This window comes from Triticum urartu, chromosome 3A (genome assembly GCF_056163025.1).
Source record: "Triticum urartu cultivar PI428250 chromosome 3A, HENAU_Tu73, whole genome shotgun sequence".
In the NCBI taxonomy this organism is placed as follows: Eukaryota; Viridiplantae; Streptophyta; class Magnoliopsida; order Poales; family Poaceae; genus Triticum; species Triticum urartu.
The window spans coordinates 454,730,876-454,802,964 of record NC_141875.1 but is presented as its reverse complement, the minus strand read 5'-3'; the positions used below and the strand labels follow the sequence as shown (position 1 = coordinate 454,802,964).

The 72,089-nt window shown below is 48.3% G+C and overlaps 1 pseudogene; it reads left to right on the top strand.

Annotated features, from left to right (window-relative positions):
* Positions 1-24,140: 24,140 nt before the first annotated feature.
* On the top strand, positions 24,141-28,656 carry LOC147980050 (uncharacterized; annotated as a pseudogene).
* Positions 28,657-72,089: the final 43,433 nt, after the last annotated feature.

The following is a 72,089-nucleotide window of genomic DNA, read 5'->3' as shown; positions in this document are numbered from 1 at the left end:
TGAGCGAAATAGAGAATGGAAACTTGAATCTTTTGAGACATCTTCAGCACTCCGGAACAAAAGAATAGCGAGAGGTGAATGATTAAGAGGTGCACCGGCATGGAAAAGGCATTTGAAACGAGGAAAAGGATACGATCAACCCTGAAAGGCTTGAGTTGGAACCACCGGAGAAGGAAAAGAACGAATAATGATGAACTTGAGGCTCCGTTAGAGTCTTCATGAGAAACACCGGATAAGAACATTGATTGAAACAAAAGAAGAGACTTCATAACCATAAGATAGATACTTGATAAAGAAATCTTAGTCCTTGAAGAAAAAGGGGTGGGTGGGTGGGAAAAACAAAGGCAACTTGGAGACGGATGAAACAAACACCGTTGAGAAGAACTGATAATTGATCTTGCGAATGTTGACAAGATTGGATCCATTTGAAGAGGAGCACACCGGTTGAAAAGGATTGAGATGACAATCTCGATTATCATGATGGATTAGTAATCACATAGAGATGTGAGAACACCGCTTAGAAAAAAGGTATGGAATCAACATTTGACTACGAAGCAACTCGAATATCACAACTGAAAACAAAACAAATTATTGACTTGCAGAATAAGCCGGAACAAACATATGATACAAATTTCGTTTGAAGTTTTCGTGGTGGGTCCTACACGGGCTCGATCGTACAGCACCATCATGTACAAGGCAGTGCACATGACATACGAAGCGTCCCCGAGTCGGCATAGCCAAGGACTCTTTAAGACACAACGAGACCACTGTAAAACCAACCGTGGATAGGCGGACCACTAGACGTCGAACCCCAATTTCATATCATACATCTGTCGGAAGGATATCCTAAGAGCTACTTGAATTCCCACTTATAAACTCCTGAAATTTTCCGGCTATGCAATCAGGTGCTGGGGATACAGGGGAAGCATAATATCTCGGAGTGGCAAAATGCGGCCTCTAGGCCGACTCGGCAAGCACCTGCGTGGTGGCATGCGGATCTTCATGAAGATTCAGTCACCGCACCAACCCAGCAGCCAGCCAACGTGGCACTACATGCCTCGTCAGTTCGGACGTGCGTCAAAGCCAGGCAAGGCGGCGACAGCTGGGACGAGCTTCCTTGCCGTCCCCGATAAAGCAAGAAGGGCACGTCGGCAACACATTAAATGTGTTTGTCCTACGGTGTTGTCGGTGTTCTAGGAACAGGGGTCCCCAGACTTGCCTGCCTGCGGCCCACGGCGTGGCTTTGCTGGCAGGCCTGTACGACCCATCTTCATCAACAAGGAATCAAGACCCTCGCGAGGGGCCAGGCTCCGCGAGGCGGACGACACAAGACCTCCTCAGGAGTGGCCTCACCAGGCTGGCTCGTGAGGGGCGGAGAGTTCATGGCCAGGCAAACCTCGCGAGGTTCGCGTGACATAAGCCATGACAATCGAGACTAGGCAGGCGCCAGCGCGCGCAGCGTCCTTGTTTCCTCTTTGGTGCTAAGGGGACAATGATACGTCTCCAATGTATCTATAATTTTTTTATTGCTCCATGCCATATTATCTACTGTTTTGGACATTATTGGGCTTTATTATCCACTTTTATATTATTTTTGGGACTAACCTATTAACCGGAGGCCCAGCCCAGAATTGCTGTTTTTTTTCCTGTTTTAGGGTTTCAAAGAAAAGAAATATGAAACGGAGTCCAAACGGAATGAAACCTGCGGGAACGTGATTTTTTCAACGAACAAGACCCAGGAGACTTGGACCCTACGTCAAGACACAAAAGAGGACGCCACGAGGTAGGGGGCGCGCCTACCCCCCCCCCCCCCAGGTGCGCCCTCCACCCTCGTGGGCCCCCTGTTCCTCCACCGACATACTCCTTCCTCCTATATATACCTACGTACCCCCAAACGATCACATACGGAGCCAAAACCCTAATTCCACCGCCGCAACTTTCTGTATCCACGAGATCCCATCTTGGGGCCTGTTCCGGAGCTCCGCCGGAGGGGGCATCGATCACGGAGGGCTTCTACATCAACACCATAGCCCCTCCGATGAAGTGTGAGTAGTTCACCTCAGACCTACGGGTCCATAGTTATTAGCTAGATGGCTTCTTCTCTCCTTTTGGATCTCAATACAATGTTCTCCCCCTCTCTTGTGGAGAACTATTCGATGCAATCTTCTTTTTGCGGTGTGTTTGTTGAGATCGATGAATTGTGGGTTTATGATCAAGTCTATCTATGAACCATATTTGAATCTCCTCTGAATTCTTTTATGTATGATTGGTTATCTTTGCAAGTCTCTTCGAATTATTAGTTTGGTTTGGCCTACTAGATTGATCTTTCTTGCAATGGGAGAAGTGCTTAGCTTTGGGTTCAATCTTGTGGTGTCCTTTCCCAGTGACAGTAGGGGCAGCAAGGCATGTATTGTACTGTTGCCATCGAGGATAACAAGATGGGGTTTTCATCATATTGCATGAGTTTATCCCTCTACATCATGTCATCTTGCTTAAGGCGTTACTCTGTTTTCGTTAAGTTAATACTCTAGATGCATGCTGGATAGCGATCGATGAGTGGAGTAATAGTAGTAGATGCAGGCAGGAGTCGGTCTACTTGTCTCGGACGTGATGCCTATATACATCATCATGCCTAGATATTCTCATAACTATGCTCAATTCTGTCAATTGCTCAATAGTAATTTGTTCACCCACCGTAGAATACTTATGCTCTCGAGAGAAGCCACTAGTGAAACATATGGCCCCCGGGTCTATCTTCATCATATTAATCTCCTACTACATAGTTATTTCCTTTGCTTTTTTACTTTGCTTTTACTTTACTTTGCATCTTTATCACAAAAATACCAAAAATATTATCTTATCATATCTATTAGATCTCACTCTCATAAGTGGATGTGTAGGGATTGACAACCCCTTATCGCGTTGATTGAGAGGATTTATTTGTTTTGTGCAGGTGCGAGGGACTCACGCGTAGCCTCCTACTGGATTGATACCTTGGTTCTCAAAAACTAAGGGAAATACTTACGCTACTTTGGGGAAAACCAACGCAGTACTCAAGAGGTAGCAAGAAGGATTTCTGGCGCCGTTGCCAGGGAGGTCCACACAAAAGTCAATATACCAAGTACCCATCACATACCCTTATCTCCCGCATTACATTATTTGCCATTTGCCTCTCATTTTCTCTCCCCCACTTCACCCTTGCTGTTTGATTCGCCCTCTCTCTCTATCCTCCCACTCTTTCTCTATTTTCCTCTTTTTGCCCGCTTGCTTTTTGTTTGCTTGTGTGTTAGTTTGCTTGTTTGTCACGATGGCTCAACATAACACTAAATTGTGTGACTTCACCAATACCAACAACAATGCTTTTATTAGCACTCCGATTGCTCCTCTTACCGATGCTGAATCTTGTGAAATTAATACTACTTTGCTGAATCTTGTCATGAAAGATCTGTTTTCCGGCCTTCCTAGTGAAGATGCCGCTACCCATCTAAATAGCTTCATTGATTTGTGTGATATGCAAAAGAAGAAAGATGTGGATAATGATATTGTTAAATTGAAGCTATTTCCTTTTTCTCTTAGAGATCGTGCTAAAGCTTGGTTTTTGTCTTTGCCTAAAAATAGTATTGATTCATGGAACAAGTGCAAAGATAGTTTTATCTCTAAGTATTTTCCTCCCGCTAAGATCATCTCTCTTAGAAACGATATTATGAATTTTAAGCAACTTGATCATGAACATGTTGCACAAGCTTGGGAGAGAATGAAACTAATGATACATAATTGCCCTACTAATGGTTTAAATTTGTGGATGATTACACAAAAAAATTATGCCGGATTGAATTTTGCTTCTAGAAATCTTATAGATTCGGCCACGGGAGGCACTTTTATGGAAATCACTTTAGGAGAAGCTACTAAGCTCCTAGATAATATTATGGTTAATTATTCTCAATGGCATATTGAAAGATCTACTAATAAAAAGGTGCATGCGATAGAAGAAATTAATGTTTTGAGTGGAAAGATGGATGAACTTATGAAATTATTTTCTAGTAAGAGTGTTTCTTCTGATCCTAATGATATGCCCTTGTCTACTTTGATTGAGAATAATAATGAATCTATGGATGTGAATTTTGTTGGTAGGAACAATTTTGATAACAACGCATATAGAGGAAATTTCAATCCTAGGCCTTATCCTAGTAATCCCTCTAATAATTATGGTAATTCCTACAACAATTCTTATGGAAATTATAATAAGATGCCCTCTGATTTTGAATCTAGTATTAAAGAATTTATTACTTTGTAAAAGAATTTTAATGCTTTGATTGAAGGAAAATTTCTTAAGATTGATGAGTTGGCTAGGAACGTTGATAGAATTTCTCTTGATGTTGATTCTTTGAAACTTAGATCTATTCCACCTAAGCATGATATCAATGAGTCTCTCAAAGCCATGACAATTTCCATTGATGAGTGCAAATAAAGAACCGCTAAGATGCATGCTAAGAAAGATGCCTTTATGAGAGGGCGTTCTTCTAGTCCCTATGAAAATAAAGATGAAGATCTGAAAGTGCTAGTGATCGACTAGAGGGGGGGGGGTTGAATAGGCGATTTTTAGAAAGTCTTCAAAACATGGGAGTTTTGAAGAGAAACGATAGAAATAAACCTATTACCATGCAGCGGAAGGTAGACTACACTAAGAAAACCATAGTCAAGTATTCAATGAAGTGAAAGCACAACAACTAATGGCAGCTAGGCAGTATGGATCAGGTAGGAATATAGTATGAAGCCAATCAGAACAAGTAGTCACTCAGTGAAGACAAAAGATAATGCAAACTAACAATGACTTCACAAGGACCAACTGTAAATAAAGAGATGGGAAGGATAGAACCAGTGACTCGTTGAAGACAATGATTTGTTGGACCAGTTCCAGTTGTTGTGACAACTGTATGTCTGGTTAGGGAGGCTGAGATTCAACTCAAAAGACCGTGTCTTCACCTTATTCCCCTTGACCTAAGGACACTCAGTCCTCGCCCAATCACTCTGGTAAGTCTTTGAAGCAGACTTCCAAACCTTCACAAACTTCGTCCATCGGCGATCCACAATGACTCTTGGATGCTCAGAACGCGACGCCTAACCTGCTGGAGGATTCACAGTCCTCAAGTGTAATAAGTCTTCAGATCACATAGACAGGAAGACTTAAGTGATGCCTAACACTCTTTGGCTCTGGGTGTTTAGGGCTTTATCCTCGCAAGGAATTTTCTCTCAAAGGCTTCGAGGTGGGTTTCTCTCAAACGACAAAAGCCGCACACTAACTCTGAGCAGCCAACCTTTTATGGTTGTAGGGGGTGGGCTATTTATAGCCACTAGGCAACCCGACCTGATTTGTTCGAAATGACCCTAGGTCACTAAGGAACTGACACGTGTTCCAATAGTCAGATTTCTAACACACACGACAACTTTACTTGGGCTACAAGCAAAGCTGACTTATCTAGCTCTGGATAAGATTTGCTCTCATTGTCTTCGCTCAAAGACATAGGATTTTGGTTAATCATCACTTCAGTCATTCTGACTGGTTCAGTTGGACCCCACTTAACAGTACGGTGGTTCCTATGACTCAACAAAGAAGAAAAAGAACAACGAAACAACTAAGTCTTCGCGCTCCATAGTCTTCATGTAATTTTCTCTCTTGTCATAGTCTTCAATGTGAATGTCTTCACATACCACCTTTGACTTCAATGTCTTCATACATTTTTAGGGGTCATCTCTGGTAGGAAAACCGAACCAATGAGGGACTTCTACCTGTGTTATCCTGCAATTCTCACACACATTAGTGCCTCAACCAGGTTTGTCGTCAATACTCCAAAACCAACTAGGGGTGGCACTAGATGCACTTACAATCTCCCCCTTTTTGGTGATTGATGACAAACTAGTTGAAGTTTTCAACGGGGAATAAAATATGTGAAATTGTAAAGGATAGGGTATTGTCTTCATAAGTTGCAAAGGCTCCCCCTGAAGATGTGCATATAAGTACTTTGCTCTTGGAATGCAAATGCACATGGCAGGTTGTACTTGTGGAGATCCTCTTCAACCTATGATGACAATTCATCATGCATGATATGATGTAACGAAGATAATGACATGCATAATGAAAAATGGACGTTTGAAAAATGACCTAAGTGCGGAATTTATCATCGCACATGCGAAATTTATCATCGCATCACAGAATAGCAAATAAGTAGCAGACGACCATCGAGTTTAAGTGTTACAACTCAAAGAACCAAATGTATCGAAAAGCAAGAGTTGTAAGCACTTGGAAAAAGTAGCAAAAGGTGAAGCAACCACCCATATGGACCCGCTTGAAGACTATCAACTCATATGCTTCTCCCCCTTTTGTCAGTAAGGACCAAAAAGGTTTGAAGACATAGAGCGCCTACTCGTTCCCATGAGGTGCAGGCGAGGCAGCAGGGTCGTCGTTGAGGTCCGGTGGTGCAGAAGAACTTGGTGCAGTGTCGAAATGCGCTGAACTTAGAGGAGGTGAAGTTGCATCATCTTGGTCATCAATGACTCTGGCATTCACTGTCGCAGCTGAGGATGAATAGTCAGAGTCTTCAAGTGAGGGAGTCCGAAGCAAGTGAGCATTCCTGGGAGGAGTTGAGTCAAATTTGAATCGTTCGGTGAAGCCATCGTCTTGCAGATCAGCTTCAACACTAAGCAATGTCAAACTCTTCCACGACCTTCGACAGGTTTCATGAGTGACAAAGGCATTATTGGTGGCAAGATTGCGAATGCGGTTGACATCCACCAAGAGGCTTTGCATCTGACGCTTAAGCCAGTCGTGATGTTTGTCCTATTTCTGGTGTAGCGCGACGAGAAGCTCTTGGTCATTGAGAAAACGAGCATGCCTTCGAGGCCTTTGCGCAATGGTGCTACCAGTGGCGTCAGTTTGAGCGCGAGGGGCACGTGTGTTGCCAGCAAGGGGATAAACGCGCGAGACCGCTTGAACTCCTTCAATAGGCTGGGTGAAGCTTTGGTGATCAACATTGTGAAGATAAATGGGATCCTTAGCAGACTCTGGGTAAATGGCTTCAACAGACAGATCAACCTCTGGCAAGAAGACAAGATGATTGTGCGCAGACGGCTGATAGTTGATTGCAGGGTGAAGCTTGATAAGACGCATTACCCATGGAGCATAAAACTTCAGACCAAAAATGTCAGAGCCAGATGCAGCCAACTGTCCGATGAAGAAGTCTTGAGCATTGAAGTTGATGCCATTGAAGATATAGAAAACCAAAGTCTTCATTGCTCCTTCAAGCTTTGCTGTAGATGAATGTCCTTTGACAGGCCATAGAGTCTTTCTGATGATATGGTAAATGGTGCGAGGCAGATACTCTAGGTCTTCAACAAAGAATTCAGACGGGTATTCAGCGTCATGAGGCAAAGGCTTCATCATGCTCAGCATTTGACTCATGTTGGGTTCTGGCTTCTGAAAAATGCTTTCCAAGGCATTCTGGTGTTGTTGACAACCTGGTTCATAGTATTCACCAGGAGTGGGCAGGCCTGTGAGCTCAATGATATCAAGAGCTTTGGCTTCATGATGGATATTGCCTGTCATCCACTCAAGGACCCAAGTCTTTGGATCCCTGTTGTAGCCTCGAATGTGAAGAGTTGCATAGAACTGTAGTAGAAGCTCTTCATTCCAGTGTTCCTTATCTGTGACAAACTGCAGCAGTCCAGCATCTCTGAAGCAATCCAATGCTTCTTCTAGGCAGGGCAGGCCAGCTATAGGTTCAGTGTCGAGGCGCATATGTGGAAATTTGCGCCTTTGATTGTATAAGACGCAGGAATAGTAGTTGCGCTGCTGATAGCTCCAGAACCGATCTGATGAAATGCGAGGTTTGGTATAAGGGTTCTTGGCGCTGTTGAAGAAGGTGTTATGTGCCACGAAGCCATTCACATTGAAGACCCCAGGAGAAGTTGCATTGCCTAGGAATCGTGGAAGTCTTGGCTTGGGCTTCTGGACAAAAGGTCTGTGCTGGACATGATAGTCAAATTGGGGACCCGCAGCAGGTGGAGGAACTAGAATGGGCCATCGAACCATAACAGGCTGACCACGATCAAATGCCAGCTCAATGGTGTGAGGTCTTGGAGGTTGAACAGGAGCATTGGCATTGTCGTTGACATGGGCTTCAGGGGCCACATTGGCTTCAGGTGCTTCAGCAGTTGCTTCAGGCGCTTGTACTTCTGGCACCGCAGTAGCTTCAGGCGCCACATTAGCTTCAGCCACGACAACGTCATTGGCTTCAGTGGTGATGTTGGTGGCCACCTCAGGATTGTTAACCTCCACTTCAGAAGCTGGAGGGTCGGACACGTTCTCCTCGAGAACAACATCTTGGTGGGACGAGGGTGTAGCAACTCTTTCTGCTTCAACTCTTGGTTCTTCTTCTTCATCGGCTGATGCAGTCGGAATATCTTCAGCCATTTTGGCTTCAGACTCAAACACGTGCATAGTGGGAGTGACTTGGGGCCTTGGTCCTTTGCGAAGCCTGCGTAATGCTGGCGACGCTTGTGGAGATGGAGTGTGCTGAGTCTCAAAGTCATCATCATCTTGCACTGGTGAGGTGGCTTGTGGTTGGGGAGAAATTGGGGTGTCTTGTCGTTGTGGGTGATCATCCCACGATGCATCCTGAGCAGTTGGCGTCAGAGGACGACCAACGCTGATGAGTTCGCTATGCGTGAGCACAGGCGATGATACCAATTGGTGCTCGATCTGAGGAAGGACTTCATCATCTTCAACATTGTCGTGAGGACCAATGTCTTCAGCTGCGATGGGGTCAAGAGCTGGATTGTCTTCAGCTTCAGGAGCCTCTGGGGAAGCAGGCTCATGAACTATTACTTGGCGGTCTTGATTTTCAGACGCAGGACGAGCCACTGAGATTGGCTCGACCTCAAGGGGCTCTTGGGAGCAGCCCGGTCTCTCTTCTTGGTTTTGCGTTTCTTAGTTGGAGGAGCATCATCAGTGTTGGCCTTGGTTTTGCGCTTTCTGGCTTCAGCTTCAGCTGCCCTTGTTTTCTTCAGTTCTGAAGCCACTGTGGGGACCTTAGGCTTCGAGCCTGTCATACTAGCTGGGAAGACAAGTGGATGTACTTCCTGCCTTGGTGCTTCGGGTTCTGCCACAGCTGGCTTCTTCTTCTTCTTGGCCGCCATTCTGGGGTCGATGTCTGGTCGCCCCAAGGCTTTGCGCTTTTCAGCTTCATTGTATCCCTGAACACATTTAGCAGCAAGATCCTTCATGCGCTCACGAGAACCTTTGGCTTCTTCGCGTTTGGTTGGTAATGCTTCCTTAAGCTCATGCATCATGGTCTGGAAGTTCTGAATGTCTTCAACATTGAGATTGGCCATATGCTTCTTGAACTGAGCCTTCTCATAATCTATCTTATGCTTCAGCTCAACAATCTTCTGAGCTAGAGCCAGCTCAGCAGCAATGGCTCCGTGGAAGGCGACGCTGAGGCCAATGGGAAGCTGAAGATCATCAAAGCTAACATCTGGGCTGTCAAACCACTCATCAATGAATATGTTGATGATTTCAACATCAAAGAGAGGAAGGTCATTGAAGATTTCTGCCTCTTGCTTTCTCTTGATCAACTGCTCAAGAGTGTCATCACCAAGATCGTCGTCGCTGGATAGATCAATGGCATCATTGTCATTTCGCAGAACAGCAGCAGGGGTCAGTGCTTGGCTGGTGGGTTGCATGGGCATCTTCACTTTAGAGGGCTTGGAGATGCGTGACAGATCTTCAGACTACACACTGTGTTCAGGAGGTGCAGTGGCCAGAGGCTTCACCCGTGAAACCTTGGGTGCAGGGGCAGGCTTCAAAGCTTTAGGCTTCTTCAGCTTCTCTGGCTTCGGTGGTGCAGGCGCTTCATCAAATTCAGCGTCGTCTGTAGGTTGATCCAAGACTGCCCCTTGAACCATAATATGAGTGATGAGACCTTCCAGGTTGTAGAAGGGCCCAACAAGATTGGGTTCAGCTTCGCATGAGCCATCGGCACGAGGAGCAGAGGGAGCTGGATTGAAGTCTAATCCCCGCGACTTCTTATTTTCTTTGGCCGAGTTCCTGGCAAACTGAAGGTTGTGCTTGAACAGATTGTCGTCACGACACCATAGCAATGACGATGGTTTTGCATCTGCAGGCTGTGGTCCACGGACCATGCAGGGATAGAAGCCTTGTTCAATGGCTTCAGCTCTGGACCTGGATTGAAGATTTTTGTATATGATGTCTCCCCACGGTCGCTTGATGGCATTCTTCTCAGCATACTCATGGGTCACGAACCTGTACTTGAACCATTGTTCTGCCCAATATCTTCGAATCCATTGGATTCGAGTTTTCCGCTGATTGTAGTCCTCCTCTGGATCTGTCTTGTACAGCTCATAGAGGTCAGGAGGCAGACCTCTTCAGGTGTTACCACGACGCTGTCCGCCATTCTTCCTTGCAGATTTTTCTGGTGCCATGAAGTTTAGACTGAAAGGCTTCAAAACTGTCAAAGTCTTCTATCTACTGGTCAGACAAGAACTGGCTTCAGGAGAATTTATATGATGCTGTAAGAATTCTGCAAATGAATGGAGACTATGAGAACCAAGGGATTCTCCCACGGACATGTACCTGTGACAGCATTAAGGTGCGAGGGAAGGGGAAGAGGTCATATGCATTCTCAGAAGATTTTGAAGATAAATCAGTTTAGAAGACATTGACCTCATAGTGCGAAGACATTCACTCATAGATAGAGAGTTGGTTCCAGATTTGTACGAATCCACGAATAAGTACAAGTGAGGAATATAACTACTTTGTGAAGCATAAGTGAACATACTAGGCATATTATGAGATGCAGTATGAAATAGATCTAACTTGTGTGAACAGAAACTGCTTGTGGTAGAAAAGGATGAATCTATCGGATCAAAGAGACTATAAAAAGGAGGTTTTATTTACCACACGAGGAACTGCTAGACGGAGTGGGAGAGGAGGCCGAGCAGTTTGATCTTCCGTGCCCTAACTTGGCGACGGAGGACACCTATGGCGACGGCGGAGAAGACGATGTCCGCGGTCGGCGTGAGGACGGCGTCGGTGAGGTCGCGGCAGCTAAGCGCTTCGTCACCGGCGTCGTCGAGGGCTAGCGGTGGTGCTAGGTTTTGTGCGAGAGTGGAATAAAGGATAATGACTGGGTGAGGCGTGTATTTATAGGGACATGGACGACACATCGTTACACAGGTGCCCCTGGTGGTTCACATCTGAAGGACACGTGGCTATCATGCAACACATCGGAGGTTGTTCCATGTTCCCACGCATGCCTGGATTGTCGGGTGGTCGTTCCCACTGCTCTGGGTTTCAGGTGGAAGGATTTTGCATTGAAAATGGATTAATGTTTGTCTCTGTTCTTCTGCTGACAAGGATGCAGATAAGACATTTTGACAGTGTTAATAGAATGCATATGATTTGGATAGACAGACTTAGGAAAGAAACATAGAGGGGTTAGGGTCCGATCACATTCACTTAGTTCAAAAGATTCAGCAAGAAGCCATAGCTATAAGTGAATGCTGTAGAGGACAGAAACCAAATCAGTACGTTGAAGATAAACATGAGGTCATGTTAACATTGAAGACAAACAGAAAGCAAAGAAACTGCAAATGTAACGCCATGCGAGAAACACTTCTTAGGGAAGAATTTGGCGGTGGCGTTACCCACCGTATAGGAAGTATTAGACCCAGACACGATGCACAACTATCGTGGCGCTCCGAAGTCAAATTCCATGTTAATGTATTCACACTCAGAATGCAAGTCTTCATTGGTTGAAGACATACGTTACTTTGTGTGTTGCACATCTAAGTCATCAACATGCACAAGTGTTAGGAAGTGTGCCTGATCACAGGACATTTGAGGATTCCAAGATATTTAGCTCACACCGTAACTTGCAAAACCTCTTCTCATCCAAGGGCTTTGTGAAGATATCTGCCAATTGCTCTTCAGTGTTGACGTGTATGATATCAATATCTTCCTTCATAACATGATCTCTAAGAAAGTGATGACGAATTTCAATGTGCTTTGTCTTCGAGTGCTGAACTGGGTTGTTAGCAATCTTGATGGCGCTCTCGTTGTCGCAGTAGAGTGGCACTTGCTTCAGATGAACACCATAGTCTTTGAGTGTTTGCTTCATCCATAGAAGCTGAGCACAGCAAGATCTAGCAGCAATGTATTCAGATTCAGCAGTGGAGAGAGATACACAGTTCTGCTTCTTTGAAGACCAACATACAAGTGATCGTCCCAGAAAATGACATGTGCCTGATGTAGACTTGCAATCCACCTTGTCACCAGCATAATCAGCATCCGAGAATCCAACTAGATCAAACTCTGACCCCTTTGGATACCATAATACTAGTGTTGGGGTGTGAGCCAAATATCTAAGAATTCGCTTCACAGCTAAGTGATGCGATTCCTTTGGTGCCGCTTGGAACAGGGCACACATGCAAACACTAAGCATGATATCTGGCCTAGATGCACATAAATAAAGCAAAGAACCAATCATGGAGCGGTATACCTTTTGATCAAACTCTTTACCATTGTCGTTGGGACCCAGATGGTGTTTAGCTGGCATTGGCATCGTGTAGCCTTTGCAGTATTGCATTCCAAACTTCTTCAGGCAATCTTTGAGTTATTTCTCTTGAGATATGAAGATGTCGTTGCGTTGCTGTCGTATTTGAAGACCAAGGAAGACCTTCAGCTCACCCATCATGGACATCTGATATTGCTCTTGCATCATATCCAAACTCTTCACTATATTTCTGGTTAGTGCAGCCGAAGATAATGTCATCCACATATATTTGGCACACAAATAGTTCACCATCATATGTCTTCATGAAGAGAGTGGGATCCAGGGAACCAGGTTTGAAGCCTTTGCTCTTCAGGAAGTCTTTGAGCGTGTCATACCAAGCTCGAGGGGCTTGTTTAAGGCCATACAGTTCCTTGTTGAGCTTGTAAACCATGTCAGGATGTTTTGGATCTTCAAAGCCAAGCGGTTGTGCAACATACACTTCTTCTTCAATCTTGCCATTGAGAAAGGCGCTCTTCACATACATTTGATACAGAAGAATGTTATGATGATTTGCATAAGCCAGCAGTGTGCGTATAGCTTCAAGCCTAGCCACAGGAGCAAATGTTTCATCGAAGTCAATTCCTTCAACTTGAGTGTATCCTTGAGCAACGAGACGAGCTTTGTTTCTGACAACTTGACCATGCTCATTTTGTTTGTTGCGATATATCCATTTAGTGCCTATGATATTGTGCTTACGAGGATCAGGACGCTTGAACAGTTCCCATACATTATTCAACTCAAACTGTTGAAGCTCTTCTTGCATAGCTTGAATACATTCAGGTTCCATGAAGGCTTCGTCAACTTTCTTGGGTTCAGATATTGAGACAAATGCAAAGTGCCCACAGAAATTTGCTAGTTGTCTTTCCCTTGAATGAGTGAGTGGACCTGGTGCATTGATGCTATCAATTATTCTCTCAATCTGTACTTCATTTGCAACACAAGGATGAACAGGATGAAGATTTTTCTCTTGCTGATCGTTGTCATCGTTAGAAGGATTGTCGTCAGGCTAAGCATTGTCTTCAGGTTGATCCGGTGCAGAGATGATGAGTTTCTCTTCAGGCTGAGCTTCAGACAGTATGATTTCTCCAGTTCCCATGAGTTTGATGGTTTCACTGGATGGAACTTCATCTAGCACATTTGGCAGGTGCTCTCTTTGCGAGCCGTTAGTCTCATCGAACCGCACATCCACAGTTTCAACCACTTTATAGGGAAAGAGGTTCAAGACTCTGTAGGAGTGCTTGAATTCAGTGCCATTGTCACTTTTGATGTGCTTGATCTTGATGCCATAGTTGTTCATGGCTCGATTGGCGAAGCGTCTGAAGACATCCCGCACTTCAGTCTTGTAGAGGATTATATGCACCCAAGTATATCTTGAATAATCATCAACAACGACAAAGCCATAGAGACAAGCAGTAGTAGTAAGATTTGAGTAGTGAGTGGGACCGAAGAGGTCCATGTGGAGCAGTTCGAAGGGTTGAGTCGTTGTCATGATTGTCTTCGAGGGATGCTTGGCCCTCATCATCTTTCCTACTTCACAGGCACCGCATAAGTGATCCTTCTTGAACTTGACGCCCTCGATGCCTATGACATGCTTCTTCTTTGCAAGAGTGTGCAAGTTCCTTATGCCAGCATGCCCTAGCCTCCGATGCCAGAGCCAGCATTCCGAAGCTTTTGCTAGAAGACATACGGCAAGTTGTGGTCCTGCTAAGAAATCTACCATGTACAAATCATCTTTCCGATACCCTTCAAAGACTAGAGAATTGTCAGATTCCATTAGAACAAGGCAACAATATTTTCCAAATATCGCAATCATGTTTAAATCGCAAAGCATTGAGACAAACATTAAGTTGAAACCAAGGGATTCAACAAGCATTCTTTATCCATGTGTTGATCCCTCGAGATTGCAACTCTACCTAGACCCAATACCTTGCTTTTACCAATATCATCAAATGTGATGTGACTCTTGTCAGATGGATGTAAAGTTGAGTCCATCAGAAGACTTCGCTTGCCAGTCATGTGATTAGTACACCCACTATCAACAATCCATTCTGAAGCAGCTGGTGTCATACCCTTGGCACCACGTGCCATGAAGCAGTAGGTGGGAGCAGAGTAGTCCTTGTCATTTGCATCGGCGTCGGTGATGAAGCCATTGTCTTCAGTGTTGAAGATGGACTTGTCAACGTATGCTGTAGCCAGACTTGCAACGCCAGAATCAGACTCCTCCTCAGACTCCACCTCCGCCTCCTCAGAAGCGGACTCCTCCTTTGAATCCATTTCCTTGCCAACGAACGCACGAGCCATGCCAGATGAGCTCTTCTTGTGTGATGAAGACTTTGAGGAAGACTTGGAAGAAGACTTTGAGTATTTCTTGTTCTTCTTGTCGTTAGAATCATACTCCTTGCTCTTCTTCTTCTTGTTGTTCTCATTGTCCCACTGTGGACACTCAGATATGTAGTGGCCAGGTTTCTTGCACTTGTGGCATGTTCTCTTCTTATAGTCATGAGCAGAAGCTTCATCATTCCTTGAGCTTGATCGTGAAGACTTTATGAAGCCTTCCTTCTTGGTGAATTTTTGGAACTTCTTCACAAGCATAGCAAGCTCCTATCCGATGTCTTCAGGATCATCAGAACTGCTGTCAGATTCTTCTCAGATGAGGAGACAGCTTTTGCCTTCAGGGCACGAGTTCGCCCATAGTTGGGACCGTAGATGTCTCTTTTCTCAGAAAGCTGAAACTCATGTGTGTTGAGCCTTTCAAGTATGTCAGACGGATTGAGTGTCTTGAAGTCAGGACGTTCTTGAATCATCGGGGCTAGGGTGTCAAACGAGCTATGAAGTGATCTCAGGAGTGTCTTGCCGACTTCATGCTTGGTGATCTCAGTAGCGCCAAGGGCTTGAAGTTCATTTGTGATGTCAGTGAGTCGATCAAACATGAGCTGAACATTCTCATTGTCGTTTCTCTTGAAGCGGTTGAAGAGGTTGCGAAGGACACTGATTCTTTGATCTCTCTGGGTTGAGACGCCTTCGTTGACCTTGGAGAGCCAGTCCCAGACTAGCTTAGATGTTTCCAAAGCACTCACACGGCCATATTGTCCTTTGGTCAGATGACCACAGATGATGTTCTTGGCAGTGGAGTCCAGTTGAACGAAGTTCTTGACATCAGTAGCGGTGACACCTTCACCGGCCTTGGGAACGCCATTCTTGACGACATACCATAGGTCGACATCAATGGCTTCAAGATGCATGTGCATCTTATTCTTCTAGTAGGGATATTCAGTTCAATCGAAGACTGGGCACGCAGCGGAGACTTTGATTATCCCTGCAGTCGACATAGCTAAAACTCCAGGTGGTTAAACCGAATCACACACAACAAGGGAGTACCTTGCTCTGATACCAATTGAAAGTGCTAGTGATCGACTAGAAGGGGGGTGAATAGGCAATTTTTAGAAAGTCTTCAAAACATGGGAGTTTCAAAGACAAACGATATAAATAAACCTATTACCATGCAGCGGAAGGTAGACTACACTAAGCAAACCATAGTCAAGTATTCAATGAAGTGAAAGCACAACAACTAATGGCAGCTAGGCAGTATGGATCAGGTAGGAAGATAGTATGAAGCCAATCAGAACAAGTAGTCACTCAGTGAAGACAAAAGATAATGCAAACAAACAATGACTTCACAAGGACCAACTGTAAATAAAGAGATGGGATGGATAGAACCAGTGACTCGTTGAAGACAATGATTTGTTGGACCAGTTCCAGTTGCTGTGACAACTGTACGTCTGGTTAGGGAGGCTGAGATTCAACTCAGAAGACCGTGTCTTCACCTTATTCCCCTTGAGCTAAGGACACCCAGTCCTCGCCCAATCACTCTGGTAAGTCTTCAAGGCAGACTTCCAAACCTTCACAGACTTTGTTCACCGGCGATCCACAATGACTCTTGGATGCTCAGAACGCAATGCCTAACCGGCTGGAGGATTCACAGTCCTCAAGTGTAATAAGTCTTTAGATCACACAGACAGGAAGACATAAGTGATGCCTAACACTCTTTGGCTCTGGGTGTTTAGGGCTTTATCCTCGCAAGGAATTTTCTCTCAAAGGCTTCGACGTGGGTTGCTCTCAAACGACAAAAGCCGTACACTAACTCTGAGCAGCCAACCTTTTATGGTTGTAGGGGGTGGGCTATTTATAGCCACTAGGCAACCCGACCTGATTTGTCCAAAATGACCCTGGGTCACTAAGGAACTGACACGTGTTCCAACGGTCAGATTTCAAACACACACGGCAACTTTAATTGGGCAACAAGTAAAGCTGACTTATCCAGCTCTGGATAAGATTTGCTCTATTGTCTTCGCTCGAAGACATAGGATTTTGGTTAAGCATCACTTCAGTCATTCTGACTGGTTCACTTGGACCCCACTTAACAGTACGGTGGTTCCTATGACTCAACAAAGAAGAAAAAGAATGATGAAACAACTAAGTCTTCGCACTCCATAGTCTTCACGCAATGTCTTCTCTTGCCATAGTCTTCAATGTGAATGTCTTCACATACCACATTTGACTTCAATGTCTTCATACATTTTTAGGGGTCATCTCTGGTAGGAAAACTGAATCAATGAGGGACTTCTACCTGTGTTATCCCGCAATTCTCACAAACACATTAGTCCCTCAACCAGGTTTGTCGTCAATACTCCAAAACCAACTAGGGGTGGCACTAGATGCACTTAGAAGATCTAAAAGTTATTGATGTGTCCCCTATTAAATCTTTGTTTTGCAATATGAATCTTGATAATGATGGGTCTGAATATGATCCACCTTTACCTAGAAGACGTTCCAAGAATTCAGAATTTTTTGATCTTGATGCTAAAATTGATAAAAGTGGGGTTGAAGAAATTAAAACCCTAGATGTTGCTAAACCCACTATTATGGATTTCAAGGAATTTAACTATGAAAATTTCTCTTTGATTGATTGTATTTCCTTGTTGCAATCAGTGCTAAATTCTCCTCACGCTTATAGTCAAAATAAAGCGTTTCCTAAACATATCGTTGATGCCTTGATGCGATCTTATGAAGAAAAACTTGGATTGGAAGTTTCTATCCCTAGAAAACTCTATGATGAGTGGGAACCAACTATTAAAATTAAAATTAAAGATCATGAATGCTATGCTTTATGTGATTTGGGTGCTAGTGTTTCCACGATTCCAAAGACTTTGTGTGATTTGTTAAGTTTCTGTGATTTTGATGATTGCTCTCTAAACTTGCACCTTGCGGATTCCACTATTAAGAAACCTATGGGAAGAATTAATGATGTTCTTATTGTTGCAAATAGGAATTATGTGCCTGTAGATTTTATTTTTCTTGACATAGATTGCAATCCTTCATGTCCTATTATTCTTGGCAGACCTTTCCTTAGAACGATTGGTGCAATTATTGATATGAAGGAAGGAAATATTAGATTCCAATTTCCATTAAGGAAAGGCATGGAACACTTTCCTAGAAAGAAAATTAAATTACCTTATGAATCTATTATGAGAGCCACTTATGGATTGCCTACCAAAGATGGCAATACCTAGATCTATCCTTGCTTGTTATGCCTAGCTAGGGGCGTTAAACGATAGCGCTTGTTGGGAGGCAACCCAATTTTATTTTTATTCCTTGCTTTTTTGCTCCTGTTTAGTAATAAATAAATTATCTAGCCTATGTTTTGGTTGTGTTTTTTGTGTTTAATTAGTGTTTATTCCAAGTACAACCGTTGGGAAGACTTGGGGAAAGTCTTGTTACACTTGCTGTAAAAAAACAGAAACTTTAGCGCTCACGAGAAGTGCTGCCATTTTTATTTGGAAAGTGCTATTTAGTTAATTCTTTTTTCATATGATTAATAGATAAATTACTCAGTCCAGAAATTTATTTTAGAATCTTTGGGGTTCCAGATCTTGCGCTATATACAGATTACTACAGACTGTTCTGTTTTTGACAGATTGTGTTTTTCATGTGTTGTTTGCTTATTTTGATGAATCTATGGCTAGTAAAATAGTTTATAAACCATAGAGAAGTTGGAATACAGTAGGTTTAACACCAATATAAATAAAGAATGAGTTCATACACTACCTTGAAGTGGTCTTTTGTTTTCTTTCGCTAACGGAGCTCACGAGATTTTCTACTTTGAGTTTTGTGTTGTGAAGTTTCCAAGTTTTGGGTAAAGATTTGATGGATTATGGAACAAGGAGTGACAAGAGCCTAAGCTTGGGGATGCCCATGGCACCCCCAAGATAATCTAAGTACACCTAAAAGCCAAAGCTTGGGGATGCCCCGGAAGGCATCCCCTCTTTCGTCTACTTCTATCGGTAACTTTACTTGGAGCTATATTTTTATTCGCCACATGATACATGTTTTGCTTGGAGCGTCTTGTATGATTTGAGTCTTTACTTTTTAGTTTACCACAATCATCCTTGCTGTACACAACTTTTGAGAGAGCCATACATGATTTGGAATTTGCTAGAATACTCTATGTGCTTCGCTTATATCTTTTGAGTTATAAAGTTTTGCTCTAGTACTTCACTTATATCTTTTAGAGCACGGTGGTGGATTTGTTTTATAGAAACTATTGATCTCTCTTGATTCACTTAGATTATTTTGAGAGTCTTAAATAGCATGGTACTTTGCTTAAAATCCTAATATGCTAGGTATTCAAGATTAGTAAAATTTTCTTATGAGTGTTTTGAATGCTAAGAGAATTTGATGCTTGATGATTGTTTTGAGATATGGAGGTAATAATATCAAAGTCGTGCTAGTTGAGTAGTTGTGAAATTGAGAAATTCTTGTGTTGAAGTTTGCAAGTCCCGTAGCATGCACGTATGATAAACGTTATGTAACAAATTTGAAACATGAGGTGTTATTTGATTGTCCTCCTTTTGAGTGGCGGTCGGGGACGAGCGATGGTCTTTTCCTACCAATCTATCCCCCTAGGAGCATGCGCGTAGTGCCGGGGTTTTTGATGACTTCTAGATTTTTGCAATAAGTATGTGAGTTCTTTATGACTAATGTTGAGTCCATGGATTATACGCACTCTCACCCTTCCATCCTTGCTAGCCTCTTCGGTATCGTGCATTGCCCTTTCTCACATTGAGAGTTGGCGCAAACTTCGCTGGTGCATCCAAACCCCGTGATATGATACGCTCTTTCACAAATAAACCTCCTTATATCTTCCTCAAAACAGCCACCATACCTACCTATTATGGCATTTCCATAGCCATTCCGAGATATATTGCCATGCAACTTTCCACCATTTCGTTTATCATGATATAGTCATCATTGTCATATTTCTTAGCATGATCATGTAGTTGACATAGTATTTGTGGCAAAGCCACTGTTCATAATTCTTTCATACATGTCACTCTTGGTCCATTGCATATCCCGGTACACCACCGGAGGCATTCATATAGAGTCATACTTTGTTCTAGTATCGAGTTGTAATCATTGAGTTGCAAATAAATAGAAGTGTGATGATCATCATTTTCTAGAGCATTGTCCCAAGTGAGGAATTATGAAAAAAGGGAGAAAGGCCAAATAAAAAAATGAGAGAAAAAGGATAGAAGGGACAATGTTACTATCCTTGGCCACACTTGTGCTTCAAAGTAGCACCATAATCTTCATGATAGGGAGTCTCTTGTTTTGTCATTTTCATATACTAGTGGGAATTTTCATTATAGAACTTGGCTTGTATATTCCAACAATGGGCCTCCTCAAGTGCCCTAGGTCTTCGTGAGCAAGCAAGTTGGATGCACACCCACTTAGTTTCTTTTGTTGAGCTTTCATACATTTATAGCTCTAGTGCATCCGTTGCATGGCAATCCCTACTCCTTGCATTGACATCAATCGGTGGGCATCTCCATGGGCCATTGATTAGCCTAGTTGATGTGAGACTTTCTCTTTTTTGTCTTATCCACATAACCCCCCTCATTATATTCTATTCCACCCATAGTGCTATGTCCATGACTCGCGCTCATATATTGCGTGAAAGTTTATAGGTTTGAGTTTACTAAAGTATGAAACAATTGCTTGGCTTTCCATCAGGGTTGTGCATGATGAGAGCATTGTTGTGTGACGATAATGGAGCATGACTAAACTATATGATTTTGTAGGGTGATCTTTCTTTGGCCATGTTATTTTGAGAAGACATAATTGCTTTGTTAGTGTGCTTGAAGTATTATTATTTTTATATCAATATAAACTTTTGTCTTGAATCTTTCGGATCTGAATATTCATATCACAATTAAGAAGAATTACATTAAAATTATGCCAAGTAGCACTCCGCATCAAAAATTATGTTTTTATCATTTACCTTCTTGAGGACGAGCAGGAATTAAGCTTGGGGATGCTTGATACGTCTCCAACGTATCTATAATTTTTGATTGCTCCATGCTATATTATCTACTGTTTTGGACATTATTGGGCTTTATTATCCAATTTTATATTATTTTTGGGACTAACCTATTAACCAGAGGCCTAGCCCAGAATTGATGTTTTTTGCCTGTTTTAGGTTTTGAAGAAATGGAATATCAAACGGAGTCCAAACGGAATGAAACCTTCGGGAACGTGATTTTTTCAACGAAAAGACCCAGGAGACTTGGACCCTACGTCAAGACACAAAAGAGGAGGCCACAAGGTAGGGGGCGCGCCTACCCCCCAGGCGCGCCCTCCACCCTCGTGGGCCCCCTGTTGCTCCACCGACGTACTCCTTCCTCCTATATATACCTACGTACCCCCAAACGATCAGATACGGAGCCAAAACCCTAATTCCACCACCGCAACTTTCTGTATCCATGAGATCCCATCTTGGGGCCTGTTCCGGAGCTCTGCCGGAGGGGTCATCGATCACGGAGGGCTTCTACATCAACACCATAGCCCCTCCGATGAAGTGCGAGTAGTTCAGCTCAGACCTACGGGTCCATAGTTGTTAGCTAGATGGCTTCTTCTCTCTTTTTGGATCTCAATACAATGTTCTCCCCCTCTCTTGTGGAGAACTATTCGATGTAATCTTCTTTTTGCGGTGTGTTTGTTGAGACTGATGAATTGTGGGTTTATGATCAAGTCTATCTATGAACCATATTTGAATCTTCTCCGAATTCTTTTATATATAATTGGTTATCTTTGCAAGTCTCTTCGAATTATCAGTTTGGTTTGGCCTACTAGATTGATCTTTCTTGCAATGGGAGAAGTGCTTAGCTTTGGGTTCAATCTTGTGGTGTCCTTTCCCAGTGACAGTAGGGGTAGCAAGGCACGTATTGTATTGTTGCCATCGAGGATAACAAGATGGGGTTTTCATCATATTGCATGAGTTTATCCCTCTACATCATGTCATCTTGCTTAAGGCATTACTCTGTTTTCATTAACTTAATACTCTAGATGCATGCTGGATAGCGGTCGATGAGTGGAGTAATAGTAGTAGATGCAGGCAGGAGTCGGTCTACTTGTCCCGTACATGATGCCTATATACATGATCATGCCTAGATATTCTCATAACTATGCTCAATTCTGTCAATTGCTCAACAGTAATTTGTTCACCCACCGTAGAATACTTATGCTCTCGAGAGAAGCCACTAGTGAAACCTATGGCCCCCGGGTCTATCTTCATCATATTAATCTCCTACTACTTAGTTATTTCCTTTGCTTTTTTACTTTGCTTTTACTTTACTTTGCATCTTTATCACAAAAAATACCAAAAATATTATCTTATCATATCTATCAGATCTCACTCTCGTAAGTGGCCGTGTAGGGATTGCCAACCCCTTATCATGTTGGTTGCGAGGATTTATTTGTTTTGTGCAGGTGCGAGGGACTCGCACGTAGCCTCCTACTGGATTGATACCTTGGTTCTCAAAAACTGAGGGAAATACTTATGCTACTTTGCTACATCATCCCTTCCTCTTCGGGGGAAACCATTGCAGTGCTCAAGAGGTAGCAGACAAGCGCAGGCATGGAGTACCGAGGCATCAAGCAAAGGTTTCCATAATGGTGCAACGAGACCAAGACCAGAAGGACGACAAGACGGAGGTCACCGTGGAGCCCAAGACGGCGTCACCACCAGAGCCTTTGGCAGGCGAAGATTGCTTTTGTAATTATAGCTTGTACTAGATGTCCTCTTTCAAATTGGCCATTGTTGGCTCCCTGCCCACTCAATATTTGGGAAGAGGACCAGGGCCTCTATAAATAGGACTAGCCACCACATCCTTGGCCACCAAGCACAAGAACACCTCAACCTCAAGAGGCTGTTCTTCCCCTTGTATTGTTCATTATCAGCCCAAGAGGCAATCCACCACCACCGCACTGGAGTTGGGTATTACACCACAACGGTGGCCCGAACCAGTATAAATCTTGTGTCTTTCTGTTGCGAATTTGTCGAGTTAGTTCGTAAGATCTTAGCCGAGCTAGGGCGTGGATCGATAGGAGGGAAATCTTCACGCGCACCCCAGTGTTCGAACTTAAGGGTTTTGCCGGAACCCGTGATTCGACATTTGGAGCGCCAGGTAGGGGTGCGCCGAAGCTTCCTTTTCGTCACTTCATGGCACGTCGCTTCATCGTCTCCATGGCGGACGCACGCCGTTCCCGGACCGAGCGCCGGGCTGCCCTCACCACCCGCGTTGCTCAAACGGCCCCTGTCGGTGGGCCACCCCGTCGCTCTCCATCGCCTGCCGCCAATGCCGCCACCGGCCTGGCGTGGAACGAGCAGCAAGCATCCTCGCTGACCCATCGGTGCGACAGGACGGCCGCATAGCCACTCCATCGCTGACTCCCGCTGGTTCGTCGTCTCACGCTCATCGCGTTCCTGTGGACGCACGGGCTACGCTCCTCATGGCGCACAAGCTCCTGCGCTACCGCCCGGTCGACGACCTCTACGAGGACTGGCTTGACCACATCACCGAGCTCGTCCGCGCCGCATGGGGCTCCCCTCCATCGTCCCACTCTCTGCCTCGCCCTCCGCCAGCCACGGGCGGCGGAGCTCACGAAGCACCTCCACCACCTCTGCACCAAGACGGCGCCCTAGTGCCAAGGCACGCGGCTCCACGGCGCGACCCACCGCGTCCGGCGCCCGTGCGTGAAGAAAGAAGCTGTCAAGAAGTCCCTTGACCGCAAGAGAACGCTCCGCCACTCCTCGCACCGCCGCACGAGGATCGTTTGCTACGGCAAGGCCCCGTGCCACTTGCCATTCCGGAGCCCGGGCGCCAAGACCAAGCTCCACCTCCAAGGCAGGCCCCGGTGACCACGGCCGGCTGCCGCGCCTTCACCCCCGAGCCGCGTAGCGTCGCCTAGCCGGGCAAGTTCAAGCCAGATCTGCCTCCTCGCTACGACGGCACCCCTGACACCGCGGACTTCCTGCAGCTCTACGAGCTGAGCATCAAGGTGGCCAGGGGCGACGAGAAAGTCATGGCAAACTGGTTTTCCATGGCTCTTAAGGATGTCCCCCGCTCCTGGCTCCAGAACCTGTCTCCAGGCTCGATTTCCTCCTGGGACGAGATGCGCAACTGCTTCATCGCCAATTTCTAGGGCACTCGCGACCGCCCCCCGGTCGCGGGTGACCTGCGCCGCATCAAGCAACAACCAGGAGAGACCCTGCAGAAGTACATCCAGCGCTTCAACAACGTGCGCACCAAAATCCCCAAGGTGACCGATGAGGCCATCATCTCAACATTCTCCGACGGCGTCCATGACGTCAAGATGAAGGAGGAGCTCGCCATCCATGAGGAGCTGTGCACAACCTTGGAGCTGTTCAACATCACGACCAAGTGTGCAAGAGCTGAGGAGGGGCGCCTCTCCCTCCTCGAGCTCCCTGCTGCGGACCCGGAGGAGAAGAAAGCCAAGGCCAAGGACGTGAAGCGCAAGGGAGCTGTCGTGCTCGTGGCAGAACCGGACACCAAGCGCGGTAGAGACCAGCCCGAGTCATCCAAGGGCATACGACCGTTCTGCGCCTTCCACAACCTACATACCCACAACACCCGCGATTGTCAAGAGCTCGGAGCCATTCAAGAAGGACGCTTCGGTCGACGCCCCGAGCGCAGCGACCGGGGCTATGGCCGAGGAGGAGGACATGGTGGCAGGCGCTGGGATGACCGTGGCCCACTCCAGGAGTGGCACAACCGGCCTCGTGAGGACCGCTGGCAGGATCAGCCTCGCGAGGGCGCCTGGAAGGACCAGCCTCGTGAGGCTCGTCCTCAAGGAAACGTTGGCCTACCTCCACTACCGCCACCACCCAGAACGAATGACGACCACCATCAAGACGAGGGGGCTGGGGGTTTCCACGAGCCGCGCGCTATTGCTTGCATCCTGGGCGGAGCTCAAGCCCCAGCCTCACAGCGTATCTTCAAACAATTTGCTCGTGAAGTGAATGCAGTTCTCCCCAAGCTCGAGGCCACACGCCCGCTCAGATGGTCCAGGTGCCCCATCATGTTCACTTCGGCAGATCAGCTCAAGTGCGCGGCTACCGCAGGCGTCCTCCCAATGCTCTGTTCACCAGTCATCAACAACGTGCAAGTTACCAAGACCCTCATCGACGATGGCGCAGGGCTCAATGTCCTGTCCGTCGACATGTTCGACAACCTCCAAGTGACATATGACCAGCTTTAGCCTACCAAGCCTTTCTCAGGAGTGACTGACGGCTCTACTACCCCGATCGGGCAGGTCCGCCTTCCCGTTACCTTCGGAGAACGCAAGAACTACCGCACCGAACACATCGACTTCGACGTCGCCTACATCCACTTGCCATACAACGCCATCCTCGGGTATCCAGCCTTGGCCAAGTTAATGGCGGTGACCCATCACGGCTACAATGTCCTGAAAATGCCGGGAAGCGATGGAATCATCACGGTCCCATGCGAAGAAAGAGACGCGGTGTGCTCCCTCAAGCGTGCCTTCCAAGCTGCAGCAATCAATGACCCCGACAGCCAGGGCGAGCACCCTCCTGAGGCCATCCCCAAGAATAAGAAGCAGTTGCGCCATGCAGGGCCTCAGGCAAGCAGCGCCTCATCAGGATCGGCGCCCGCCCCTGGGGCGCCTCCATCCATCGCATAGGAAACATGCCCAGCGTGCCTCGGGCAGGGCTCAGGGGCTCTCTCTGGAGGGCCTTAGACTTTGCTAGCATCACGAGGGAGGCGCTTGGGCACCACTTGGACCTCCATCTTGGGGCAGAGGTGGTCGAGGCGCTCCATGGGCCGCGCCGCCTGCGGCTGGGGGAGGGCGAGGCAGCGAGAGGGACGGCGCAGGGGAGCCCCCTGCGGCACTGACGAGCTCGGCGATGCAGTCGAGCCAGTCCTCGTAGAGGTCCTCGACGGGGCGGTAGCGTAGGAGCTCGCGCGCCATGCACAGAGCGGCCTGCGAATCCACGGGAGCACAACGAGCATGGGATGACGAACCGGCCGAGGTCAGCGATGGAGTGGCGGTGCGGCCGTCGAGCCACACCTAGGGTTGCAACGAGGATGCTTGCTGCTCGTTCCCCGCCGGGCCGGTGCTGGCGTTGGCGGCAGGCGACGGAGAACGATGGGGTGGCCCACCGACTGGAGCCGTCTGAGCAACGCCGGCGGTGAGGGCAGCCCGTCGCTCAGCGCGAGCGCGGCGAGTGTCCGACATGGAGACGATGAGACAACGGGACACAGAGCGACGGAAGGGAAGCTTCGGCGCACCCCTACCTGGCACGCCAAATGTCAGATCACGGGTTCCGGCAAGACCCTTAAGGTTCGAACACTGGGGTGTGCGCGAAGATCTCCCCCCTACCGATCCACGTCCTGGCTTCGCTAAGATCTCAGGGACTAACTCGATGAACTCGCAACACAAAGGACACAAGATTTATACTGGTTCGGGCCACCGTTGTGGTGTAATACCCTACTCCAGTGTGCTGGTGGTGGATTGCCTCTTGGGCTGAGGATGAACAGTACAATGGGAAGAACATCCTCCTGAGGAGAGGCGTTCTTGTGCTCAGTGAACTTGTGGATGGGTTGGATCTCTCCAAGACAAGTTCTTGATCCGTCCGGGCTCTCTACTACTATGGTGGCTAGTCCTATTTATAGAGGCCTTGGTCCTCTCCCCAAATATTGAGCGGGAATGGAGCCAAAAGCGGCCAATTCGAAAGGGGACAGCTAGTACAGCTTATCCTGAAAAAAGTGGTCTTCGCCTGGCAAAGGCTCTGGTGGTGACGCCGTCTTGGGCTCCACGATGACCTCCGTCTTGCCGTCCTTCTGGTCTTGGGCTTGTTGCACCGATATGGAAACCTTTGCTTGACTCCTCGGTACTCTGCGTCTGCGCTTGACTCCTTCGCACCAAAGAGGAAAAAAGGACATTTTTCGCGCCGGCACCCGCCTGGCGCCCGCTTGGCCTTGGTCGTCATGGCTCACGTCATTGGAACCTCGTGAGGTTTGCCTGGCCTTGATGCCGCTCCTGAGGAGGTCTTGTGTCGTCCACCTCGCGAGGGTCTTGAGTGCTTGTTGGTGAAGATGGGCCGTATGAGCCCGCTCGCAGAGCCACGCCGTGGGCCGCAGGCTAGCAAGTCTGGGGACCCCCATTCCCAGAACACCGATAGTAGCCCCCGGGCCCAAGGCGCGCTCGGGCTTGGCTTCGAGGTGGAGCCAAGGGGCAAGTACGGAGCATCATGGGCCCCAATAGCCTGCGGCCTTGGTCGACGCGTGGCGGTTGATTGGACATGGGCGTCTCCACTTCCCCACGCAGCCTCGGCTACTGCCCGACTTGACAAGTCCCTGCTGCATGCAAGGAAAATCCATCATTATTACCTTAGATTGTGGAGGCCGGCGGTTGGCCTCCCTTTGGCTATAAATGGGAGGTGGGGGCGGAGCTCCATCTCTAGTCTCTTCTCTGCCTCTCCCGTTTCTTCTCATTCCTCGCTCCACTCCTCTCTGGTGCAGTCATGGCGCCGATTCGAAGGTTCTCGGCCGCAGAGAAGGGCAAGGCTCCCCTCACCGATCCTGAGCTGCTCCCGCCGAAGAAGAGGAGTGTGACGCCCCGACACCGACGCTTTAGACGCCTTCCATGTTTTTCGTTGCCAATGTGTGTTTGAACTGTTTGTTGCCATGATCGTGATGAGGGCCATTGTCATATTTTGCTTCTTGCATGATGTTCGTCATTTGATTATATTGCATTGCCATGCCCATCTTTGTCATGTTGCATTTGTGCCTCTTGTCATTTTGCATTCTCATAATCATCATGAGCACTGTCATATTCATGCATGTTACATTGTTGCATGCTCCATGTATAATCATGCATCATCACCTCCTCTTTTCTTCTTCTTTCCTTCCTTTTGGCAAGTGACCTTTCCCCCTCCTCCATAAATGTTCATTCTTTTCCGGATGCTAGTTCACCATGCCTAAACCCTCTCTGCCAATTTTCAGCTCTTGTGGACTTGTTTTGGTTGGAATCAAAATTGCCTCAAGTTTGAATTTAGTTCAAACTTGCGATAATTTTCTTTCTCTAAAAGTGCCCAAACCATTTATTTCAATTAGTGCATAATTCCAGCGTTGTGGGGATATTATTTTATCTCTCCTGCACCCCTCTTTTATCCCTGTGCTTTTCTGTTTATTTTCTGCCTGAGGAAAATGAAAAAGAAAAGAGACAGCAGCAAGAGCGGCCTACCTGGGCCTCCTTCTACCAGGCCGGTCCAGCAGCAGACCCAGCGGCAGCCGCAGCGCTGTCCCATCGCTCTCTCCCGTGGTGAATACACGCTGGACACCCATCCGGACCCACCTGCAGCGACCATTCCCTTCGCCTTTTTCTTCCTCCTCTCGCCACCTCCCCCTCACAGTAAAAGCAGAGGAGGAGCACACATGGCCACAGTGGACGCCCGAGCTCCACGTCCGCCCTTCCCCCCTTCCTATTTAACCCTCGTTGTGATCCCTAGGGTTCCCTCTCTCCTCCTCTTTCCCTCCTCCGCGCCGCCGCTCCAGGGAGGCTCTCCCTCACGTCTCCTTGCTACTGCCTCGAGTGGAACCCGAACACCATGGCTGGCCAGGCAAGGAGCTCGCTGCCGGCCTGACGCCTCCCTTCGACCTCCACGACGCCCGCGAGAACCGCAGCGAGCCGCTGGTTCTGTTCTATTGCAACGCGAGCCCAAGACCGCCTCCACGACGTCCTCTTCTTCCCCTTCATCTTCTTCTTCCCGGACCAGAGCATTCGCCAAGTCCCTCTTCTTCCCCTGCGTCCTCTACTTCACGCCGGGAGCCAACGCGCGCGCCATGAGGATCTTCTTCCCCGACGTCGTCTTCTTCGACTACAATCAGGCCAGGAGCCAGACAGGCCCAAGGCCGACGCGATCGTCTTCCTCTACGACCTCTTCTTCCCTGTGTTCTCTGCTTCACGAACACAGGCGATCTACGGGTCCCCAAGCCGTCTTCACTGCTTCTCCGACCGGATCTGCTCTTCTCCGCCTCGATCTGACGCTTCCTTGCCGGAGTTCACGCCAAGTTCGGCCACCGTCCAGCCTCTGCATCGTGCGCTGCCTCCCCTGCTTCTGCACGCAAACGAGGCCGAAGACACGCCCCTCTTGCCGCGTTGACCTCGCCCGCTCGATTCCCTTCCTCGCCTGGGTTCTCACCGTCCTCGCCGGATCCGCGCAACCGCCGCCCCAGACCAAGTCCCCTGCCGCCATCGTGCCCTGCTTCTGCTCCTCCCGCTCGTCTCTGTGCGCGAGGAGGACGAGCGAGGCAACCGCTGACCGCATCTTCCTCTTCGCTAGGCCCAATGCGCCCGCGTGAGGCCAGCGCCTCCCCAAGGCCCAGCGTCCCGGCCTGGCTCCTCCTCTCCACAGTTCCGGGCCAAGGCCCATGGTTAGCGCCCAGCCGCCCCCTGTTTCGGCCCAGTTCCTGTTTTTTTTTCAGATCTGCGTTTTAGTATTTTTCGAGAGAAAAACCAGTTTTACAGGAAGCCCCCTAGACTTCATGCATTTCATTACTCACGAATGGTGCATCATTTTAAAACAAACTTAATATGAAAGTTGCTTAGAATTTTGTCTAGTTTAATAATATGCAACTTTCATCCATGTTTAAAATGTTTAAAATGCTGTTTGTTTAAATTTATTTAAATAACTTGCTAAAATGCTTTATTTCATAACCAAATAACCGTAGCTCCGAATTAAATAATCTTTATATGTAAATGGGCTAGAAAAATGCCTAGATTTACTTGGTGCACTCATCTTGCATGTTTAACAACTCTAAAATAATGTTTAGGGCAGAACAGTACCAAATCTATAATATGCTCATGAGGAGTTTCCGGAATTGTTGTTCATTGCTTCCGGCCTCATTTAAACTTGACTAGATAGGTAGTTTACTTTGCTTCACCCTTGCCATGTTAAGAACATTTAATATTGTTGGGGTACATAAACGAGAGAGAATTAAATAATTGATGTGGTGTTCCGTCAATATGCAACCCGTTGCATATTGAGCTCCACTTAACTTGTAGTGTTGTTTGTGCACTTTGCCATGCCATGCATATTTAAACCGGACATGCATCATACTTGGTTGTGCATCATGCCATGTTTATGTGATGGTTGTTTACTATGTTATTTGCTTCTTTCCGGTGTTGCTTCTTCGGGTTGGTTTCGATAACGTTGTGTTTGTGAGGACCCGTTCGTCTACGTCCGTTTGTCTTCTTCATGGACTCGTTCTTCTTCCTTGCAGGATTTCAGGCAAGATGACCATACCCTCGAAATCACTTCTATCTTTGCTTGCTAGTTGCTCACTCTTTTGCTATGCCTATGCTGCGATACCTACCACTTGCTTATCATGCTTCCCATATTGTGAACCAAGCCTCTAACCAACCTTGTCCTAGCAAACCGTTGTTTGGCTATGTTACCGCTTTGCTCAACCCCTCTTATAGCGTTGTTAGTTGCAGGTGAAGATTGAAGTTTGTTCCTTGTTGGAACATGGAGATGTTGTTCCTTGTAGGAACATGTTTACTTGTTGGGATATCACAATATCTCTTATTTAATTAATCCATCTATATACTTGGTAAAGGGTGGAAGGCTCGACCTTGTGCCTGGTGTTTTGTTCCACTCTTGCTGCCCTAGTTTCCTTCATATCGGTGTTATGTTCCCAGATTTTGCTTTCCTTACGGTTGAGTTATAATGGGAACCCCTTGACAGTTCACCTTGAATAAAACTCCTCCAGCAATGCCCAACCTTGGTTTTACGATTTGCCTCACCACCACCTACTTTTCCCTTGGAAGTCGCTCTCTTGAGGGTCATCTTTATTTTAACCCCCCCGGGCCAGTGCTCCTCTGAGTGTTGGTCCGAACTGAGCTGCCTGCGAGTCCACCTCGGGGCAACTTGAGGTTTGGTTTTACTCGTAGCTAGTCTCATCTGAGTGTGCCCTGAGAACAAGATATGTGCATCTCCAATCGGGATTTGTCGGCACATTCGGGCGGTGTTGCTGGACTTGTTTTGTCTTTGTCGAAATGTCTTGTAACCGGGATTCCGAGTCTGATCGGGTCTTCCTGCTAGAAGGAATATCCTTCGTTGACCGTGAGAGCTTGTGATGGGCTAAGTTGGGACACCCCTGCAGGGATTTGAACTTTCAAAAGCCGTGCCCGTGGTTATGGGCAGATGGGAATTTGTTAATGTCCGGTTGTAGAAAACCTGAAGTTGACCTTAATTAAAACACATCAACCGCGTGTGTTACCGTGATGGTCTCTTTCTGGCGGAGTCTAGGAAGTGAACACGATGTTGGAGTTATGCTTGACGTAGGTTGTTCTAGGATCACTTCTTGATCATATTTTCCTCGATCGTTCTTTGCCTTCTCTTCTCGCTCTCATTTGCGTATGTTAGCCACCAAATATGCTAGTCGCTTGCTGCAGCTCCACCTCATACCTTTACCTTACCCATAAGCTTAAATAGTCTTGATCGCGAGGGTGTGAGATTGCCGAGTCCCCGTGACTCACATATACTTCCAAAACCAGCTTGCAGGTGCCGATGAGTCCGTGCAGATGACACAACCAAGCTCAGGAGGAGCTCGATGAAGATTTGTCCTTTGTGTTGTTCCATTTCCAGTTGATCAGTAGTGGAGCCCAGTTGGGGTCGATCGGGACCTTGTCGCATTTGGGGTTCTTCTTTTATTTTGGCTCCATAGTCGGGCCTTGATTGTATTTGGTTGATGTAATGCTTTATTCATGTATTTGTGTGAAGTGGCGATTGTAAGCCAACTATGTATCTCTGTCCCTTATGCATTACATGGGTTGTGTGAAGATTACCTCACTTGCGACATTGCTTTCAATGCGGTTATGCCTCTAAGTCGTGCTTCGACACATGGGAGATATAGCAGCATCGAGGGCGTTACAAGGAGGTCCCATCACCACGAGATGGTCGTGAGGCCGGTGGTGTAGGTGAAGGCGATGTCACCCAGGAGGGGGCAACCCTTGCAGGTGCAGGCAGTATCGAGGGATGACTGGCTTGCGGCTCCTTTCCTGTTGAAACTTCTGCAACATGTAGCGTGCCTCATGGAGGCGTTTAAACCTGTGTTTGGTATTCACATAACAATATGTCTTGTAATATTTTCTTTGAGATTTTGCGATTTTCTTCCTATTTGCTTTATGTTCTACGTCGGCAAAGCCCGGCCCCGCGCATACCTAAACCGCCGTTGGACCGACCGGAGACCAGGACGGACCCAAGGAGTGAGGGGCTATGTGACCAGTTAGGCTCCTGAGTCGTGATGCTCAGGAGTCCCCCTTGACGCGCAAACATCTTGTGGAAAGGAGATTCGATGGTTGGTCTTGTGTTCTACATCGGCAGGGACTGACCCCGCGCATACCTCAACCACCATTGGGCCGACCGAGGACCAGGATGGACCAAGGAGCGAGGGGCTACGTGGTCAGTTAGGCTCCTGAGTCGCGATGCTCAGGAGTCCCCCTTGATGTTCAAACGACCTCCATACCTTAGCTCCGCTTGGGAGGGCGCGCGATGACCAGGTCCAAGGGACCTGGCGGGGTGGCGTACGCTTGGGCGTGACCCGAGCGCAGCCCTCGTGCCTAGCCCCCTCATGCGGCTCTCCTGAGGGGAGGCGTTGCGATGAGGCCATACACCGAGCCCGGAGGCTCCCTGAGGTTGATACAGCCGTGAGGCCGCCCTCAGTTGTTTATCACCAGGACGGACCATGGCGCTTCCGCACTTGCATGGGCATAGCCGCTCCTCGGCAGTGCTGACTGCTAGCGCGGAGCATGGTGCTTCCACTAGTATGTGGGAGGGGACTCCCTACCACGGAGAGCCCCCCGGGCGTGTACAGCCCTGCCCTGACACGTGGCTTGCACGGTAGGGCTAAATGAGGTGTGTCTGGGCACTCGTGAGCCAGCGCGGGACTCAAGGCGGGTTGCGCCTGGTCTTGATTCTTGTTCGCTGTGTTGGTCCTGCGAGGTGGTTAGACAACCTGCACCAAACGAATCTCCTGAGGTTATCGCATGAGAAAGCCAAGCACCAACGGCCCTAGGAGGTGACATGAACGGGGCCGACCCGCCAGACAGAGCTCAGCCGTTGGATTTGTCGACGCTGCAGGGAGGGGCCCGAGCACAGACGCCATGCCTAACCCTCTCACGCGAAGGGTCCTAAAGAAAGACGACCGGCGCGCGGCTCCCGCGATGGGCGATAGTCAAGCAGGGATAGTCATAGATAGATTAAGCACGAAAGGCAACCTAGATCAGGTAAATGCATGAACGATACGTGCCACTGGGTCAGGCCTGAGCGGCTTGGGGATGATGTAGCCCGAGGGGCGCCCCTAGCAAGGTAAGCTAAAGACATAAAAAGAAGGGATATATGCCATAGGGACGGATCCACGCGGCCTGGGAATAATGCAGCCCTGATGGAGCTCCCAGCTAAACGAACTTGGAAGGTGTCACCTGGTTCCGTTGATGAAGGGGTGTTGAGGCAGCTGAAGGTACGCGGCGCAGGGGTTGCTCCTCATGAGCCACCGGGGCCCTAAGCCTCGGGAGGCTCTGGGGTCCAGGCGGTTCCTTGAGGACCATCTTCATCTCCGCCAGGACCGCGTGGTGCCTGGCCTCCTGGTCCTCCATGATGCTCCCCAGGTTGCGCTGGAAGGCAGTGGCCACGCTCGCCAGGTCGAATAGCATGTGAACGTAGCTGTGAGGTGGACCTTCGCAGCGCCCAACACGCGAAGACCAGAGGCGCTCCTGAGATGCGGCTCGGTTGAGCCCTGGTATGTCGATGCAGAAGCATAGCTCACCATCATCGCCTGGGTGGGGAGCAGCGCCAGGTGGGCGGCGGTCGCCGCGTATCGCTCTTGCTTCCTAAAGCTCCTGAGATACCTTGGTGATGAACTCCTGAGCGCCGGGCGCTCCTCGCCCAGCGTCCTCCTGAGGGAGACATGCCATGAAGCACGCCTCCAAGTGGTGCCCTAGCGCCTCCCTCGTGACGTTGGCAAGGTCTGAGGCCCTCCAGAAGAGAGCCCCCGAGCCCTGCCCGAGGAGGGCGCCGGGCGCGCCTTCCTATGCGATGGAGGGAGGCGCTGTAACGCCCCGAGACCGATGTGCCAGGTGTCCTCCAGTTATTCGCTGTTGTTGCCTTGTCATTTCTTGCGTGTCATGCATTGCATATCATGTCATCATGTGCATTTCATTTGCATACATGTTTGTCTCATGCATCCGAGCATTTTTCCCGTTGTCCGTTTTGCAATCCGGCGCTCCTATGTCATCCGGTGTCCCTTTCTACCTCTTTTTCGTGTGCGGGTGTTAAACGTTTTCGGATTGGACCGAGACATGCCATGCGGCCTTGGTTTACTACCGGTAGACCGCCTGTCAAGTTTCGTGCCATTTGGACTTTGTTTGATACTCCAACGGTTAACCGAGGGACCGAAAAGGCCTCGTGTGTGTTGCAGCCCAACACCCTTCCAATTTGGCCCAAAACCCACCTAAACCCTCTCCATCATCTTGGTCGTTCGATCACGATCGCGTGGCTGAAAACCGCACCTCATTTGGACTCTCCTAGCTCCTTCTACCCCTATATATGTGATCCCCTCCGAAATTTTCGCGGATGAAACCCTAGCCATCTTCCTCCTCGCGCCCGGACAAAACTCCTCCACCGCCGGACATGTCCGCGCCGCCCTCCCGGCGAATCACAGCGTGACACCTCACCTCCGCCGCCGTCTCTCTGCTCAGCCCCGCCGCTGGCCCGCGCGGCCCGGATCGGGCCCGCGGGCCCCGTCTAGCCAGCGCCGCCGTTCAACCGCACCCGCCGCCCGAGACCGCGGGTCCTCCTGCCGGCCACCATCTCCGCCACCTCCCGCCGCCCGTCCCGCCATGCGCCGCCGCCGCGCGTCGCCGAGCCGCGTGCGCCGCCGCCTTCGCCCGGCCTCGCCCGGGATCTCCGCCGCCTGCGCCGCCGCGTGCTCCACCGCTGGCCGCCGTCCCCGCCACCCAACGCCGCCCGCGCCGCCCCGCTCCGGTCGCCGGCCACCACCGCCCTCGCCGGAGACATCGCCGGAGTTCGATCTGGCCAGATCTAGACCAGGGTGGACCAGATCCACCAACCCCGCCATCCAAACGCCTCCCCGCGTCCCGGATCTCGCCATCCCGCACCACCTCGTCCGCCCGTTGACTTTTCCGAAGGTATAACTTCTACTAAGTCCCCGAGATTGCCAGATCCAAATGCCCATGTTCATCCTGTCGTAACTTTGCATCCGTAGATCCGTTTTAGGCGTGTAGCATATCAAAATGTTCGTCTCAAAGAGTAATCATTTCATGTCATTGCATCATTTTCATTTGAGCTCATCTTGATGCCCGAGATGCTGTTGGAAGAGAGCTATTTGAGTTAATTGTCAGATCTGCTGCACCAAATAGCTATTTGTCATTTTTGCCATGATTAATGTGTGCATGATATGCTCCTGAGTTCTACATGTGTTTTGTTATATGCCATGCCATCTTTCCAGAGGTGCTATCGATGTATTTTTGTGATATGTGTGGTGACTAGAACAAGCTTGCAAAGTGGTGCATTCGTTAATGCTGATTTCAGGGACATAGCAATTCCACTAAGTCCTTGATCTGTTTTTATCAATATGCCATATGTTCATGTTGTTTCCTAGTGATCCATGCCTCTTTTGAGGATGATCAGTAAGGATGATTTGTTAACCTTGTGGTGCTCTATCCATCCATGTCTTTGTTTTCATTTATGGAGCACCCTAGATTGAGTCAATCGAGCTCTACTTTTGCTATTTCGTGAATCTGGGCAGGTCCAATCATTCCTTTCCAAATCATGCATATGCATCGCATATCGCATCCCGCATATCTTACCCAATTCATGTGATTGGTTGTTTACTATGTTGTGTGCTTCTTTCCGGTGTTTGCTTCTTCGGGTTGGATCCGGTAACGTCGTGTTGTGAGGATTCATTCGACTACGTCCGTTGTCTTCTTCACGGACTTGTTCTTCTTCCTTGCGGGATTTCAGGCAAGATGACCATACCCTCGAAATCACTTCTGTCTTTGCTTGCTAGTTGCTCACTCTTTTGCTGTGCTTATGCTGCGATACCTACCACTTGCTTATCATGCCTCCCATATTGTTGAACCAAGCCTCTAACCCACCTTGTCCTAGCAAACCGTTGTTTGGCTATGTTACCGCTTTGCTCAGCCCCTCTTATAGCGTTGTTAGTTGCAGGTGAAGATTGGTAGTTTGTTCCTTGTTGGAACATGGAGATGTTGTTCCTTGTTGGAACATGTTTACTTGTTGGGATATCACAATATATCTTATTTAATTAATGCATCTATATACTTGGTAAAGGGTGGAAGGCTCGGCCTTATGCCTGGTGTTTTGTTCCACTCTTGCCGCCCTAGTTTCCGTCATATCGGTGTTATGTTCCTGGATTTTGCGTTCCTTACGCGGTTGGGTAATAATGGGAACCCCTTGACAGTTCGCCTTGAATAAAACTCTTCCAGCAATGCCCAACATTGGTTTTACCATTCGCCACCTAGTCTTTTCTTTTCCCTTGGGGGTCGCGCGCCCAAGGGTCATCATTATTTAACCCCCCCGGGCCAGTGCTCCTCTGTGTGTTGGTCCGACCGAGTAGACTGCGGGGCCACCTCAGGGCAACTTGAGGTTTGGTTTTACTCGTAGGATGTCTCATCTGAGTGTGCCCTAAGGACGAGATATGTGCAGCTCTTATCGGGATTTGTCGGCACATTCGGGCGGTGTTGCTGGACTTGTTTTGTCTTTGTCGAAATGTCTTGTAACCGGGATTCCGAGTCTGATCGGGTCTTCCAGCTAGAAGGAATATCCTTCGTTGACCGTGAGAGCTTGTCATGGGCTAAGTTGGGACACCCCTGCAGGGATTTGAACTTTTGAAAGCCGTGCCCGCGGTTATGGGCAGATGGGAATTTGTTAACGTTCGGTTGTAGAAAACCTGAAGTTGACCTTAATTAAAATGCATCAACCGCGTGTGTAACCGTGATGGTCTCTTTCCGACGGAGTCCAGGAAGTGAACACGGTGTTGGAGTTATGCTTGACGTAGGTTGTTCTAGGATCACTTCTTGATCATACTTTTATCGACCGTGCTTTGCCTTCTCTTCTCGCTCTCATTTGCATATGTTAGCCACCATATATGCTAGTCGCTTGCTGCAGCTCCACCTCATACCTTTACCTTACCCATAAGCTTATATAGTCTTGATCACGAGGGTGTGAGATTGTTGAGTCCCCGTGACTCACAGATACTTCCAAAACTAGTTTGTAGGTGCCGATGTTACCGAGCAGGTGACGCAACCAATCTCAGGAGGAGCTCGATGAAGATCTTGTCCTTTGTGTTGTTTCGTTTTAATTGATCAGTAGTGGAGCCCAGTTGGGGTTGATCGGGGACCTTGTCGCATTTGGGGTTCTTCTTTCATTTTGGCTCCGTAGTCGGGCCCTGATTGTATTTGGATGATGTAATGCTTTATTCATGTATTTGTGTGAAGTGGCGATTGTAAGCCAACTATGTATCTCTTTCCCTTATGTATTACATGGGTTGTGTGAAGATTACCTCACTTGCGACATTGCTTTCAATGCGGTTATGCCTCTAAGTCGTGCTTCGACACGTGGGAGATATAGCCGCATCGAGGGCGTTACAAGTTGGTATCAGAGCCTTCCCCGACCTTAGGAGCCCTCACTGCTTGATCGCTTTTAGCAGCCGTTGTTGAGTCTAGAAAATGTTTTGAGTCAATTAGGAATTATATATCGGAGAGTTAGGAATTCTTTTTACTCCCCAGTCCTTTCATCGCTCTGGTAAGGCATCCTGGCGTAGAGTTTTGACTCTTCTCTTCTCAAATTTCACTAAAACAATTAGCATCACGCGGGTATCTTGGAATCGTTCCGATGGTTTTGTGACGAGAACATTGTTCTTGGTGCCTCCTGACATTTAGGGGTTGTGGCAGTGTCCTGGGGAGTTGAGCTCCGAGGTGTTGTCGTCACAATTTTATCGTTGCAGTTCTGGAATACCTGAGTTTAGGTTAGCCGACATCGAAAATCTCTTTTATGCAGTTGTTGGTGAGATAACCTCGACGCCACCCAGTAGTGGGGCGGGAGTTCGGGAGTATTGCCATAACTCGTATAACGGATGCTTTTCGAAGGTTGAGGTAGACGATTTCCGAAGATTTCTTGGTTATGTGTTGAAGGATGGATACAGCTGGATGTAGGATTTGCTAGCTTTGGGTGAGATATTATGCTTCCCCTGTATCCCCAACACCCGATTGCATAACTGGAAAGGTTCGGGATTTTATAAGTGGGAATTCAAGTAGCTCTTAGGATATCTTTCCGACGGATATATGATATGAAATTGGGGTTCAACGTCTAGTGGTCCGCCTATTCACGGTCGGTTTTACAGTGGTCTCGTTGTGTCTTAAAGAGTCCTTGGCTATGCCGACTTGGGGACGCTTCGTATGTCATGTGCACTGCCTTGTACATGATGGTGCTGTACGATCGAGCCCGTGTAGGCCCCACCATGAAAACTTCAGACGAAATCTCTATCATATGTTTGTTCCGGTTTATTCTGTAAGCCAATCCTTTGTTTTTGTTTGGAGTTGTGGTATCCGAGTTGCTTCAATGTCAAGTGTTGATTCCTTACCTTTCCTAAAACGATGTTCTCATACTCCTATGCGGATACTAATCCTTCATGAGCATCGAGATTGTCATGTAAATCCTTTTCAACCGGTGTGCTTCTCTTCAAGTGGGTCAAATCTTGCCAATTTTCACAAGATCAAGTATCAGTTTTCTTCAGAACGGTGTTTGTTTCATCCATTCCAAATTGTCTTTGTTTTTCCCACCCTCCCTCCCTTTGTTTTCCCCAAGGATTCAGACTTCTTAATCATGTATCTATCTTATGATTATGAAGCCTCTCCATTCCTTTTTCGTCAATGTTCTTTTCCGGTGTTTCTCATGAAGATTCTAACGGAGCCTCAAGTTCATCTTTCTTCATTCTTTTCATCTCCGGTGGTTTCAAGTCAAGCTTTGTGGATCATATCCCTTTTCCTCGTTTCAAATACCTTTTCTTACCGGTGCACCTCTTTGTCATTCACCTCTCGCTATTCATTTGTTCCGGAGTGCTGAAGATATCTCAAAAGATTTGTGTTCCCATTAGCAATCAGTCCAAGCTCTTTCGAGATTGTTATCTCATTATAGCCATTTAATTCAACCAGTGCAACCTCTCTTTTAAATCTTTTCAACGGTGTATCTTTTGAGTGGGCCCTAACCCACAGGTCTTTTCCTAGGATCTTACCTGACTCTTCTTATTCTCCCGGAGTTACTCTAAAATTCTTTCCAAGTTTGACGTAAGAAGGATTTATCATCAGTCAAAGGCCTTTCTCCAAGTTCGGTTAAATTCTTTCATCGTTGGCTCAACCTCTTCGCTTTTGATTCTTCCGGAGTGTCTAAATAATTCATGGTGGTGCTTCTCATCGTCATTCTCAGAATTTGAAGACCGAAGAAGAGTTTTACCTCCATATCTTATCCGTCCTCTCAGAGATTCGTGGTTCTAGTTCGAGGCCACCCTCTCATAATTTTTTTCGATCATCAAATTCTTTTCACCCATCCGGTGTAATTCAGGAGTCTTTTCAATTTGATTCTCTGGAGGCCATCATCTCATAATTATTCATTCTCAGCTTTCAGCTCTTTTTCTCTAAATCTTACCGGTGCATCGTTCAAATATCCTCTAATCGGCTCGTGATCTCTTCGTTATCATGTATCTAAATCCTCTCAAGTATCTTCGTTCATTTTATAATTCTTCCTGGTGTTTCTTTATCTTCTCTTCGTTCATTTTCAATTCTTATGGTGGCTCGTTCAAGACTTCTCGTCATTCGTTTATCATATCAACTCTTTCGTTCTTTTCAATCCTACCGGTGGATCATTGAAGACCTTTCTCAAGTTTGCGCAATATCTCTCTTAATCTTTTCTCCGAGAATAAGTAGCATGCCAAATCCGTTGATTGCCATCTATTATATTGGTGAAGGATACGCATAATGTAATTCTTATTCTTGTTTCATCGGGTGAACTCAGTTCCCTATTCTGGAGGCTCATCAAAATTCTTGATCTCATTTGTTTATCTTTCTTTTCCGGAGTTCCAAGCTCTCACAATTGTATCTTCACGGAGATACACCTAAAGCATTACAAGGTTTCACCTTGTGTTTTCAACTTCCCTTTTCTTCTCGTCATCCTTTTGTTACCGGAGTTATTCACAGAGGTTCTGCATGATGGTTCATCTATGATTTAATTCATTCTCGAAGTGTTCATCGAGATTCTTTTCTAAGAAGCTCAAGCTTTCATCATATTGTAATCCGGAGTGCAATTCTTTCTTCCGTATCATTGGAGGTGGTATTATGTCATTCTTGATAATTTGGGTTCATGTTTCATGATTCACATGTGGTTAAGAATGAGGTATTTTAAATCCATCAATATCTTCTTTGGAGTTATCTTGGGTTATATTTCACCTAAAGCCTTCCCTGAGGATTGTTGCTATCCATGGTGCTTATAAAGGACCCAAGTTCTTCATGTATCCTTCCGGTGATAGCTTTCTCGTCTCCTTGTTGATATCAATCCAATTCTTTTCCCGTAAGTGGCTGGTTGTCACCTCATAATTTGAGATTTATTCCATAAGACCATATCAAGCTTACTCTTTTCGTTGTTGGTTTCCAACAACTCCGTGCGACCCTTCTCTTTAAGATGCTTTTCAAGCTCATCGAAGGTACAAGATGTTGTTTTCTTCTCCGTTCTTTTGTTCCATCGATACAACTTATATTCTTTCATTCCGGAGGCATTGTGTTGTTGTTCTCTTCAACCCATCATCTTGTTTTGTCAAGATCATGTTCTTTTCAGGATTGTCCATTTAACTGGAGTGTTGGGACTTTTGCTAAAGTTCTCTTCGCCTTATCAAGCTTTGCATCTCTTTTCAACCGGAGTGTTGTCCGAGTTTGTTCTTCCTTTTACTCTTCCCTATCGGAGTTCTTTCAACCTTGTTCTTCCTCGTTCCTCTTTACTAACGGAGTGCTTTATACTTCATTTATCTCCTTTGCATTCTTTTCTCGATATGACTTAACCTTTTCAAGGTTCTTTGGTTTCACTCGTTTGTCAAAGAAGCAACTTAGTTTTACCTCTTCTCTTTCTTTTCCGTTGTCCCTCCGGTGCCATTCTAGATCTCGGGACGAGATCCTCTCGTAGTGGTGGAGTGTTGTAATGCCGCGAGACCGATGTGCCAGGTGTCCTCCAGTTATTCGCTGTTGTTGCCATGTCATTGCTTGCGTGTCATGCATTGCATATCATGTCATCATGTGCATTTCATTTGCATACATGTTCGTCTCATGCATCCGAGCATTTTTCCCGTTGTCCGTTTTGCAATCCGACGCTCCTATGTCATTCGGTGTCCCTTTCTACCTTTTTTTCATGTGCGGGTGTTAAGCATTTTCGGATTGGACCGAGACTTGCCATGCGGCCTTGGTTTACTACCGGTAGACCGCCTGTCAAGTTTCGTGGCATTTGGACTTTGTTTGATACTCCAACGGTTAAGCGAGGGACCGAAAAGGCCTCGTGTGTGTTGCAGCCCAACACCCTTCCAATTTGGCCCAAAACCCACCTAAACCCTCTCCATCATCTCGGTCGTTCGATCACGATCGCGTGGCCGAAAACCGCACCTCATTTGGACTCTCCTAGCTCCTTCTACCCCTATATATGTGATCCCCTCCGAAATTTTCGCGGATGAAACCCTAGCCATCTTCCTCCTCGCGCCCGGACAGAACTCCTCCACCGCCGGACATGTCCGCGCCGCCCTCCCCGGTGAATCACAGCGCGACACCTCACCTCCGCCGCCCTCTCTCTCCTCAGCCCCGCCGCTGGCCCGCGCGGCCCGGATCGGGCCCGCGGGGCCCGTCTAGCCAGCGCCGCCGTTCAACCGCACCCGCCGCCCGAGACCGCGGGTCCTCCTGCCGGCCACCATCTCCGCCGCTTCCCGCCACCTGTCTCGCCATGCGCCGCCGCCGCGCGTTGCCGAGCCGCGTGCGCCGCCGCCTTCGCCCGGCCTCGCCCGGGATCTCTGCCGCCTGCGCCACCGCGTGCTCCACCGCCGGCCGCCATCCCCGCCACCCAACGCCGCCCGCGCCGCGCCACTCCAATCGCCGGCCACCGCCGCCCTCGCCGGAGACATCGCCAGAGTTCGATCCGGCCAGATCTGGACCGGGGTGGACCAGATCCACCAACCCCGCCATCCAAATGCCTCCCCGCGTCCCAGATCTCGCCATCCCGCACCACCTCGTCCGCCCGTTGACTTTTCCAGAGGTATAATTTCTACTAAGTCCCCGAGATTGTCAGATCCAAATGCCCATGTTCATCCTATCGTAACTTTGCATCCGTAGATCCGTTTTGGGCATTTAGCATATCAAAATGTTCGTCTCAGAGAGTACATCATTTCATCTCATTGCATCATTTTCATTTGAGCTCATCTTGATGCCCGAAATGCTGTTGGAAGAGAGCTATTTGAGTTAATTGTCAGATCTGCTGCACCAAATAGCTATTTGTCATTTTTGCCATGATTAATGTGTGCATGATATGCTCCTGAGTTCTACATGTGTTTTGTTATATGCCATGCCATCTTTCCAGAGTTGCTATCCATGTATTTTTGTGATATGTGTGGTGACTAGCACAAGCTTGCAAAGTGGTGCATTCGTTAATGCTGATTTCAGGTACTTAGCAATTCCACTAAGTCCATGATCTGTTTTTATCAATATGCCATATGTTCATGTTGTTTCCTAGTGATCCGTGCCTCTTTTGAGGATGATCAGTAAGGATGATTTGTTAACCTTGTGGTGCTCTATCCATCCATGTCTTTGTTTGCATTTATGGAGCACCCTAGCTTGAGTCAATCGAGCTCTACTTTTGCTATTTCGTGAATCTGGGCAGGTCCAATCATTCCTTTCCAAATCATGCATATGCATGGCATACCGCATCCCGCATATCTTACCCTGTTCATGTGATTGGTTTTTTACTATGTTGTGTGCTTCTTTCCGGTGTTTGCTTCTTCGGGTTGGATCTGGTAACGTCGTGTTGTGAGGATTCATTCGACTACGTCCGTTGTCTTCTTCATGGACTTGTTCTTCTTCCTTGCGGGATTTCAGGCAAGATGACCATAACCTCGAAATCACTTCTGTCTTTGCTTGCTAGTTGCTCGCTCTTTTGCTGTGCTTATGCTGCGATACCTACCACTTGCTTATCATGCCTCCCATATTGTTGAACCAAGCCTCTAACCCACCTTGTCCTAGCAAACCGTTGTTTGGCTATGTTACCGCTTTGCTCAGCCCCTCTTATAGCGTTGTTAGTTGTAGGTGAAGATTGGTAGTTTGTTCCTTGTTGGAACATGGAGATGTTGTTCCTTGTTGGAACATGTTTACTTGTTGGGATATCACAATATATCTTATTTAATTAATGCATCTATATACTTGGTAAAGGGTGGAAGGCTCGGCCTTATGCCTGGTGTTTTGTTCCACTCTTGCCGCCCTAGTTTCCGTCATATCGGTGTTATGTTCCTGGATTTTGCGTTCCTTACGCGGTTGGGTAATAATGGGAACCCCTTGACAGTTCGCCTTGAATAAAACTCTTCCAGCAATGCCCAACATTGGTTTTACCATTCGCCACCTAGTCTTTTCTTTTCCCTTGGGGGTCGCGCGCCCAAGGGTCATCATTATTTTAACCCCCCCCCCTCGGGCCAGTGCTCCTCTAAGCGTTGGTCCGACCGAGCAGACTATGGCGCCACCTCGGGGCAACTTGAGGTTTGGTTTTACTCGTAGGATGTCTCATCTGAGTGTGCCCTGAGAACAAGATATGTGCAGCTCCAATCGGGATTTTTCGGCACATTCGGGCGGTGTTGCTGGACTTGTTTTGTCTTTGTCGAAATGTCTTGTAACCGGGATTCCGAGTCTGATCAGGTCTTCCCGCTAGAAGGAATATCCTTTGTTGACCGTGAGACCTTGTCATGGGCTAAGGTGGGACACCCCCTGCAGGGATTTGAACTTTCGAAAGCCGTGCCGCAGTTATGGGCAGATGGAAATTTGTTAACGTCCGGTTGTAGAAAACCTGAAGTTGACCTTAATTAAAATGCATCAACCGCGTGTGTAACCGTGATGGTCTCTTTCGGCGGAGTCCGGGAAGTGAACACGGTGTTGGAGTTATGCTTGACGTAGGTTGTTCTATGATCACTTCTTGATCATATTTTTATCGACCGTGCTTTGCCTTCTCTTCTCGCTCTCATCTGCGTATGTTAGCCACCATATATGCTAGTCACTTGCTGCAGCTCCACCTCATACCTTTACCTTACCCATAAGCTTATATAGTCTTGATCGAGAGGGTGTGAGATTGCTGAGTCCCCGTGACTCACAGATACTTCCAAAACCAATTTGCAGGTGCCGATGTTACCGAGCAGGTGATGCAACCAAGCTCAGGAAGAGCTCGATGAAGATCTTGTCCTTTGTGTTGTTTCGTTTTAGTTGATCAGTAGTGGAGCCCAGTTGGGGTTGATCGGGGACCTTGTCGCATTTGGGGTTCTTCTTTTATTTTGGCTCCGTAGTCGGGCCCTGATTGTATTTGGATGATGTAATGCTTTATTCATGTATTTGTGTGAAGTGGCGATTGTAAGCCAACTATGTATCTCTTTCCCTTATGTATTACATGGGTTGTGTGAAGATTACCTCACTTGCGACATTGCTTTCAATGCGGTTATGCCTCTAAGTCGTGCTTCGACACGTGGGAGATATAGCCGCATCGAGGGTGTTACAGGCGCCCCAAGTGCGAGCGCTGATCCTGACGAGGTGCCACTTGCGGAGCTGCTCTCCTGAGGTCCGGCACGGAGTAGCTACTTCTTCTTCTTGGGGACGACCTCAGGAGGGTACCGAGCTGCTTTGTTGTCGGGGTCTTCGATTGACGCTACTTGGAAGGCGCGCTTAGGAGCACACCGCAACTCTTTCTTCGCAGGGGACTGTGATGATCCCGCCGCTTCCTGGCATCTTGAGGACGTTCTAGCCGTGGTGCATCACGGCCATGAACTTGGCCAGGGCTGGGTACCCGAGGATTGCATTGTACGGTAGACGAATGTGGGTGACATTAAAGTTGATGAGCTCGATGCGGTAGTTGTTGCATTCTCCAAAGGTGACTGGCAGGCGGACCTGCCCGATCGGGGTGGTGGAGCCGTCGGTCACTCCAGAGAAAGGCTTGGTAGGCTCAAGCTAATCGTATGGCACTTGGAGGTTGTCGAACGTCTCGACGGACATGACTTGAGCCCTTCGCCACCGTCGATGAGGGTCTTGGTGACTTGCACGTTGCTGATGACGGGTGAACAAAGCATTGGGAGAACGCCGACGGTGGCCGTGCACTTGAGCCGATCTGCTGAGCTGAACGTAATGGCGCACTTGGACCACCTGAGCGGGCGCGTGGTCTCGAGCTAGGGGAGGACTGTGTTCACCTCACGAGCAAACTGCTTGAAGATACGCTGTGAGGCTGGGGCTTGAGCTCCTCCCAAGATGCAGGCGATAGCACGCGGCTCTTGGAAGCCCCCAGCCCTCTCATCTTGGTGGTGGTTGATACGTCTCCAACGTATTTATAACTTTTTATTGCTCCATGCTATATTATCTTCTGTTTTGGACATTATTGGGCTTTATTATCCACTTTTATATTATTTTTGGGACTAACCTATTAACCTGAGGCCCAGCCCAAAATTCCTGTTTTTTGCCTATTTGAGAGTTTCGCAGAAAAAGAATATCAAACGGAGTCCAAACGGAATGAAACCTTCGGGAACGTGATTTTCGGAACAAACATGATCCAAGAGACTTGGACCCTACGTCAAGCAACCAACAGGGAAGCCACGAGGTAGGGGGCGCGCCTACCCCCCCCCCCCCCGGCGCGCCCTCCACCCTCGTGGGCCCCCTATTGCTCCACCGACGTACTCCTTCCTCCTATATATACCTACGTACCACCAAACGACCAGATACGAAGCAAAAACCGTAATTCCACCACCGTAACTTTCTGTATCCACGAGATCCCATCTTGGGGCCTGTTCCGGAGCTCCGCCGGAGGGGGCATCGATCACAGAGGGCTTCTACATCAACACCATAGCCCTTCCGATGAACTGTGAGTAGTTTACCTCAGACCTTCGGGTCCATAGTTATTAGCTAGATGGCTTCTTCTCTCTTTTTGGATCTCAATACAAAGTTCTCCCCCTCTCTTGTGGAGATCTATTCGATGTAATCTTCTTTTGCGGTGTGTTTGTTGAGACCGATGAATTGTGGGTTTATGATCAAGTTTATCTATGAACAATTTTTGAATCTTCTCTGAATTCTTTTATGTATGATTGGTTATCTTTGCAAGTCTCTTTGAATTATCAATTTGGTTTGGCCTACTATATTGATCTTTCTTACAATGGGAGAAGTGCTTAGCTTTGGGTTCAATCTTGCGGTGTCCTTTCCCAGTGACAGTAGGGGCAGCAAGGCACATATTGTATTGTTGCCATCGAGGATAACAAGATGTTTTTCTATCATATTGCATGAATTTACCCCTCTACATCATGTCATCTTGATTAAAGTGTTACTTTGTTCTATTGAACTTAATACTCTAGATGCATGCTGGATAGCGGTCGATGTGTGGAGTAATAGTAGTAGATGCAGGCAGGAGTCGGTCTACTTGTCTCGGACGTGATGCCTATATACATGATCATACCTAGATATTCCCATAACTATGCTCAATTCTGTCAATTGCTCAAAAGTAGTTTGTTCACCCACCGTAAAATATTTATGCTCTTGAGAGAAGCCACTAGTGAAACCTATGGCCCCCGGGTCTATCTTCCATCATATTAATCTTCCAACACCAGTTATTTTTATTGCCTTTTATTTTACTTTGTATCTTTATCATAAAAATACCAAAAATATTATCTTATCATATCTATCAGATCTCACTCTTGTAACTGACCGTGTAGGGATTGGCAACCCCTTATCGTGTTGGTTGTGAGGATTTATTTGTTTTGTGTAGGTGCGAGGGACTCACGCATAGCCTCCTACTGGATTGATACCTTGGTTCTCAAAAACTGAGGGAAATACTTACGCTAGTTTGCTGCATCACCCTTTCCTCTTCAAGGGAAAACCAATGCAGTGCTCAAGAGGTAGAAGTGGTCGTTGTTCCTTCTCGGTGGTGGTAGTGGAGGAAGCCCAACATTGCCCTGAGGACGGTCCTCGCGAGGCTGATCCCTCCTGGCACCTTCGCGAGGCTGGTCCTGCTAGCGGTCCTCACGAGGCCGGTCACGCCACCCCTGACGCGGGCCACAGTCATCCCTGCGTCCGCCACCATGTCCTCCTCCTCGGTCGTCGCCCCGGTCGTTGCGCTCGGGGCATCGATCGAAGCGTCCTTCTCGAATGGCTCTGAGCTCTTGAGAGTCACTGGTGTTGTGGCTATGCAGGTCGGGGAAGGCGCAGAACGGTCGGCTGCCCTTGAATGACACGGGGTGGTCCCTGCCGCGCTTGGTGTCCGTCTCTACCACGAGCACGGCTGGTCCCTTGCGCTTCACGTCTTTGGCCTTGGCTTTCTTCTCCTCCGGGTCCGCAGCCTGGAGCTCAAGGAGGGAGAGGCGCCCCTCCTCAGCTCTTGAGCACTTGGTCACCAGGTTGAATAGTTCCAGGGACGTGCACAGCTCCTCGTGGATGGCGAGCTCCTCCTTCATCTTGATGTCACGGACGCCATCGGAGAACGTGGAGATGATGGCCTCTTCCTTCACCTTAGGGATCTTAAGGCGAACATTGTTGAAGTGCTGGATGTACTTCTGGAGGGTCTCTCCTGGTTGCTACTTGACGCGGCGTAGGTCACCCGCAGCCGGCGGCCGGTCGAGAGTGCCCTGGAAGTTGGCGACAAAACGGTCGCGCATCTCGTTCCAGGAGGAGATCGAGCCTAGAGGCAGATTCAGGAGCCAGGAGAGGGCACCATCCTTGAGAGCCATGGGGAACCAGTTCGCCATGACTTTCTCGTCCCCGTTGGCCGCCTCGATGCTCAGCTCGTAGAGCCGCAAGAACTCCGCGGGGTCAGGGGTGCCGAGTTGCGAGGAGGCAGATCCGGCTTGGACTTGCCCGGCCAAGCGACGCTACGCAGCTCAGGGGTGAAGGCGCGACAGCCTGCCGTTGTCACTGGGACTCTATGCTGGTGGAGAATTTGTCCTTGATGCGTTGCTCGCACCAGCGCCGCAGGCGGTACGCGGTCTTGCCGTGGTGGCGCAGTGAGCGCAGGGGCGTTTTCTCGTGGCCGAGGGACTTCTTGGCAGCTTCTTTCTTCTTGTGCGGGTGCCAAATGCGGCAGGTCATGCCGTGGGGCCGCGCGCTTGGGAGCCAAGACTCCGTCTTGGGGCAGAGGTGGTGGAGGCGCTCCATGGGCCACGCCACCCGTGGCTAGCGGAGGGCGAGGCAGTGAGAGGGACGGCACAGGGGAGCCCCCTGCGGCGCTGACGAGCTCGACGATGCAGTCGAGCCAGTCCTCGTAGAGGTCGTCGACGGGGCGGTAGCGCAGGGGCTCGCGCGCCATGCACAGAGCGGCCTACGCGTCCACGGGAGCGCGATGAGCGTGGGATGACGAACCGGCCGGGGTCAGCGATGGAGTGGCGGTGCGGCCGTCCCACCGCACCGAGGGTTGCAGCGAGGATGCTTGCTGCTCATTTCACGATGGGCCGGTGCTGGCGTTGGTGGCAAGCGACGGAGAACGATGGGGTGGCCCGCCGACTGGAGCCGTCTGAGCAATGCGGGCGGCGAGGGTAGCCCGTCGCTCAGCACGAGCGCGCCGAGTGTCCGACATGGAGACGATGAGACAACGGGACACAGAGCGACGGAAGGGAAGCTTCGGCGCACCCCTACCTGGCGCGCCAAATGTCGGATCGTGGGTTCCGGCAAGACCCTTAAGGTTCGAACACTGGGGTGCACGCAAAGATCTCCCCCCTACCGATCCACGTCCTGGCTTCGCTACGATCTTAGGGACTAACTCGATGAACTCGCAACACAAAGGACACAAGATTTATACTAGTTCGGGCCAGCGTTGTGGTGTAATACCCTACTCCAGTGTGGTGGTGCTGGATTGCCTCGTGGGCTGAGGATGAACAGTACAATGGGAAGAACAGCCTCTTGAGGAGAGGTGTTCTTGTGCTCAGTGAAGTTGTCAAAGGGTTGGATCTCTCCGAGACGAGTTCTTGATCCGTCCGGGCTCTCTTCTACTATGGTGGCTAGTCCTATTTATAGAGGCCTTGGTCCTCCTACCAAATATTGAGCGGGAAGGGAGCCAACAGCGGCCAATTCGAAAGGGGACAGATAGTACAGCTTATCCTGACAAAAGTGGTCTTCGCCTGCCAAAGGCTCTGGTGGTGATGCCATCTTGGGCTCCACGATGACCTCCGTCTTGCCGTTCTTCTGGTCTTGGTCTCATTGCATCGATATCGAAACCTTTGCTTGATGCCTTGGTACTCTACGTCTACGCTTGCCTCCTTAGCACCAAAGAGGAAACAAGGACACTATGCATGCCGGCGGCCGCCTGGCGCCCGCCTTGCGCCCTCCTGGCCTTGGTCATCATGGCTCACATCATTGGAACCTCGTGAAGTTTGCCTGGCCTTGATCTCTCTGCCCCTCGCGAGCCAGCCTGGTGAGGCCGCTCCTGAGGAGGTCTTGTGTCGTTCGCCTCGTGAGGCTTGGCCCCTCGCGAGGGTCTTGAGTGCTTGTTGGTGAAGATGGGCCTTACGGGCCCGCTCGCAGAGCCACGCCGTGGGCCGCAGGCAGGCAAGTCTGGGGACCCCCGTTCCCAGAACGCTGACATCAGTGTTCTGGGAACGGGGGTCCCCAGACTTGCCTGCCTGCGGCCCATAGTGTGGCTCCACCGGCGGCCCCGTAGGGCCCATCTTCACCAGCAAACATTGAAGACCCTCGCGAGGGGCCAAGCCTCGCGAGGCGGATGACAGAAGACCTCCTTAGGGGCGGCCTCACCAGGTTGGCTCGCGAGTGGCAGAGAGATCAAGGCAAGGGGCACCTCATGAGGTTCATGTGACGCGAAGGTGGTTCTTGTTTGCTGTTTTGGTCCTCCGTCTTGGGACAAAGGTGGTGGAGGCGCTCCATGGGCCATGCCGCCCGCGGCTGGCAGAGGGCGAGGCAGCGAGAGGGATGGCGCTGACGAGCTCGGCGATGCAGTCGAGCCAGTCCTCGTAGAGGTCATCGACGGGGCGGTAGCGCACGAGCTCGCGCGCCATGCACGGAGCGGCCTACGCATCCACGGGAGCGCGACGAGCGTGGGATGACGAACCAACGCGAAGGTGGTTCTTGTTTTCTATCGCGATGCGTTAGACAACGAGATCGTTGTGGTCAGTTAGGCTCCTGAGTCGCGATGCTCAGGAGTACCCCTTGACATTCAAACGACCTTCATACCATAGCTCCGCTTGGGAGGGCGCGCGATGACCAGGTCCGAGGGACCTGGCGGCATGGCGTACGCTTGAGCGTGACCCGAGTGCGGCCCCCGTTCCTAGCCCCCTCATGCAGCTCTCCCGAGGGGAGGCGTTGCGATGAGGCCAGACACCGAGCCTGGAGGCTCCCTGAGGTTGATACGGCCGTGAGGCCGCCCTGAGTTGTTTATCACCAGGACGGACCATGGCGCTTCTGCACTTGCACGGGCATAGCCATTCCTGTTGACACACGAACACGTCACGTGTACCCTCGACGCCGGGGGTGATGCACCGCAGCTCACGTCGAAGGAGACCCGACCGATAGCGCGATACGCAAGACAGTCGACGGGCGCTTTTGCAGACCCGAATACCCCACACCCCCGGGAGGGACCCCGTCAGGGAGTGCAGCGGCTATGGGCTGCCCTAGGTCAATTCGCTCGCCCCTAGAGCCTCGGGATTCGCAACTCTCAAACACGAAGAACAGCGAAGAACGAGATAGAAAAACGATGGAGAGATAAAACGTAGATGAAAAAGTAGTATATTGATTTGTTTGATTGTGTGTTGTTCAATCGGCCGTCACCCCCAACATATATAAGAGGCGGCTGGATTTCCTGTACAAGTAAAGGATTAATCTAGGCTTTCCTTACAAGAAAAATTGCATCAATTCACGTCCTAGAGTCGTAATTCTATTCCAACTCAGATTCAGTCTGAATCTGGCCCAAACTCTGTCTTCCTTCTTGCGCGGGCCGCCGGGCTTGCATATGATCTCCGATCGAGATGGCCCAAATATCAAACTTGTGCGCCTCGACGATACGAACAACTCTCATGTTGATCACTTTTTCAAATAAGGCCATCTTGAATATTTTTCGAGGTCATCTTTATCTTCCAGTCGGACTCGGTTTTGCAGTAGACTGGATTATCCGAGTCTCGTAGTGAATTTGTAGGCTATATATTATCTCTGATGATGATGACTCCAAAATCAAAGTTTACCGTCTTGATGATATGCACAACTTCTGTATTGAACACTTCTTCATCCAAGGTCATTTTGATAAACTTTCGAGCACATGTTCAATTTCACTCGGACTTGAGCTCATCCACTCGGATATTAGATACTTTCACTCGGATCGTCCGATTGGACTTTTTCACTCGGAAGACAATCTTTCACTCGGATGACTATATTTCCACTCGGATGACTATATTTCCACTCGGAAGGCACTATTTATTCACTCGGATGACTATATTTCCACTCGGAAGGCACTCTCTTATTCAATCGGCAAGTTTTCGTCCCGATGGTAATCTTTTCACTCGGAATATTTTCACCTGGACGACAATTTCACTCGGATGATCATATTTTCCCTCGGATGACTATATTTCCACTTGGATAATAATAAGTTCGTCCGGTCAGCAAGCTTTCACTCGACCGTAAAATTTCACTCGACCGTAAACTTTCACTCAGATGGTAAACTTTTCACTTGGATTTCCGACTGAAAACATAGCCCGATCTTGATTTGTCTCTCCAGGCCTCATATGATCTCGGATTGAGACGAATTATATATGAAAATCGATCGGCTCGACGAGATGAAACTTTTCCATGTTGAAGATTTTTCGATTCAAGGCCGTATTGATGGCCGAATTACTCGCGCAACCTATCAGACAAGTGTCTGGCACCTCGCGCCATATTTCCTTTGAGGTTCAGTCTGCAGTATATTGCCTCTAACTTTTGCATATGAACTCGGATTGAGATGATTTATATATCAAAATCGATTGCCTCGACGAGACGAAGACAATTCCTTAAGAGTGCTCCTTCATCCGAGGTCACCTTGAAGACGTGATTGGCAAAAAAACCACTCGTAACATTGAACTATGCCACTCGGAGTATAGTTTCGGTCCGTAAGATAAAGTCGAATGAATATAACCGAAACATCAAAGTGGTTCCACTCAGTGAAGTGAATATTTGTATGCTGAAAACTCATTCACTCGAGACCATCTTCATTGCAATCTGTATCTTGCCAAAATCAGGTGTCAACACATGCCCCCCTGTTTTTCGGCAAAGCTTGCACGCCGAAAAATAATATGCATAGTGTTTGTTCTAAGGACTCTATCAACACTCCATCAGCCATTTATTTTTCTCAGGGCGATAATTATGTATCGGCCATGTTTGTGCTAAGGGCGATAATCGTATATCGGCCATTGCCCACTTAGGCTTCCTGCCACACACTCGGGTGGTACTTCTTCAAATATTTGCCATTGAGAGCTCGAGGTTACAATGCCCCTTGTATTGATTCCACCAAATATGAATTTCCGGGAACAACTCTTGCAATTCTAAAAGGACCTTCCCAACTTGGAGACCACTTCCCAAATTTTCTATCTCTTGAACCAATCGGCAGAATCACTTTCCAAACGAGATCACCAACTTGAAAATTCTTCAACTTGACTTTCTTATTGTAAGCCCTTGCCACCCTCAACTTATCTCTCTCTATGGCATTCAAAGCAGCCAAACGTTTATCATCAACCTCATCAATGTTGTCCATCATCAAGTTATAGAAGTCTATTGCCGATAAATCATTTTGTTTGGCTATTCTCAAAGCATTCAAATTTACTTCCACCGGTAAAACAGCCTCCTGACCATATACTAGCTCATATGGAGTCACTTTCGTAGCACCATGCCTTGAGATTCTATGTGCCCATAATGCCTCAGACAACAAGTCATGCCATCTCCTTGGATTATCCTCAATCTTCTTCTTGATGAGCTTGATTAAAATTTTATTGCTAGACTCAGCTTGTCCATTAGCTTGGGCATAATATGGAGAGGAATTGAGCAACTTTATGTTATAAGATTCGGCAAACTCTCTGACTTGGTGTGACATGAAAGATGAACCTTGATCTGTAGTTAACGTTTGAGGAATACCGAATCTATGAATAATGTGCTTGGTTATGAATTGAATTACCTCCGTATGCGTCATGTTCTTTTGAGGTACTGCTTCAGACCATTTAGTGAAATAATCAGTTGCCACCAATACGAACCGATGCCCTTTTGAGGAAGACGGATGGATTTGTCCAATGAAATCTAAACCCCAACCTCTGAAAGGCCACGGTTTGATAATAGGATGTAACATAGCAGCCGGAGCCAATTGAATATCACCAAACTTTTGACAAGCTTCACACCCCTTATAATATCTGAAGCAATCATTAATCATAGTCGGCCAATAAAACCCAGCACGTCGCAATAACCATTTCATCTTGGGAGCCGACTGGTGAGTGCCACAAATACCTTCATGTACTTCTCCCATAGCAACTCTTGCCTGGTCCTCGTCCAAACACTTTAGAAGAACATCATCGACGGTTCGGCGATAAAGACCATCATCTCTCATTGTATACTTGAAAGCCATACGCCGAACATCCCTGTCCACCCTTTCACTCGGATTGCACAAGTAATCAACAATGGGCTTCCTCCAGTCGGGATTGTCACCTGCACTAGACTTTTTATTAATGGCCGAATCAGTGGGTTCAGGTTCGGCCTCTCCCATATTGGCAAGACAAGACATCGGTCTTTGAGAGATATGAAACATGCCATGATCAACATGATATCCGGATGCTTGTTGTGCCAATTCATTTGCTTTTCAATTGTCATGTCTAGATATATGAGCAATGCTAAAGCAATCCAAAGTAGAAATTATATCTAGACATCTATCAAGATAAACATTAAGTGATTCGTCCAAACACTGAAAGACTTTGGATATTTGCTGCACCACTAGTAACGAATCACCATAAGCCTCAATATGTGTAGCACCTATAGCAAGTAACATCTCTAGGCCGAATAACAATGCTTCATATTCGGCTTGATTGTTTGTGCAAAAATATTCTAAGCGGCATGAGGCTTCAAAAACAGCACCATGAGGAGATATATAAACAATACCAACACCTTGGCCATTGCTACAAACTGAACCATCAAAGTATAATCTCCATGGTACTAATGAAACAAGGTTCATATCAACATCATGCTTGTTATTAATCTGATGTTCAACAATGAAATTAGCAACAATTTGGCCTTTCATGGATTTTAGAGATTCATAAGCCAAATCATATTCAATCAAAGCATAAGCCCACTTGCCAATTCTACCACTAAGAATTGGCCTATGCAACATGTATTTAGTGACATCGGTTTAACAAGCTACTACACAAACACTCGGCACTAAATAATGTCTCAGTTTTGTGCAAGCATAATATAAGCATAGACATATTTTCTCAATAAATGTATACCTTGTCTCTGCGTCCAATAAGCGGCGGCTCAAATAAGTGATGGCATGCTCTTTTCCTTCGGTCTCTTGAGTTAGAACAGCACCAGTAACTCCTTCCTCTGCTACAATGTAAAGTCTGAAGGGTTCCCTATGCTTGGGTGCTCTCATCACCGGAGGAGTGCACAAATAATTCTTGATCATATCAAATGCTTCTTGCTGTTTTGCCCCCAAAGTGAAATCAGCATCATTCTTTAACCGAAGGATAGGAGTAAATCCATCAACTTTCCCTGATAGATTAGCTATGAACCTTCTCAAATAATTGACCTTGCCAAGGAACTTTTGCATATCTCTCTTGCATGTTGGAGCCTCCACCTTCTGTATAGCCACTATCTTTTTGGGATCAATCTCTATACCATCTTCATGAATAATGAAACCCAAAAACTTGCCAGCTGACACGCCGAAAGCACACTTCAAAGGATTCATTTTCAATACATACTTTTTCATTCTTTCAAAAGCTAAACGCAAATCAGCCAAGTGAGATTCAAAAGCATCCGGTTTGACAACAATATCATCAATATAAACTTCAAGTATGACACCGAGTAAATCATGAAAAATCAAATCCATAGCCCTTTGATACGTGGCGCCAGCATTTTTTAATCCGAATGTCATCACTGTCCACTCGAATAAACCAAGGAAACCAGGACATCGGAAAGCCGTTTTGTACATGTCCTCTTCGGCCATAAAAATTTGATTGTATCCGGCATTACCATCTAGAAAGCTAATAACCTTATGTCCAGAAGCATCATTAATAAGCATATCAGCTATTGGCATAGGATACTCATCTTTGGGTGTAGCCCTATTCAAATCTCTGAAATCAATGCACACCCTCAACTTGCCAGATCCTTTCTTCTCTACCGGGACAATGTTAGAAATCCACTCGGCATACCTGCAAGGTCGAATGAAATTAGCTTCAAGTAGTCGACCGATCTCTTCCTTGATCCGGTCATATGTTTTCGGATTAAATTTTCTGGCCGACTGTTTATAAGGTCTAAAACCGGCCTTTATAGGCAACCGATGTTCCACTAGCTCTCGGCTTAACCCTGACATGATATTCCCATGCAAAGCAACAAACATATTCTTTCAATAGCTCGATTAACTTAGCCTTACAATCGGCTTTCAAATTTTTGTTTATAAATGTCGGTCGAGTGACTGAACCATCTCCAATATCTACCTCTTCTAACGGATCGGCTGATGTAAAACCTTGTCCAAGTTTATCCATGTCATCCAACTCCTCTATAGACTCATACATATCGTTCTCATTGGACCGATACTTTACAAGACGTTTTTGTAACCACTCGGAATTAGGATCCATTTAAACATATCATACCTTGGAGCAGATTGCATTCACTCGGCTTTAAAGAGATGGGCACAAAACCATTCTTGGTTGCGCTGAGAAAATCAAATTCTGACAAGTCATGTCCCATCAAGCAAGTAGCATTGGGATGTTGCCAATCCACCGATGCATCGGCCAAAGCAACACAGGCCGAGTTATCCGCGTGAATAACTTCCACTTCATCATCAACCCACTGAATCAAAAACTGGTGCATAGTGGATGGCACACACTGGTTTGCATGAACCCAATCACGGCCTAGTATGACGTTGTAGTTACCTTGCACCTCAACGACAAAGAATGCAGTAGCCAAAGTTTTGCTTCCGACTGTAAGCTCCACATACATCACACCTTTGGCTTCAGTTTTCTCTTTGCCTTCAAATCTATTGAGCACCATATTGGTCTTGATCAATTCTTCATCAGGCAAACCCAATCTCTTGAAGACCAAATAGGGCATAAGATTTACCACAGCACCACCATCAACAAGCATCCGAGTGAGCGGCGACCCATTGATATGACCTCTGAGATATAATGGTTTAAGATGCGTTACTGGTTCTTTTAGCTTCTCGAATATTGCGTTTTTAGGGCCAAAATCCAGCTGAGCCACCTCCCCTTCTTCATCTACAACACGAAACTCAGCAGGTAAGTGGTACACCATATTGATATCCATACCTTCATGAACCGGCGTAGACTCATAGTCCAACATATCGGCCTCCTCCTCGAGTGCATCCACCGATTCTGAAATTTGTCCGAGTGAAGGATAAGTAAGAAGTGTCGCAGACGATGTCATATCTGTTGCATCGTCCTCCTTTGGTGATGTAGGTATTGTTGTGATAGATGTAGAAGCTGCTGTATCTTGTATTTTTTTAGGCCTCCACACTTGTTTTGGTGGAACCATGGGTCGAGTGTCATCGAACAACTTATCCCTTTGTTTCTCGGCCTCCTGTTCTGCCATCTCTCGACTCCTTAACCTCTGTAGTTTCCTCTTTTGTGTCTTTGTTAGCCCTGGAGGACACCACTTAGGCTGAGTGTATTTAGGATCTCTCGTCTTTACCTGGCGGGTGCTTGCCTCATGGTCATTAGCCGAGTGCTTTCGCGCGATAGCAAGTATCGGCTAAGTCGGATTGCTATGCACAATCGGCTGCTGTATGGCGAATGTTTCGGTGCCCAAGATAAGTGAGTCGACATCCATTTTCTCCTTGCCTTTTCCCGACTCAACTGCTGCAACACTTGGTGATTTAACACGCCATTCTTTTCGACTTTCCAGATGCATGAAATTTCCACTCGGGCGCACCTTTTTACTCTGATGGAATCCACTCGGATGGATATCACTCGGATGGAATTCAGTCGGATGGAATCTACTCAGCCACATTTTTTCACTCGGATAGCTTCCACCTGGGTGCATTCTTACACTGGGATAATTTCCATCCGGTCGCATGTTTTGACCAGCTGACCGATAGTTACCGATATTCAGTCGGCCTCTACATGAATAGTCAAGTCAATCCCAAACAGATTGCGTATGCTCTTCTGGAAACGGCACCCTTGGTCCACTCGGTTTCATATACTGACTGAACATATCAGCTGATGGTGACCTTGGTCGCTTCAGATGAGTCGGCCGATTAAAGCTAGAACCGGCCGACTGGTTGGTGTACTTGGACAGCAACATATCAAAAGTTGGCTTGATCCGCTTGCGTTGTATTTTAACTTCATTCCTTTTCCACTTGCCAATTTCTGGACTCTTGGGCTTGACAAATCTCACACGAGCATTTTCTTGCACTTGCAGTTGCCCCCCGAGTGTAGGATTCTTGATGGTGATTTTGATCACTTCCTTGCCATCGGGTTGCTTACCAAGCACAACCTGTCTCCCCAAGACCTTGTTGTCCTCCTTGTCTTTCCTGGGCTCACCAACAATGACATTAGCTTTATTAGCAGATTCGGCTACCTCTGCCGAATGAGTAGCTTCTTCCCCTCCAAATCCAAGGTATTCATTGGAAAAGGCTGTTTATCAACTTGCATCTCAGAAAAGTTCAATCGTCCGTCATTAATGGCCGATTGTATCCGTCGTCGAAAAACATTGCAATCGTTAGTAGCATGAGAAAAAGAATTATGATACTTGCAATAAGCATGCCATTTTAGCTCTTCAAACGGCGGTAAAGTATGAGATATTCTAATAATCTTAGCCTGCAACAAAGCATCAAATATTCTATCACACTTAGCAATGTTAAAAGTAAACTTCATCTCTTCATCACGATTCTTATGAATCGGTTTCAGATCATTGCAAGTAAAGGGTTTGGCCTTGGATGGCCAAACAAATTCAGTAGCAAAAACATCACCCTCATCGTCCGAGTGATCACTATCATATTCCACCATATTCATCTTTGGACGATCGGCTTTGTATCTATGCACTTCTTTGAGATCTTTGCTTCGGCTTTCCTGAGCCAAAGCCCTTTGTAAGACTTGGTTGATATTTAAGAACTCATAACCTTCTAGCTTTTCTCTAATGGGAGTGCTCAAACCACTCAGCACTAGGTCTGCCAAGTCTCTCTCGGTTATCACCAAACTAAAACACCGGTTTTTTGTTTCTCTGAATCTCTTGACGTAATCGGAGACCAATTCATCATGCTTCTGTTTAACCGATGTTAGATATGATAACTTGAGTTCATTGTCGCCGCTATAAAAGTGATCATGAAATTTCTGCTCTAGCTGTGACCAAACCCGAATGGAACCATGTGGTAAAGAAGAAAACCATAAAAATGTAGTACCAGTTAAAGATAAAGGAAACAAACGCACTTTCAACTCATTTAGTGAGCCTGCTTCACCTAGTTGTGCTAAGTATTGACTAACATGCTCCCATGTGGTTTTTGTGCCCTCTCCATTGAACTTAACAAAATCTGGAATCTTATATCCCGGAGGGCACTGGATGGCATCAAAGTACTCGGGGTACGGCTTTTGGTAAATCCGATTCCGAGGTAACTCAACTCCAAAATTCTCTCTAAGCATCTTAGCCATCTCCTCTCTAAGATTAGCTAGACCATCATCCGTAGTGGACGATGAAGCTTGTGGTAGTGACATAGGAAGAGTATGGTTACTAGCTGTAGGTAGGAATTGTGGCATGTATGTCGACCCATAATTTGGTAGTGGTCGAGTGGTTGTAGCTGTAGGTAGAGTTTGGTTCGGCGTTGCCACCGAACCTGTCATGCTCATAATAGGATTAATGGTTGTAGCCACAATCTGATTTGTTTGGGTAGGATAATAAGTCATCGGCACGGGAGGCGCCGATGCAATAGGTAAAGCCAGATTAGGGTTTTGCACACTAGCAACTACACCATTATTACCACTAGATGATTGAGATATATTCTTCTGAGCATTAGTATTTTCTATAAAAGTTTGATAGACTAGATTGTTACCATCAGCAATACGACTTTCAATCTCAGCCCACTGCTCAGGAGAAAAGGCAGTACTTATAGAAGGCTTAACCTGTTCAGTTTGAAGAGGAGGGAGCTTGATTTCTTCAATTGGAGTGATGTTGCCTTGGCGATCTTTCTTGAATTTTGCAAGGAACTCCTGCAGGTCCTTCTCCTCGCGCGCCTTCTTGTACTCCTCATAGACTTGGCGATGATCGGCCGATATCTCATCAAGACTGGGCTTAATGATGTTATCAGCGTTTACCTCAGATGGCTTGGGAAGATCGGACATGGTGGATGATGACGATTGATCTTCGTTCCCCAGCGGAGTCGCCAAAAAGTGTGTTGACACATGAACACGTCACGTGTACCCTCGACGTCGGGGGTGATGCACTGCAGCTCACGTCGAAGGAGACCCGACCGACAGCGCGATACGCAAGACAGTCGACGGGCGCTTTTGCAGACCCGAAAACCCCAAACCCCCGGGAGGGACCCCGTCAGGGAGTGCAGCGGCTATGGGCTGCCCTAGGTCGATTCGCTCGCCCCTAGAGCCTCGGGATTCGCAGCTCTCAAACACAAAGAACAGCGAAGAACGAGATAGAAAAACGGTGGAGAGATAAAACGTAGATGAAAAAGTAGTATATTGATTTGTTTGATTGTGTGTTGTTCAATCGGCCGTCACCCCCAACATATATAAGAGGCGGCTGGACTTCCCGTACAAGTAAAGGATTCATCTAGGCTTTCCTTACAAGAAAAATTGCATCAATTCATGTCCTAGAGTCCTAATTCTATTCCAACTCGGATTCAGTCTGAATCTGGCCCAAACTCCGTCTTCCTTCTTGCGCGGGCCGCCGGGCTTGCATATGATCTCCGATCGAGATGGCGCAAATATCAAACTTGTGCGCCTCGATGATACGAACAACTCTTATGTTGATCACTTTTTCAAATAAGGCCATCTTGAATATTTTTCGAGGTCATCTTTATCTTCCAGTCGGACTTGGTCTTGCAGTAGACTGGATTATCCGAGTCTCGTAGTGAATTTGTAGGCTATATATTATCTCTGATGATGATGACTCCAAAATCAAAGTTTACCGTCTTGATGATACGCACAACTTCTGTATTGAACACTTCTTCATCCAAGGTCATTTTGATAAACTTTCGAGCACATGTTCAATTTCACTCGGACTTGAGCTCATCTACTCGGATATTAGATACTTTCACTCGGATCGTCCGATTGGACTTTTTCACTCGGAAGACAATCTTTCACTCGGATGACTATATTTCCACTCGGAAGGCACTATCTTATTCACTCGGATGACTATATTTCCACACGGAAGGCACTATCTTATTCAATCGGCAAGTTTTTGTCCCGATGGTAATCTTTTCACTCGGAATATTTTCACCTGGACGACAATTTCACTCGGATGATCATATTTTCCCTCGGATGACTATATTTCCACTTGGATAATAATAAGTTCATCCGGTCAGCAAACTTTCACTTGACCGTAAAATTTCACTCGACCGTAAACTTTCACTCGACCGTAAACTTTCACTCAGATGGTAAACTTTTCACTTAGATTTCCGACTGAAAACATGGCCCGATCTTGATTTGTCTCTCCAGGCCTCATATGATCTCGGATTGAGATGAATTATATATGAAAATCGATCAGCTCGATGAGACGAAACTTTTACATGTTGAAGGTTTTTCGATTCAAGGCCGTATTGATGGCCGAATTACTTGCGCAACCTATCAGACAAGTGTCTGGCACCTTGCGCCATTTTTCCGTTGAGGTTCAGTCTGTAGTATATTGCCTCTAACTTTTGCATATGAACTCGGATTGAGATGATTTATATATCAAAATCGATTGCCTCGACGAGACGAAGACAATTCCTTAAGAGTGCTCCTTCATCCGAGGTCATCTTGAAGACGTGATTGGCAAAAAACCACTCATAACATTGAACTATGCCACTCGGAGTATAGTTTCGGTCCGTAAGATAAAGTCGAATGAATATAACCGAAACATCAAAGTGGTTCCACTCCGTGACGTGAATATTTTTATGCTGAAAACTCATTCACTCGAGACCATCTTCATTGCAATCTGTATCTTGCCAAAATCAGGTGTCAACAGTTCCTCGGCAGTGTCGAATGCCAGCGCGGAGCATGGTGCTTCCACTGGTACGTGGGAGGGGGCTCCCTACTGCGGAGAGCCCCCGGGGCGTGTACAGCCCTGCCCTGACACGTGGCTTGCACGATAGGGCTAGATGAGGTGTGTCTGGGCACTCGTGAGCCAGTGCGGGACTCAAGGCGGGTTGCGCCTGGTCTTGATTGTTGTTCGCTATGTTGGTCCTGCGAGGTGGTTAGACAACCTGCGCCGAACGAATCTCCTGAGGTTATCGTGTGAGAAAGACAAGCACCAACGGCCCTAGGAGGTGACATGAACGGGGCCGGCCCGCCAGACAGAGCTCAACAATTGGATTTATCGACGTTGCAGGGACGGGCCCGAGCACAGACGCCGTGCCTAACCCTCTCACGTGAAGGGTCCTGAAGAAAGACGACTGGCGCGCAGCTCCCGCGATGGGCGACAGTCAAGCAGGGATAGTCATAGATAGATTAAGCACGAACCGCCCTTCTTCAGGACCCTTCGCATTGTCTAACCATCTCGCAGGACCAAGACAGCAAACAAGAACCAAGACCAGGCGCAACCCGCCTTGAGGTAGGGTCTCGTGAGTCCCGCGTTGGCTCGCAGGTGCCCAGGCACACCTTGTCTAGCCCTGTCGTGCAAGCCACATGTTAGGGCGGGGCTGTATACGCCCCCGGGGCTCTCTGCAGTAGGGAGTCCCCCTCCCATGCCCTAGTGGAAGCACCATGCTTCGCGCTGGCCGTCGACACTACCGAGGAGCGGCTATGCCCGTGCACAAGCGGAAGCACTATGCTCCGCGCTGGTGATAAACAACTGAGGGCGGCCCCACGGTCGTACCAACCTCAGGGAGCCCTAGAGCTCAGTGTCTGGCCTCACCGCAACGCCTCCCCTCAGGAGAGCCGCGCGAGGGGGCTGGACATGGGGGCTACGCTCGGGTCACGCCCAAGCGTATGCCACCCAACCAGGTCACCTGGACCTGGTCGTTCGCCCCTCTCGAGCCGAGCCTCGGCGAGGGAAAAGGTATGGAGAATGTTTGCACGTCAAGGGGGACTCCTGAGCATCGCGACTCAGGAGCCTAACTGGTCATGTAGCCCCTCACTCCTTGGTCCGTCCTGGTCTCCCGTTGGCCCAATGGCGGTTGAGGTATGCGCGGGGCCGGGCTCTGTCGACATAGAACATTAACCTATCCTCGCGTATCCTTCTTATAGGTTGTTTGCGCATCAAGGGGGACTCCTGAGCATCGCGACTCAGGAGCCTAGCTGGTCACGTAGCCCATCACTCCTTGGTCCGTCCTTGTCTCCGGTCAGCCCAACGGCGGTTGAGGTATGCGCGGGGCCGGGCTCTGCTGACGTAGAACGAAAAGCAAATAGGAAGAAAATCGCAAAATATCAAAGCAAATATTACAAGAAATATTGTTCTCACAATATCAAACGCGAGTTTAACGCCTCCACGAGGCATGGTGCATGTTGCAGGAATAAAGCAGAAAGGCAGCCGCAAGTCACCCCTGGACACCGCCGGCACCTGCAAAAGGTGCCCCCTCCTGGGTAGCATCACCTTCACTTACATCACCGGTCGAGGGCGCGGGGGCGAAGGCGTCGAACTTCTTCAACAGGGCCTCCACTTGACCCTTCACGGCTGCGGCTGCAGCCACGCAGAGTTCATCAGCTACAGGCTCCAGCAGCTCGTCAAGACGAGCGCTGGGGTCACGAAGGAGCAGATTGCTGAAGACCCGCGTCAGCGCGGCTAAGGATAGGACGCGAGCCTCTGCCTCCGCCATGGGACCGATGCCCTCCACGACTTCCTCGAGCGCCTTCACCAAGAAGGGAAGCAGCTGAGTAGGGCCATCCTCATCGGTGGTCAGCGGCCTCTCCCAGCCCTTCTCGTACAGTGTCTTCAGCACCACGCGGGACCTCTCCTCAAGGAGCGAGAAGGCCGCGCGGTCTTCAGCCAGGACCCTCGCCTTGGCGTCAAGGTCGGCCTCCTTCACCCTCGCCTTCCGCTCCAACTCCTCCAGCAGGATGCGCTCAGCTGCCTGCACCTTCGCCAGCTCTCCCAGCTCGGCATCGCGGCCCTTGATGGCGTCCTCCCGGGCTTTCATCTCCTCCTCCTTCTCCTGGCGGCCACGTGCTTCTTCCGCATGCTGGTCGCGCAGGCCCTTCAGCTCGTCCTCTTGCTCTTGGCAGCAGCCGCGGGCGGCCTCGACGTCCTTCAATGCCGCCTCGCGATTGGCCGCAGCTTTGGCGGCGGCCTGCTTCTCCTTCTCGGAGGCCGCCGCGGCCTGGCTCAGCGACGCTCGAACCGCCGAGTCGGAGTGGAGCCAGCCGGAGGCCATCTCCAGTCGCCCGGCCACCGGGCGCGGGTCCGTGCCCTGGAGATCTTCCCTTAGCTGGGCCATCTCCGAAAGGGCGCGCTCCAAGACGGCAGAAGAAGCAGAAGAACCTGGGGCCAGGGGCGCAGTAGGAGAAGGGGGCGACGTTGCCACCGGAGCCTGGGAGATCAAGGGTTCTTGAGCCTTCGGGACCTCATCAGCCGGGCCGGACCCCGGCACCTCCTGAGCTAGCGGCACTTCGGGGGCTGACTCCTCCCGAGGATGCTCCACCGGGCCTCGTGAGGATGACCGGGCTGGGGAAGCATGAGCACCATCCCCACCTTTGCTCATGGAGAGGGGCGCGGTTGCAGGAGGCGACACGGACTCAAGCGGCACCACCTCGCTCTCCCTTCTCCTCTTCACCGCAGACGACAGCCTGGTTACACAGCAAGGAAACAGAGTCAGAAACGAGCATCGGCAGTAGGAACAAGGCGAGGCGGGGCGGGGCACTTACTGGTCCACAACAACGTAGTCCACCTTCCGCTTGGTGAGCTTGAAGCCGGAGAGCGTCGCGACTCGAGGCGCAGGCGGACCCGCCCCTGAAGCTGAAGCAGGAGTAGCAGTTGAACTAGAAGCGGCTCCAGCCAGCACCGAAGCAGCAGCATAATCTTGGAGGATCAGCACCGACTTGCTCCTCGTCGGGATCACGACCAGTTCCTCCTTCTCCTAGGAACCGTCGGCCTCGTCATCGTCGGGGAAGGCGCGAAGGATGTCAGACTTACTCAGGGGGGAGGTCTCCCCCGTCCCTTCGGTGGTCACCTCCGAGTCTTCCTCCTCCTCTTCTTCCTCACGGGACTCACCAGAAGACAGCTCCACCGGCATTGGCGCCGCTGGGGCCTCGATGAGCACCGGCGGCACTAGTCCACACCCATCAAAGGTCGGCTTGGAGGCCACGATCAGCGCATTGTCCTTGTGGCGGAACAAGGGAGTAAAGACATTCGGAGGATACTCCTGATCGTCCCCAACCAGGAGGAGGAGAGCCACGGTCAGCTCCTCGCCGGACAAGGCCTCCGAGCTCAAGCGAACCATGTCCTCTTCATCCCCAAGTTCCCACAAGGGGCGCGAGCGGGCTTGAAGCGGGGCCACGCGCAACGTTAGGAACTCCCTCAGGAGCATGGCCCCTGTAATCTTCGCCGCCTTCGCGTTGCCAGGCTTCAGGTCGGACTTCATCTGCTCCAGCACCAACGCCGCCCGCTCGTCGGTGAGCTTCGCGCGGGACCACGCCTTGTGGGCCTGGGGCCTCTCCGTCGGCAGTGCCAAGCGTGGGTGGACACGCTTGGCACTCATCAAGACCCATTTGGCTCTAAGGTTGTTGGCCTTCTTCCCGGTGTTTGAGATCGAGTTGGCCTTTCCGGCAACAATGAAATTGGCGCACCCGGAGATATGGCCCTCGCTGGCACGAAGGAAGAAGAAGTGGCGCAGCAGAGCAACAGACGGCATCACGCCCAGATACGCCTCACAATAGTAGGCGGAGATGGACAAGAGAAGGATGAAGATGGGATGGAGATGCAGCGCTTGTAGTCCAAAGTGATCAAGGACCTCGTAAAAGAAATCAGAGAAGGGGGGAACCAGCCCGGCGGCGATGCTGCTCGTGAAGAAGGGGTAGAAGGTGCTTCCCTCGGGCTCAGGCACGTCGGAGCCAGCCCGGAGTCCAGTCTTCCCCTTCTCGTTGCTTTCCCCCGCCGTCAGCAAGCGCGTGGCGGCAAGGCTCTTCTCCGAGACATTGGGCGCATCGAGAGCCGGCTCGTACCAAGCCAGCGATGAGGCGGGCTTGACCCTCCGGGGTGCCATTGGTCGCTGATGCAGGAAAGGATGGGAGTAGATCTAAAGATTTCGGGAGCGGGGAGGAAGAAAGGGGATCCGAGCAAGGCAAAAGGAAACAGTGAAGGCGAACGCTATCTACGCCAGCCTTTTGACAGTCGGGCAGTTGCCGAGGCAGCGTGGGGAAGCGGAGACGCCCACATCCAATCAAACGCCACGCGTCGACCAAGGCCGCAGGCCATTGGGGCCCGCAGCGCTCCGCACTTGACCTTTGGCTTCGCCTCGAAGCCAAGCCCGAGCACGCCTTGGGACCGAGGGCTACTATCGGCGTTCTGGGAACGGGGGTCCCCAGACTTTCCTGCCTGCGGCCCACGGGGTGGTTTTGCTAGCAGGCCTGTACGACCCATCTTCATCAACAAGGAATCAAGACCCTCGCGAGGGGGCAGACCTCGCGAGGCGGACGACACAAGACCTCCTCAGGAGTGGCCTCACCAAGCTGGCTCGTGAGGGGCGGAGAGTTCAAGGCCAGGCAAACCTCGTGAGGTTCGCATGACGTAAGCCATGACGATCGATACCAGGCGGGCGCCAGCGTGCGCAGCGTCCTTGTTTCCTTTTTGGTGCTAAGGGGACAAGCGCAGGCGCGGAGTACCGAGGCATCAAGCAAAGGTTTCCATATTGGTGCAAAGAGACCAAGACCTGAAGGACGGCAAGACGGAGGTCACCGTGGAGCCCAAGACGACCTCACCACCATAGCCTTTGTACTAGCTGTCCCCTTTCAAATTGGCCATTGTTGGCTCCCTTCCCGCTTAATATTTGGGGAGAGGACCAGGGCCTATATAAATAGGACTAGCCACCACCCTAGCGGGGAGAGAGATGAGGGGAGAGATTGGAGCCACCACATCCTTGGCCACCAAGCACAAGAACACCTCAACCTCAGGAGGCTGTTCCTCCCCTTGTACTGTTCATCATCAGCCCAAAAGGCAATCCACCACCACCACACTGGAGTAGGGTATTACACCACAACGGTGGCCCGAACCAGTATAAATATTGTGTCTTTGTGTTGCGAATTTGTCGAGTTAGTTCGTAAGATCTTAGCCGAGCTAGGGCGTGGGTCCATAGGGGGGAAATGTTTGCGCGCACCCCAGTGTTTGAACCTTAAGGGTTTTGCTGGAACCCGTCATTCGACAGGTGCCAGGAGATAGACTCGATTACTGTATACCTTTCCACCTCCTGTGTGCCACTGTGGCAGCCCCTTTGACTATAAAAGGAGGCCCGCGGCGTACTGAGAGAGGATTCAGATTTTTTGGACCCTGCACGCCTTGTAGCTAGTCCAAGAACACCAGATAAACAGAAACCAGCAGGAGTAGGGTATTACACATCACTTGCGGCTCGAACCTGGATACCACCCCCCCCCCCCCCCGCGTTGATCTCTCAATCCCACTCTTTCCACAGCCCCGCGCCCGCCAATCGTAGCAAAAAGGGATTCCTCGTGATCCTGTAGGTGTCGTTTCCCCTGACACCTACGGTACGGGAGATTACAAACGGAATGCACAAACCGTCATTTGCATCCCTGATGGTACTCCATTATGTTGCGGGGACTAGTCATCCCCCAATCAAAATAAGATCGCCGATCCTGGATGTGCATTTGGATCCACAATTCGGTCTAACCTGGAACCTTGTAGCTGACTTTTGCATATTGGGGTCAACTATCTTAGCAGTCGTTACCCATGGTACCACTAATGTGCAACCTGGTCACACAATCTACCACGATCGGACCGTCACCATCTACCGAGGTATTCCATTTAGTATTATATTTTTTAACCCTCTCGCCTTCTCTTTTGTTGTTGTACTACTTACTAGTACTAGTAGGTGTACTTTTTACCTTGGAGGATGCGTATATCTAAGCTAGGCCCTTGAAGACTTGAACCCACTATCTGCCACCATTTTTGTTTTTCCATATCCTACTATCCCATCCATGTAGCCAAGAGTGGCTATATATAATAATCTGATTATTTTAGTTCCTCTATACCGGAGTAGTATTATTTGCTGCACAGTATTATTGACCGCCATATTTGAGCACACCGTTATTATGCATGGACCCTGACTGTGTACGTCACCATTTGTCCAGATCAGAGATGCCGCGTGTACCATATGAACGGCGCTGAGTTCGACCCCCATGATGCTACGTGGGTGCCGAGGAACACTCTTGGAGAGTACTCGCTTTACATTGGGGACAGCTACCCCATTGTGAAGCGGATGCCACCTTCTGTGCATGACACCGAAGGCCTGCCGTTCATGAAGCATGGTTGTGTCTTTAGTGTGCACCGCCGGATGAATGACATGCTGGGACACGCTATCCCTGATTTATGCCGCTTCAGCTTGGATGAGTCTCCATTGTGTGGAACCGGACTATAAAGCTACGATAATGATTCCCATTGCCCACCGCTATGGATCGTGCCATCCATGAAGAACACCTGGGACTGGACCTGGAGGAGGACATGCAACCCATCTATAACGTGTAAGTGGGGTATGGTAAATTGTGAACGGTAGCGCTGTGAATATATGTAAACTAGTCGTGCACAAATTTATCACATGAATTGGAGATGAACTTGTGTGACATACTAGCATTTGTGCTTTAGAATTTATTACTAGTAAATGTGTTATGTGTACATGCGATTTGTGTGGTTGTTGCACGGGCTCCAACACGCTCTTTGAGAAAAAAAGGTGGCACAACTTTGGATATAGGTGATGTGGCAGCATCATACAGTAGCATCGTTCACTATTATTGTAGCATACTCCTACTAGGACGACAACTCCTATAAAACCTTGCGCTTGGCTCTTTGCCTATTTGGGAGGTTCAACAGTTCGTACTCATGTGAACCTTGCACTTGGCTCTTCGCCTCTTCGGAAGGTCCAACAATGATGATACTACAGTACAGTATGCTTCAGGCAATCTGACACCAATTGAACTGCTGCACGTCCATTGCAAGGGCGAGCAAGAGGGAGAGGGCGCTGTAGTCAAAACCCTTTCCTCATCCTGTGAGCCACCGCGCACGTGGGCGAGGGAGAGGCGTAGTAAGCAAGCTTCTTCTCGTTCGGTGAGTTGACGGGACACATCAAAGCAGTACTAGTACTAGTCCATACAACGTCCTTTCCGGTTAATATGGTTTAATTTCAAATGAGAAAAATACACTAGCGGTCAACATATGTGACAATACGCTCTTTACAGTCACTATATATAGTTCTGCAGTGATTATACGATCACTAGCTCATCGTAGAGCACCGTATTGCACCCTACTAGCCGGCCACATAGTCGATGTGGCACTTTGTTGACTGGTTAAATTGTCATCTGGTTTCTGTGTCCCACCTGTCAGTTGGCAGAGCAAAGAAATCAGTTAAACAAAACTTTACGCAGGCGCGACAGGAGTCCAACCCTTGCGCGCGAACCACCCTGGCTGTGTACTCCCTCGGTCTTCCATCAAAGAGTGTACATCGGCTAAAAAACAAAGAGTGTACATCTACACTTCCAATGCATTTTAACCTTTAATCTAAATCGATTTTGATTGACTAATGCACCAACTTGTGCTCTAGCTATAGGCTACATGTCTATCCTTAATTATAGCATGCAAAAACCTTCCTTTAACCTTCTTCTCTCAATGGTCGCATGCACACGTAAGTCTGCTACTTTTGGGCGTTAATTATGCCCTGGTCAATGTGTAAATCTCTAAATGTACAGTCTTTCACGGATGTAGGGACTAGGTTTAGCACTTGAGTGTGAGCGTGTGTGTTGCGTCGTGTGTTGTGTGCCGCATGGGTGCATGAGTGTTGCGTGCGTCCATGTGTACGTGTGAGTGTTGCATGTTGCATGCATGCATGAGGCTTTTACTCCCCCCCATTGACATGTTCATATTTCAAGCTTCCTCGGTTCCCTCTATACGGTGGTACTCCCTCTGTTCTCAAATATGGAGTAAAAGCCTCCCTCTATTCCCAAATACAGAGTATTTGTCTTTCTAGAGATTTCAACAAGTGACTACGTACGGAGGAAAATGAGTGAATCTACACTCTAAAATATGTCTACTTACATCTGTATGTTGTATTCCATTTGAATATCTAAAAAGCCTATATTTAGGAACGGAGGGAGTGATACGTCTCCAACGTATCTATAATTTTTGTTTGTTCCATGCTATTATATTATCTGTTTTGGATGTTTAATGGGCTTTAATATGCTCTTTTATATTATTTTTGGGACTAACCTATTAACCGGAGGCCAAGTGCGAGTTTCTGTTTTTTTGCCTACTTTAGAGTTTCGCAGAAAAGGAATACCAAATGGAGTCCAAACGGAATGAAACCTTCGCGATGATCTTTCTTGCACCGAAAGCAATCCAGAAGACTTAGAGTCGAAGCCTGGAACTCCACGAAGCAGCCACGAGCCAGGAGGGCGCACCCAGGCGGTAGGCACACCCCCACCCTTGTGGGCCCCTCGTAGCTCCACCGATGTACTTCTTTCACCTACATATACTCTTATGCCCTAGATCGATCGCAGAGAGCCACGAAACCACTTTTCCATCGCCTCAACCTTCTGTACCCATGAGATCCCATCTTGGGGCCTTTTCCCGCAATCTGCCGGAGGGGGAATCGATCACGGAGGGCTTCTACATCAACACCATTGCCGCTCCGATGAAGCGTGAGTAGTTTGCCATAGACCTTCTGGTCCATAGTTATTAGCTAGATGGGTTCTTCTCTCTATTTGATTCTCAATGCAAAGTTCTCCTCGATGTTCTTGGAGATCTATTTGATGTAATACTCTTTTGCGGTGTGTTTGCCAAGATCCAATGAATTGTGGATTTATGAACAAGATTATCTATGAATATTATTTTTTTCTTCTCTGAATTCTTATATGCATGATTTGATATCTTTGCAAGTCTCTTCGAATTATTGATTTAGTTTGGCCTACTATATTGATCTTTCTTGCAATGGGAGAAGTGCTTAGCTTTGGGTTCAATCTTGCGGTGTCCTTTCCCAGTGACAGTAGGGGCAGTAAGGCACGTATTGTATTGTTGCCATCGAGGATAAAAAGATGGGGTTTATACCATATTGTTTGATTTTATCCCTCTACATCATGTCATCTTGCTTAATGCATTACTCTGTTCTTATGAACTTAATACTCTAGATGCATGTTGGATAGCGGTCGATGTGTGGAGTAATAGTAGTAGCTGCAGAATTGTTTCGATCTACTTGACACAGACGTGATGCCTATATTCATGATCATTGCCTTAGATATCTTCATAACTATGCGCTTTTCTCTCAATTGCTCGGCAGTACTTTGTTCACCCACCGTAATACATGTTATCTTGAGAGAAGCCACTATTGAAACCTGTGGCCCCCGGGTCTCTTTCTTATTATATTGCATCTCTTTTATTTACATCGCATCTCGTTTACTATTTTGCAATCTTTACTTTCCAATTTATACAACAAAAATACCAAAAATATTTACTTTACTATCTTTATTAGATCTCACTTTTGCGAGTGACGTGAAGGGATTGCCAACCCCTTTATCACGTTGGTTGCAAGGTTCATGATTGTTTGTGAAGGTACTAGGTGACTTGTGCATTGTCTCCTACTGGATTGATTCCTTGGTTCTCAAAACTGAGGGAAATACTTACGCTACTTTGATGCATCACGCTTTCCTCTTCAAGGGAAAACTAACGCATGCTCAAGAGCTAGCAAGGATGATTTCTGGCGCCGTTGCTGGGGAGATCTACGCCAAGTCAAGACATACCAAGTACCCATCATAAACTCTTCTGCCTCGCATTACATTATTTTCCATTCGCCTCTCGTTTTCCTCTCCCCCACTTCTAAAATGATTTTCGCAAACCTTTGCCTTTTCTTTGCCCTTGCTTTCCTTTTTATTCGTCTCTTTCTCCATGGCCGAATCTGGAGGAACTTCGGGTTTTCTCTCAGGATCAAGTATCTTGGATAACCCATCTATCCTTTCCAAGCTCATAAATAATGATGCTATGGAAAAGCTTACTGGGATAGTTGAGGAGGATTTCAATCTTGATGAAGATGATCCCGGAATTTTTTGCTATTTGCTTGATGAATCTTTGAAGGACGCTTGGGATCGGCTGCTGAGGATTCCAGCCAGCTATGTGCCCCAATATCAAATTGAGGTTTACTTAAAGAGCTTTTATTTTGGCCTCCCCCCTTCTTTTAAGAAAGTTTTGGATTCTATTTTTGAAAGT